This window comes from Melanostigma gelatinosum (genome assembly GCF_949748355.1).
Source record: "Melanostigma gelatinosum genome assembly, chromosome: 19".
NCBI classification, from domain to species: Eukaryota; Metazoa; Chordata; class Actinopteri; order Perciformes; family Zoarcidae; genus Melanostigma; species Melanostigma gelatinosum.
In genome coordinates this window covers 19,810,605-19,882,693 of record NC_136652.1, presented here as the reverse complement: position 1 = coordinate 19,882,693, position 72,089 = coordinate 19,810,605, and the positions used below count along the sequence as shown (strand labels likewise).

Below are 72,089 nucleotides of genomic sequence, written 5' to 3'. Positions count from 1 at the left end.
GAACGGGCCTTTCAGATTTCTTTTGCCACCAATTGTTGTACTTGTGGTCCGAGCACTGAATTAGAAGTTGCTTTAAAATAAAAATGCTGTGATTAATCAGAGAAGTAATCAAATGAATTTAGTGGCGACTGGGGTGTTATCTTTGAATGTTACATGAAAGCAGATGTTCCACTAAAGACTCACTCCGTGTGCCGGGCTGCTGCTCATGTAATCCCATCACAACCTTACTCTTTAGTACAGAGTTGCCATTTGCCTTTTAACTTAACGGAGAACTATAATGTGTGCAATCGTTTGTGTGTCAAGTCTGTTTTTTTTTTGTTTTTTTTGTAGAATGTGTGTTTGGAGGACATTTTTCTGAAGTGTTCATGTGGCAGTGTTCATATGTCATAACCGTGGCCATTTGTTGGTGAAATGTGAAGTGCAATTGCTATTGGGTCAGTATTTCGTCATAGGGATTATAAGGGTTTCGTTTGTTTGTTAAGAAGACTATTTCGGCATGACTTGCAAGAACTGTTCCCCTGATTTGCACTACGGGATAGAAGGAAACAGAACGAAGGGGCAGTAGATGCTTTTTCGGTCATGGTTCATTTTCACTTCTTGTTGGTAGTTGCTATTTCAAATAGTGTAAAAAAAAAAAGGTGTGTCTTGCCAAAAAGCTTTTTTAAATTAGTATAATTATAGAAAGTCAAGTAGAATCCAAATCTGCAAATGAAATTCTGATATATTTTCAGAATCTTTTTTCGGAAACTGGTTTTTCTACTTTAGTTGGTTTTTTAGATGCATTGACCTGTGCCCCCCAAACGATTACAGACATCACTGTGATACAGACTTTTTACAAAATTTAAATTAACAAATTGAAAGCATTTATATGGAAATTGTTCATTTTATGATAATTTTCTTGTTTTATGAAAGAGACACGTCTGATAATTTCCCCTGACTTGTTGACAGAGAAATGAAATATATTCAAACAATTCATTTGAAATTGTTAGAAGAGAACAACATGTTGCATCAGGTTAATCTTAGTTGATTATTAACCTGGGTCTAAAATTAAATATGATTTACAAATTAACTGTCTTTGCCATGTTGATGCAATTAAAGACTGATGTGAAACTGAGCAATTTGTATTTTGTTGTGTGTGCATGTGTTTGTATGATACCAGGCCTTTTACACATTCTCCTAGTGCAGACCATTTATGTTGTCACTTTCCTCCCACGGATTCACAGCAAAGAGGCCAAACAGTTCAAAAGATCTGATTCTGAAGGCTGAATAAAAGCATGTAAAAATAGTAATTATATGGCATTAAAACTATTTTAGCGGAGAGCATGGCTAGTTTAAAAAAACAAGGCCCTCAGCATTAGACTGTCTTTCGTTGAGAAAAAAAATCTCAACAAGATATAACTGAATTATCAATAACTGAACAAGGCAAAGTAATTGTAGAATAATGATTTACCTCAATTTGAACCTTTGTTTGAGAAATGATGTCCACATTAAAGGTTGACTTTCAAATTGCCTAATTATTTGACATAATACTAAATATAACTAGCAGTGCTCTGTTAAACAATGAAACTATGAATGAATAATAAACGGGGCACATACAACATGCTGTGTTCAAAACTAAAATATAAATCTGGTGAAAAATAAAATGAACACCATCCTCCCTTCAGCAAAAAGAAGAGAAAATACAGAACCTGCCCCAATTCGGACCCCCTCCTCCCGCTCTAATCATTTCCACACAGTCCCTTAGAAATATTATTAGCATTTAAAATGTAAGTTGTAACAAACTAAACTAATGTCTCGCTTCAACCTAAGTGAACAAATCCATTCAAATCTTGAGCTGTGATTAACTACAAACTAAGAAACTTCTGTTAGCTTGAAGTATATTTCACAAAATTGAAAAATATAAATTGTGATCATTATAAATTGTTCCAAATTTGAGTGGATTAAGAGTGGGGGAGAAAAATCTGTTCACTGCACTGAAGAGGTGTTGCATTTGAGCTGATGTGTCCTTGAAGGCCTGGATTTTGCATAAATCACTTGTTAACTTGCAGGATCAAAGGTCTCCTATGAGTTCTCGCTGGAATTTGCCTGGACGCTCAGGACGCTCAGTCAGTTCAGAGGCACGCGAGACCGTGTGCCACCACTTCAGCGCTCCAACACGTGAAAACCTCCAGGTCCACCAGAAGGAAAACAAAACGACCCCAAAGCCAACAAACATGGACAACGCCTATGACACAGTATATGAGGGGAGCCGCGATGGAGCGGACAGCCCCAACCCAGAGCCCGGGAACCCAGGTGAGGCGAAGCAGCGGCTGTACCGCGAGGTGCAGGTCCACGTCGCTGCGGAGGGAGAGCGCAGCTCGCCGGACTACATGGACACCAGGGACAAGGACAAACGAAGCGGCTCGTCCTCTTCCTCTTCATCCAGCGACGACGAGGAGGCCAAAGCTGAGGAAGAGGTGAAAGCTGAGGAAGTGACAGAGGTGAACGTGGAGCCGGAGCCAGCGGCGGAGGTCGAGGAAGTGAACGGCGAGGCGCGCCACGGATCCAGGCGCTCGTCGGCCTCCTCAGCATCCTCCGAGTCACTCGGAGACCCGTGCGACGACCCGCCGGTCCAGCTGAGGGTCCAGGAAGAAGATGCCGGGGTGCTGATGTCCTTCCCCAGCACCGACTCCACGCCGGAGGAGTCCGTCGACCACAGCCTGAAAACTGAGAACGTCACTCTGGATGAGAGCAGCGCTGCACCGGCTGATCCCGGACAGCCGGACGTCTCTCTGTTCGTTAAGGTATACGCACATGCAGACCCTCTGTGCAGGGTCCACCCAAATCATGCAACCTAGGTTTTTAGCGTCAGCATTATTCTCCCTGCATGGGGCATCCGACAAAACGCAGCTGCTGTAAAGTTGGTTCCCTTTATAAGTGATGAACTCGGCTCTATATCAGATTTTCCAAAACGCTCCGTGAAGGCATCTTGTCCCTCACGTTTGTGTCCTCTTGTCCAGCTCCTGATTGATTCTTTAGTGTTGGTTCCTCACAGAAATGTTTTACTGATGCAGCAATACAGTAATGCAGCTCACACTGTTACAACTATAAGTCCCACATTCAAAATCTTACTGAAGTCACAAAATACAAAAGTTTATACTCAAAGTAGCAAAAGTAAAACTTCTCATTATGCATAATATCCCATCACCGTGTACATCACTATTGTTGCAGCTGCTAAAAAAAGGTGGAGCTCATTTTAATTACTTTATATGCTGCTTGTGAATTTATCAATAGTCTTATCTTGACCTATAAATAATGAATCATAATTGATTTCATATTATTACTGTTACATGTATTGATTTGTTTAATTGTTAATTGGAATACTTATTCAACTTAGTGGAGTAAAACGTACAATATCTCACTCTGAATTTAGTGGAGAGGTGAAGTATAACGTTGCAGAAAACTTAACTAAACTTAAGTGTTTGGGTAAATAAACCTGGTTTCTGTCCACCACTTGAATCATGATGGAAAACAAACAGTATTCAAGTGTCAACCAACTGACATGTTCTGCATTTCTGAAACAGAACTTGTATTACAACTGCGTGTGTCGCATATCAAAGATTAGGTCATATATTGAGTGACGCCGTCCAAAAGCGTAACATTCGTCAGCCAAGTCCGAGCCATAAACATGACTAATCACCACACGATCACAAAATGATGATAGTCATATAAAATAATATGGAACAGTGACTGATATGCTTAAGTCATTTCACAAAGATCCAGATCTTAATAAGTTTGATTCGCCAAGTAAGAAATTTGCAGGTCATATTATAAGAAAACATACAATAATTAAAATGTAAAGCAGGAATATTTAAAACGATGTAAAAAGCTATAAATAGAAATCGCATCAACTTATTTACAGCCAATGTATACACATGGTTTACTTTTGAAGCCTAACCAGACGGTAACCTCTAGTTCTGTAAAGTGAGGCCAATGTGGAAGTGCCTTGAAGCTGCATTCTCTCTAGTGTCCACCAGGGGGCGACTCCTCTGATTGTATAGAAGTCTGTGAGAAAATGACTCTACTTCTCTCTTGATTTATTCCCTCAGTAAACATTGTAAACATGAGTTTATGGTCTCAATCTCTAGTTTCAAGTCTTTAAAAAAAATCATGTCATGCTAATTTACTGAACTATGGTCCCATTTAGAATACAATAGACATTAAAGCAGGGTATGCTTTAGGGCGGAGCTACCTTGTGATTGACAGGTTGCTACCACAGTGTCTGTCCCGGTTTTCGTCTTAAAACTTGAACCTTTTTTTGGTCACCTAAAAATGTCCGATTCCGCGTTTAAAAACAAGATGGCGACAGCCAAAGTGCTCGAAATCAAAGCTTCAAAAGCGTTCTCCACAAACCAATGAGTGAGGTACGGATGATTACGTGCACTTCTCACATACAGTCAGACTCTTAACTAACGTTAAAGGTTATTAAATCAAACTTTTTGAAGCAAGTAATGAGAAACACATGAACTAAAACAATAATTCCAGGATTAAATATAAATGTGACAAAGTATTGTTTCAGTAAGAAATGTGAGAAGCAGTGATCTCTTGTATCAGAAGCTTCATCAGTGACTAATCTGGAGGCAGCCTGATGTAATAATTAACTTGTTTACTGTACGCACATAGAAACCAGGGTGAACTCCATGCCTGAGCAAATCCCACTGTGTGTTTTGCTGCTTCCCCGATAGAGCTGGTCGGTGAGGTGTACTATCAGCACACCCAGGGGTCACTTTGCTGACTGGGCAACAGAGGTTGAGAGTCAGTGGGCTGGGCTCCAGGAGCTCTGTCTGAGCTCACTAAAGGCCTCGCAATAGGGAACGACAGCCGTCTTTTTATGTGCTAAATCTTTAAATCGTCTCTGTATTATTTCAGCTCAGGCTGTGGTCGGGTAGGAATGGGTGTATCCAATCAACGCAGAGGAGTTGCAAACAAACAAAAGTGATTGCTACAATCTGAACTGGATGATGTTTTCTTGAAGCGATCCAAACATTCCTCCCATAATTGTGACAGGGACTGGCTCCAGAAAGAGCATCAGCTTCAGAACAACAATATTGGATGTCCATTGTTGTTTTTATGAAGTCATAAAGAAATCTTATTCTTCCGTCCTCGCAGACGATTTTCACCCGTTTTCTTGGGAAACATCGGTGGGATGTGGGATTAGAGAAACGCTATCTGGATGTCATCATATGACTATTAAACACGGACCATAGTTCACCATGGAGGCGACAGCACACTTCTCCACGTACCACCCCACCCTCTATCCTGTCCAACCCGTGGGACGGATTTCCCAACAGTTTAATCTTCAGCAATCGCCATAAACCAAACCGAGCTGCGCTATAAAACACAAAGTCACAAAGTGGCGAGTTCAATCAATCCCTTCACTTTGGCTCTGGAAAGATACAAAATGTCAGTTACTGTTTGATGTTCAGGTGAATGATTAGCCCAACAAGTCAGTGATTGAGCTTCCTTTTGTCTCAAGAGGACACAAAAAAACCCAAGGACATTTCTTCTAAACCCTTCATGGTTGTATGATCATCAAGGATTTAGACATTTTGGGAAATAGGCTTGAAATGACAACATTTATATCACTGTTGTATCTGTCCGGTGAATGCACAGCTACAGCCAGCAGCCTGTTAGCTTAGCATAAAGACTGGAAACGGGGAAACTGCTACCCTGATGGTACGGTCCAAGTTAACAAAATCCCCCTAAAGCTCAATAATTAACATATATAGAGTCTTTAATATGAGGGTGAGCGATCAAACTAACAGCAAGAAAGCAAAATAAGTCTATTATCAACTATGCCTAACCACTCCTTTGATGGTTACGTGATGTCGTTTCGAGATCATTTTGCATCAAAGTTGGTAAAGGTTTATTTCATCTTATGTGCCAGACTATTTTCTTGGCCTTTGCACAGAGTCAGGTTAGCTGTTTTCCACTGTCATGATGCTAAGCTAAGCGAATTGGCTGCTGGCTGTGGAGCCTTCCAGGGGACCGTTCTCACCATGAAGGGTCTTCTCTGACAGTTTGGTCAGAACTAACATGTGTGATTGTTTTTGACAATTTCTCCAAATGTTGAACTGTTGTTTTGATAAACAGAAAATGAACTAAAGTCATTTAGCTGCATTTGAGATCTGAATCTGAAAAGCCAGTTCATTTCCATGTGTTGTTTTCATTGTGTGGGTGCTGTGAGGCCTATTGAGACCCTAACTTTGATTAAGACCTCCACAGATAACACATTTAGAAAGCACTCAGCACGGTTCCTCAGAACCACTGAGGACTGATAATGAACGCCTCCATAGCGGCTCAGTAATTGGTCTGTGCTGCATGTTGGCATGTCAGCCAGGAGAGGGGGCTGCTCTATAAATAGAATACATTTTTAGAAACCATCTGGAGCCTCTCTCTCTCTCTCTCTCTCTCTCTCTCTCTCTCTCTCTCTCTCTCTCTCATTCCTGGGTAAACCTCTCAGAACACTGCGCCCGTTCGAACAAAGTAAATAGTGAGGGCCCCGTCAATTTCTTCAGTGTGTGCTGATGAAAATGTTGTCAGTCAGACCTGCTTTATTTGTGTTGCCCTACTTAAGCCCTTTGCGTAAACGAACGTCAATTCTGGCCTTGAAACCAAAGCCAAGCATTAATATTTCACAGATGAATCCTCTCCGGGTCTCCTGCCTCAATCAGCCAAACAAGTGAACATGCCACAAATACCATTTATTCTTTATAGATAAAGAAAACCAAGAAGGTGAGGTGACCAGTGTAGAAGAGACGAGACAGACAGGAGAGGAGGCGATGGTAGAGGTGTGTGTGTGTGTTGGAGGGGAGTTCGGTTGCAGCGGTGGGAAGAGAGGGATGGGGCTCCACCCCCCCCCCCCCCCGGGTTATAGACTGACACCTGTTCTCCACTTTGTGTCAGTGAGAGCCAGCTCTGCTCTCCATCTGGGTTCTAAATCAGAGCGCAGGGCTCTACCTGCCACCTGGACAGGACACGAACAAGGAAGACGGCCTTCGCAGGACCAAGAGGTGGTGGAGATCATCGAATCAGACTAGAAAACAAACACGGCTCCTCAACGGATCACAGCCACAGCGGAGATAATCTCACAGAAGATCTCTTTTTTTGTGCATCTGTTTTTGTGGAGAATGTAGACCTTTCAAGGATAAGCAAAGGACTTTAGGTGAAATAAAAAAGAATCAAGGTGACAGCCAAAACCAGGCATCATGTCCACCAACAGTCAGGACAGAGACCCCGATATCGAGCTTTTTGTCAAGGTAAGACAGAGACTCGACTATGCTTACGGTATTTTAGTTTTATTGTAAGATAGAGACAATATATGAGCAGGACTTCAGTGCACGGCTGTGTGTTGTGGAAAGCTTGTGTAACTCAATAGTGGAGGTAGAGTTACAGTGGCGCTGGCACTCTATGTTGACCCAGGATTGTTGTGACAGTGATACTGAAGCTGCTTGCTGATAGTGGGCCGTTACTCCACATTACACTTTAACAGGCAGTGCATGACAGGCTAATGCTCCTCAGCAATTGAATCAGCCACTCTGCTCTTATTCAAGTCTCCCTGACATGTCGCTGATCAATAGACGCTCCCGAAATAGAGCAAACATGTATGCAAGTGCCGGTTTGGAAGTGCCGCCCTTCGGTAAACACAGCAGTGTTGTTTCGTTCTCCACCACAAGATGCACTGGAGGCCCAGTGGGAGATGTTAGAGGCAGATGATCAATACCTGAGGCAGGTGCAGGTGGAGGGAAGCAGGTGGAGGAGCTCATTGCTGGTGTGCTGCCTGGACGCACTGACCGGACTAGCTGGTGCGGAGGCCGCTCTCTGCCAATCCACCTCCCAGGAAGCCGGTCGGCTGGGAAGTCTGCCGACACCTTGGCTTGTGTTCCCATTAACGATGTTGTTTCAGTCCATCAAACTCTTACTTCTAGAAAGGGAAACGCTGTAACTACAGATAATTAGTGTTCCGTCTTACAGATAGAAAGCTCTCACTCTTGGCTGACTCATAGCTTTCATAAAGTGCTTTAGAAAATAAAATGGCAAGATGATTACGCTGAAGCTGATCCACCTGCACCCTAACCCAGCCATAGTAAAGTACATGTGTGTGCATGCACTGGATGGATCATGTGATGACATTGCCTCCAGTGGACCCCTCTCGTCGTCGGCTCCCGCTCCTTGTGCCCACAGGCACAGTTGTGTGTGACAGCTTTTGTCCCCCGGTGTTCTAGATGTCGATTGGCCATTATCAGCGGCTGTGTATTGTGTTACCGCTGAGCCGATCCATAACAATGCACGGACAGGAGCGTCACATGCGCCCAGGCTGCGTGACAGCCCTGGGCATTAACGGCTGGTTGTGCATACAGTTGGCTCAGCTACTTTCAGACTGACAGCTGTGTGTTCTGGTGTTTGCGAGGAGCAGTGTAGGCTGCCGCCGGGCACATGAACTCAACGGCCAAATTATTTCTGTTGTTTGTCTTTTACCACTGGTGCTGCTTCCAAGTCAGTCATTTAATGTCATTTGTGTTATTAGCCACATCAAATATAGAAATGACGGCACTGCACATGAATAGATTCTTGTTTCTTGAATAGTTTGATTTCCGAATCATTGATGTGTTAAACGAAGGAAACTTTCTACGCAGGCAGATCTCTGTTGAGCTCGAGGTCGTTGCACTTATTGCGCAGCGCGTCGTGGACCTCACTGTGACCGCAGACCTCCAGGTCTGACCCTGCAGTCGGTGCCCCGTCGGCCAGTGAACCAGCTGATGGAATCACTATGTATAATTCAGCTGGGCCATGCGGGTCAGGTGTCACTGCCGATGCTCTGCTGTGTATCCATACATGCCGACACACGATCTCGCCACACGCTTCACGAGTAAACGACGGAGAGGCAACCTTTTGAGTGGATGAACTTATTTCAAAACCAATTCGGACAAATATGTTGTAGTCAAGACCCCCTAAACCAAGACCCAGTGGACTTGCAGACTGGAAGAGACGGGGATTGAATCAGCAATCTTTCAATTGGAAGGTGACCAGCTCTACCTCTGACAGAGGATGTATTTGCTGGATGAAGACTTTGAGGAGTTGAGACCAAGTCAGTTTCGTGGTATCCCCACAGTTGTAGTCTTGAAATAAAATCCAGAGTCCTCTTTGTCCCGGCCGATCCCGAGACCTTCATAAAGTGATCTTGAGACCAGTCTCGAGACCAAGGCCGATCTCAAGTACTACAACAGCGCTGCACACCAGTGTACGCACCATATAGTACACATCAAACAATACTGAGTGTACTTCTGGTTTGACTCTTTGTATCAGGGATTTAAGGCTGACGTATTCATGTGCGTTTGCGTGTTTTTCCTGAACGACCTCACTGGGCAAATATAAATCAAAGATAACGATCAGCTAAATTCAATATGTATTTAATTGTTAGTAGCAAGGTTGTGAACCTTGTGACCAACGACCGAAAGCTGGTGTAGCATGTCGGGGGGAACTACATTCATTATCGATTCATTTGATGATTAGTTTCCCGATGAAATCGTCAATGAACGGTGAAGAAATGTCCGTCACGGTTTCCTTGTCATCAGATGTCTTGTTTTGTCCAAACTAACACTCCCAAATCCAAGAAGAATCTATTTACTACAATGTAATGTGACCTTTTAGAGCCTGGCACCATCAAATGATTATTTTTCTGTCCGTCACCTTATCAGTTATTCACCAAATAGATGCAGCTCTGATGTCAGAAATGTGCTGAGTCAACTCTTTGGCTGTGTTTCCACTATGAGTGACTTGTCTGACTTGTTTTCTGTCGTCTTGTTTGCGTGCAGGCCGGCAACGACGGGGAAAGCATCGGCAACTGTCCCTTCTCTCAGCGCCTCTTCATGATCCTCTGGCTCAAAGGAGTCGTGTTCAACGTCACCACCGTGGACCTCAAAAGGTCAGGATGCGTCAGGATACATGGAACGCAAGCCTCCAGGGAAGACGAAGCACCACACACCAGTTCTACCTCTGTGTTTCTCTGTGCAGGAAGCCGGCAGATCTGCACAACCTGGCTCCGGGGACACACCCTCCTTTCCTGACGTTCAACGGAGAAGTGAAGACCGACATCAACAAGATCGAGGAGTTCCTGGAGGAAACGCTCTGTCCTCCAAAGTAATTCAGCTGGAAGCTTTTACAGCTCGTAGTTTACGGTATCGCTGACTGCACACGCGCTGATTTATTTCACTTCAGCGACTGCTGAAAGGACAGGAAACGTTTTAAGCCCAATAACAGCGAATTTGTGCTGTATTTGATGCAGGCCGATGTTGACTGATATCGCTGTGTTGTTGTTTATGGCTGTGGTAAATCTTTTGTGAATGACTTTGTCTCAGGCACACAAACTGTAACTATATGCGCTTTATTGTGCTGCAGCTTTTGTGTTATTTACGAAAAATGAAGCCATGTTTTCTTTTGTTATTTTCATTCCCAAGAAGAAGAGAAAAGAAATGAGCCAGTGTGCGAGCAGTTGCAGAGAACAGCGTCAGATCAACTTCATCTTTCTGTTGCTGCCTGTAAAGTTTCTTGCATTATAAATGGGCCTCAGTGTGAGAGCGCTTGAGGGGCGGCCGGCCAACTCGGTGTGAGAGTGTAACATGCTTATAGTCTGAGCTGAGCTCCAGTCCAGGTGTTAATGCAGTCCAGATGGTTTTGTTCTGCCTGCGTCTCTGACTGCCCCCCCCCCCCCCCACCCGTCTGCTCAGGTATCCCAAACTAGCCGCCAAGCAGAGGGAGTCCAACACAGCTGGGAACGACATCTTCGCCAAGTTCTCAGCCTACATCAAGAACACCAAACCAGAGGCCAACGCCGGTGGGCTGCTCCTTTTGTGCCATTTACACTCACAGACGCACACACAGTCACATGCAACAGAATAAAATGAATATATGACAGCTGTTATTAAATTCCTCCACTAGGTAGTAGCAGAGTCCAGTATGTGAGACTTGCTTTATTTTGCTGTGCTGCCACCTAGTGAGATTATCACACACACACACACACACACACACACACACACACACACACACACACACACACACACACAGGTATTGTACTTATGTGTGTGACTTGTGTGCTTAGTTCTAGAGAAAGGTTTGACCAAGGCCCTGAAGAAGCTGGATGACTACCTGCACAGCACCTTGCCGGATGAGATCGATGCCGACAGCATGGAGGAGGAGAAGGGCTCCAGCCGATGCTTCCTCGACGGCAGCGAGCTCACTCTTGCAGACTGCAACCTGCTGCCTAAACTGCACATAGTCAAGGTAAAGACGGGAGTGTACCTTGGTGATCCCCGATACCTCTTGCGTCACCTGCAGGTCTACAACCAGATACCAGCTCAACTGATGACATCAGCATCAGTCGGCTGCACTTTGCGTTTGGCGCTAATTAGCAAAACGGTTGCATGCTGGGAAACATTGCGCAATTAAAACAAATATATATATTTTTGCCCATAAACTGATGGTACACTTATAAGACTGGATTTGAAATGTCTGACAAAATAAATCAAGTCTGTCTCCAGTTCACGTTGAAGTGACAGCCTTTCCTGCTCTCGCAGGTGGTTGCTAAGAAGTACCGCAACTACGACATCCCCTCTGACATGTCGGGGGTGTGGCGCTACCTGAAGAACGCCTACACGCGCGATGAATTCACCAACACCTGCGCCGCTGACTCCGAGATCGAGACCGCCTACAAGGACGTGGCGAGGAGATTGGCCAAGTAACTCGCCAACCGACCCGAGCTGAAACAAGATAAACTAACACAACACAAAAAATACACACACGTGACTGTCCTTTTTGAGTCTTCTTTCGTGGCATTTGCAGGAACCAGGGACATTTGTTGTCGTGTCGGACGTTGCAGATGTCTGTGTTGTAGGGTGGCTGACAGGCCTGCTGCTTTACAGCTCTACACCGTGTTGCAATGGCAGAAACAGACGCGCCAAAGCCGAAGTGGAGCGGGACCATAAATCAGGCACATCTTAACGCAATTCACAGGTTTTCAGACCACATTCAAAGCTCGCTGCTGTGACACGTCTGACACGACACTCTCACTCAAACGATTGTGTCAGTCTGTTATTTATTTCTCACAACACAAAGCTTCTCTTTCATACGTCCTCCAACGGTCCGCATGGCCAAACATTTTTACAAGCTGCTGATGTCAGGGTCGTTCTCTTTATTTATTCCTAAACCCACAGAAGTCTAGTCTGACTCCACTGTTTATTATCACGCTTTGGCTCCCGGGGGGAGAGACACCTTGATCCATCTATGATTGATGATTGGCGCTAATTGTTTCGCTTAATGTGCCTGTTGCGATCCGCAGATTTCATTTTGATTGTCGCTACTGTAGGTGTGGCTGTATTTGTTTTTCCTTGAGCTTTACGCATCTTGAGCTTCGCTCCTGCTCCTGAAAGATTGATTTGAAAGAAAGATTGATTTTAATTCGGTAAAGTTGAAATGCTTGATGATTTAGCTGATGAGGATATTGATAGTTTAGCTTGTTTCTGATTTGTTTTCATGCATGAATCTGTTTAAAATTGCAATATTTAAGAGCTTATTTTTAACCCTCAACTAATGTGCCTTTATTTGGAATAATCAAAAATCCATGCCAATGTCACTGACGGACTCATTCTGATAAAAAAAAAAGATGTATTGCAGCCAGAGCATTTGCTCTGCCTCTGGCTATTAGTGTCCAGTACAGGTATTGATTTTGTCTGAAGTTACACACGCTTTATGAACGGAGAGAGTATTTATTTTGCGGCCCCAATCAGGCCTGATTAGGTATAGAGCCAGGCATTAGTGCTGCGATGGGAAGCGTCTTCCGGGGCCAGTTCGACGACGGTCAGGAGCCCTGCCCTCCAGCCCCTCATCAAAGAGACATTTCCTCCGCTCTGAGGAGCCTATCAACAGCCACGGGGCTGAAGTTCAAAAAGTCTCATTGTCCACGCAGTGGTGGATGGAAATTTGTATTGGGGCTTATCGTCTTTGGCCCGACGTCAGGCTGCAACTACAGCGAGACTTCCTTGAAGAGCCTTGTGTGGTTTGGACAAAACATACAATATGAAATCGGAGCATGATGACTGAGAGGCCTTGCTCATTGCGAAGCTCCACAAATAAAATAATATTTTCACAGATCTGCTTCTGCCTTTTCTTTTTTTCTCGTTCCCAGCTATAGGTGATCAATCAACACTGATACGTTGCAGGCCATCGTGAAGCGATAGTGAAGGAGCCGGTGCAGACCTGGATCGCGGTCCTGAAAAGGGTTAAGTGTGCCTGACTGAGTTGATCAAATCCAGTGGTGCAGGACTGGTTCCCCATCCATAACAGAGAGAGAAGGAAGGAGAGAGAGAGAGAGAGAGAGTGATGACCGTTGACAGGCTTAAATAGAGGCTTCCATGCCAGCGATCAAACGCCATCCTTCTTCTCCACTCTCTCATTAAGACGGAAAACCCGCGCGCCGCCATCCGATCCGTCTCCATTTTTCCTCAAAGGAGTCTAACTTGAAAGATCTGCGCCTGTCGGATTTACAATGGTGGGCGAGTGGTGTTTACCGAGACGCGGCCTTGCCAGAAACAACAGTCAAAGAAAAATAAATGGAGCCTGCCTAGTGTTTCCACAGGAGTAAGGAAATATGGAGCGAGACTTGTGCCTTGCTGTTTGGTAATTAGTACCTAAACATCCCTGTCCTTGGATCCCATCGCTCACATCCAACATTTCTGCGAGCTGGATAATATACAGTGGAGCATTAACGTCAAACACGTCTGGTCGTGGGGCCTGGCACGCCACATTAATCTGTTATTACACTCCCAGTGGATCCACCAGTCGCTGGGTCTTGGCTTGGCCACCGTAGCGCGGGGAGTCACACACACGGCGCGCTTTTATAGCCAGGTTTACTAAACCTTTTCAGCTCAGGCATAAATTGTCTAAATTGAGCCTCGCTTTTGAGACCTGAGGTGATTCAAACAAACTGCTGTGCGTTTGGCGGTGTGAGGACCCACCAGAAACAGACCTGTGATCCAATTAAGGGCCCATAGTGAAAGAAATACTGCATACGGAGACCTCGGCGCGCCCTTAGCCTCTGCATATTGTACCCAGGAGACGGACACATGTTTCAGCCCGAGGTGAAGTTTGGTTTTACCTCACACTGTACCGCTATTTCCAGTAAAACCCCGTATTATCCTTTAAATGCAAGGGCAGCATGAGGGCTCCATTTGTTTTGTAATCTCATACAAGATCCTGTTCTGCATCTTTTTAGAATGATCGTTCGTAGACGAGAGCTAACACCAGCTTGTGCCTTTCTTGTGTTATCATTACATTCTAACCATCTGTTCCTCTGAATGAATGAATGCCTCTGAAGGCTGTTTAACAACACGTACTGCAAGTACTTCCAGAACCCCTCAAAGAGTTTTTTAATCATCTGGATGAAAAAATTATTATGTGCGTTGTACAAAAAAAAGAGGTTTTTTTTTTACTTGTTCCACTTTTGTCGCAATAGAAACAAAGATGGTGGCCGGAAATGACTTTTGTCCCTGCTCAGTTTATGTGATGTGCACAACAATGTAAGTATTTTTTCATCAGCTATAATTCTCTCTTTTTATTATTTTATATTTTCATTTACAAATTTAATATTTTTCTTGCGTCGTACAAAATGATAAAAGGACCATTCCTGAGATTCAGTTTACTGAAATACGCCGTCCGATCGCTAACTCTCGGTGTTGGGTAACGGCCGACATGTGACTTCAACGTCAACCTTTTGGGAAGGTGACGGCTGACGTCCCCGCAGGCCTGAGAGGGAAGGATCTCATCAGAGCACGGCCGACGACGTCAGGAACCGTGTCATAACAGCAGATCGTGTTTAAAAGAGCAGACGGGGCTGCGGAAGACGAGGCCTCATGTCTTCCACTTGGAGACAGGGAGAATCTAAGAGAGTATCAGATTCTCAGCAGGTCCCCCACAACCCTCCTCCGCTCCCCTGCCCTTGGAGGTTTGAGTGACTTGTGGTGAGGCATGATGGGGATTATTGATCTGCCCGGCGCGCGCCTGCGGTTTGGGCGTAAGACTGACGACCTCACCAGAGAGAGTTCTTGGCACACGCCGGTCCCTGTCTTAAATCAGAGGTAGGGCCGCGTGGAGGCTGGGACCGGCCTGTCCCGACCTGAAGCGTGGCCCGTTTGAGCTCGGAGCCAGGTGATCAAGACATTTTTCTGTGTATTTAAAATAATCAGGCCCCAAATTTAGGCAGAAGATAACAATAAACACATCTGATTGGCTTTTTTGGAGAGGAGTAGTTGAAATGAGTAACCATGTCTGCAGACAGCAGAGCCCCGGAGGTATTTACGCTGTTGGTTAGATTTACTGGTTAGAGGTTTCGGTTCCAGTTGTTGGACCACATGAAATAAGCCATGGTCACTGGAGAAGGATGTGGACACCGTGCTAATTATGTGAGATGATGATGTCAGGTATTGATACCTATAAGTGAGCCAGAACTTTCCCCCCTCCACGCTGTGTTCCAATGTATGTAACCGCACTGTGGCGACCACACTCGCTTGTACGACCACACTCACATCCACATGTCGGACATGTCTGGATCCTCAGCAGCCCTCACACATCCGCACCGTCGGGCGGGCGCTCACTTTATCATTCATAGTTGTAAATCACCGCTTCGCCTGCACGAAACACGCAGCATTTTATTTTCCAGTCATAAACCATAAAACCTGCCTCTAACACGAGTTATGATCCTTGGAGACTGTGGGAGGGGGGGGGGGGGGGGGTTGAACGTCTAAAGCAGAACCAGACACGATGGCGGGCATCCCCCCCCCCGCCCCCCGTTCAGCCTGGCATCCCCCGATGGCTACAGTCGTGTGGCGGATTTTCCAAAAAAAAAGCCCCCAACGTGATCTAAACGCCACCAGGGTTGTGTGACATTCGGCGGTGAACTGGATCTCGCTGCTCTGAATTACCAGTCCATTAGTTCTCAATTAACACTCGCATGATACAATTTGAACAGCCCTTCATCTGACAGGAAGAACACATAGGGCTCCTTCATGCTTGAGTTTCAGGCAAAGATGGGGCCCCTGCCCGAAATTTTAGAAATTTTATTGCCTGGCTGAAACCTATGGAAAAAGGCCTGTTTTGCCTGAATATTTTGGCACCGAGCGGAGGTTTATCCTGTCTTATGTTCTGTACACTCAGTCGTGCTGCAACAGTTTGCCATTTTTTTGACAGTCGAGAGATGGTGTATAATTTGAAACACTGACATGAAGCGGAGGCCTTGGACAAAGAGGCCTTTTGTTTACTGTGTTTGGTCGCTGTCCATGGTCCTGACACTCGCATTTTCACAGTAATTCCTTTTTCTTTCTTTTTTCTTTCAGGCGGTGTGGCCGCGTATCAGATTGCATAATCTGAACTGGCAGAGCTCATTAGATGTAGGCTTTTTATGTTTCATAAGTGCACTTTTCGCTGAGTTGTGTTTCACTTAGCGGCAAATGGTTTCGTGGAATCAAATGTTTCCAAAGTGGGCTGAAGACACGGGCGTGCTTTAATCTCGTGATGAATGGATCCTGGTGCTGGATGTCGGGCCGCCTTACAACCTAGCATGTCTGTGAGGGTTCTGAGCTGCTGCCTGGACGCAGAGCGCCTGCCAAATGATTAATACATGATTATTACGGGTCAAAAGACAAGTCGTCGTTTACATCCCCCCCCCCCCCCCCCCCCCCTCTCCGTGAGGGTGAGGCTCTTTTCATGACGTTCAGTTATGGAGTTATGTGCACAAAACGTGGGGTGTGGGACCTTCAGTATAGGAGTACTAACTAGTTTGGCCTCATCCAGGCTGCCTTTGGCAGTGTGGAACACCATACAGTGTGGCTGGCCCCTCCCCCTGGTCCCTAAGGTTAAATATTAAAAAAAGAAAGAAAACCACTAGAGTGCGCCAAAGTACACAGTTATTGTTGAATCAGTTTTAAATTCTCCTGGAGCTGGAGGGGGGTAGCTCAATTACAATCGGATCAAATTAAGATCAATTCTGTGTGTTTGATGGCGGGCATGGTCTGAGGTCAAGGTCGGTCCTACTTTGAGACACTAAGGTGGCCCGTTGCCATTGGTGAAGATCAGATGACATCAGATTAGAAAGGTTCAGGCAGGTCAGCACTTCACGCTGATTCAACAGTCAAGGCCCACACTGGAGAGTCCCTTACCCTGAGTTTATCTCGGGACAAGATGAGAAATCAAGATGCAGGGATTCCTGCAGAAACGTTACACACACACACACACACACACACACACACACACACACACACACACACACACACACACACACACACACACACACACAGCCCTGTTAGTGGAGACGGAAACATAGGCAGAGATATACAGCTCTCTGAGTGCTATGGGACCCTTGAGGATCACTTCCCGCCTGAGCTGCTCCTCTGAAACCTTTGTAAAGGTCAAGTAAACAGTTTGTATATTGGTTATCAGCTGTGTGTGTGTGTGTGTGTGTGCACAGTCGTCAGATTGAAGTGGGTCTGTCTCCTCACAAACTCCTGCTTGTGTTCTTCTCGGTTGATTGCATAACATAAGTAAGAGAGTGCAGTCTCCCTTGTGCAAGCTGGTATTAAAAATCAAGCGCACATCATCGCTGGCATCATTCTGCAATCGCCGAATTGAACGGGGGGACAAAAGCTCCATAGCGAGCCCTCTTAAAGGAGTCTGCCTCGGCTCTGCTGTCTCTCCCGTGCGTGCAGGACATTATGCTAATTCCTCTGGGTGTCTGGGTCCCTTTGCTCGTCCCGAGTTCATTATTATAATTGCTATACATGGCTGAGAATCCTGCGAATGTGAACCTGAAACCAGCGGGAGCTTTTTCCACGTAATCTATATTCAGGGAAATCCCGAGAATGTTCCCAATCTGAACCTTGAAAAAAACACAAGGGATGGTGTAGCTCTCCTTCTCGTCTCTATTTCAGCATGTGTACGTGTGTGTGTGTGTGTGCGCACACTTAGATTGGCTCTATTATGTCTTGGAATAATGTAAAACAGCTTCCCTGGGTCTCCCTGTCTCTGTTCCTGTCTCCATCTCTCTGGTTTCCCAGTGTACCTTTGAAATGAAGCCATGGCAGCGGCAGTGGCAGCAGTAGTCTGGCTGAGCGTGCCGGGGGCCCCAGCCCGCCTTAGTCCCCCGTCCAAAGACAATGTTGGTGCAGACGGAGCGGCAGGCCGTGATGACACCGCTAAATGGTCTTTGTACGCGAAACACGCTCAGACAATCTGCTTGTGACAGAAAAGATTAAAGGGGACATATCATGCTCATTCTCAGGTTCATACTTGTGTTTTGGGTTTATACTAGAACATGTTTACATGCTTTAATGTTCCCAAAAATGCATTCTTTTTCTCATATTGTCTGTCTGAGTATACCTGTTTTCACCCTCTGTCTGAAACGCTCCATTTTAGCGCCTGTCTCTTTAAGCCCTGCTCCCGAAAAAAAGCTCAGTCTGCTGATTGTCTTGCATGAAACATTTGGTGCACCTTTGCAAAGGTAGTGCTCAAAACGTGGGAGGAGACACTCAGGTGGGCGGGCCTTATATTCTAATGAACCATGTGACAGAGGAAGAGGAGCCAAATCTAATTGGCTTGTTGAAACACATGTTTTCTGATCCAGGCAGCCCACAAAAAAACAGACTGAGTTGTTTTATTTTGTAGTTTGTGGGTTGGTAGGAACTCCAGATACCCAAATGCATGTGCACACTGAAAAGTGAGTTTTTCATGATGTGTCCCCTTTAAACAAGTGATGCGACGTTCTTGGAGAACTACGAGTGTGCTCAGTGGTGGACCTTTATATCTAAATGGGAATCGGCAGCAGAAATCGAATCCAGATATCCCCAAAATATGGTTCTCCAAAAAAAGTTCAATTACACACTTTTCCCTCTTTCAAAAAATTAAAATCTGTTAATATGGAAATATTGTAAATTAAAAAACCTGGAGAAAAAGGTGTCTCCTACTTCTCAGTGCACTGGAGGCTTCAAGCTTCCACATCATACTTAAGTGAGTCAGAAAAAAACCCTGATTCGACAGTTGTGTCACCAAATCCTGCTCGTATACACGTCTTAAATAGTTTTTAAGCAAAGACACATCAAAACGTTCAACCTTCAAGCAGATGAACGAGAAAACCGGCTGTTAAACTCCGCTTGAACGTCATTCATTCAAGAAACAAAAAGCAAAACACACTTTTGAACTAAGGAAAGAAAGTTAACAATTGTGAGACAAAAACGCACGTATGTGCACGTCATGGGCTTCACAGGGGGCTTCAGTAACACACGTTTGAATGGGGTCCTTCAACTAAATAAAGATGTCCATGGAATTGCCCAATTTAAAATCAGGTTATGGTGTCACACCGGAGGACAGTTTTCAGCAGATGAAAAAAAAAACATTTCCATTCATTAAAATAACGTGAAAGTGAAAATAACATGTCACGTCAACAACACACGTCATTATATAAGAGAAAGGAAAACACCATTGTTTTTAGTGGAGGAGGGGGCTTTACATGAGAATAGATAGAGAAGAAGAATTAAGTTACAAAATTCCTATTTTATTCTTAAAATAAACAAAATGTACAATCACAATGCCAATTTCACTCACTGTTGTCAGGTCTGTTTGTCCCTTTTAAAAAACAACAACAAAAAACTCACTTGATGATCTTTTTGAAACGTACCAGCTACTAATGGAGTCTTCATTAATTTCATTTTCCTGACAGTTCATGAGAGAAGAAGCACAACAAAAGACATAAGAAGTAAACTTTACATAAGAGCAGGGTACGGTATGGTTCCTGGACATCATACATGTTGATCATTAAATAATACAAGGTTTGTACGCAACATTTAACCAAAGGAAAGGAAAAAGAAAAAGGGATGAACCTTGTTTACTGAAGAAGAAGAAACAAAACACAAACAAAAGCAGATGAGGACAACGTGGGATGTCAGTGCTGCGTTGATGTGTAAACAGTTTTCAAAAGACCATTTCCTGTTCAAAGTTTGGAAAGAAAAAAAGCAGATTAAGTAAATTCCAACAGATGTGCATCGTTACTATGGAGACACTGAATACATTTGTAACGGGGAAGAAAAGCTATAAAATCACGACAATCTAAAAGCTTTTTATTCACTCTCTTATGTTACACTGTAACAGCAAAAGAAAAAAGAAAAAAAAGACTTTGGGCTGGAGCAGTTGGGGAAATGTAGTGTGGCATGTTCAATTCCATTAAGTGAGTTCACAGCATCCTCTGCAGAGAATAGAAGAGAGGCACTGCGTGCAAACCTTCAATGCAAAGCTTGAAGTCTTGGACAGCGCCGTGCTTTTCTCAGCTTTTCAAATTGGGTTATTATATTACCTTCATGCGCTGAACATCATACCGTATGAAAGCAAGGCAAATGCTTTCTTTTCAAACAAATACCAACTGCCTTGTGCGATCAGATTCAACTCCAATGTAAAATGGCTTGTTTGGCCAAGTGTTATCCATTCTGTGTGTGTGTGTGTGTGTGTGACTCCAGTTGCGTTAAATCGGCACTGAGGACCAAAACCACGAGCCCTGCTGGCAGCCCGCCGCAGGTGCTGCTAGAAATAAAACAAGAAATAAGCGCTTTATGAAACAAACATACACAAGTCTCCCATATTTTTTGGTTACCAGTTTGCTGCCAGCAGCTGCATCCAATCACCTGGTTTTTTTTTGCACTTTTTCCTTTAACTTCAACTCCTAAATAAAAAAAATAGGGAAAATATCAGACCTTTCATACTGGTGCTTTTTAGATCGTGACACTGGTGAGTGTGGATGATACAAATCTATCAGGAAAACCATGTCGGCAAAAGCAAAAGAATAAAATAAAAGAAGGGGAAATAAATAATTGTGAGAAGGAATGTCTCTTTTGTATCTTTCGCTGTGATATTTCCTTTCCAGTCTCAGAGACTGAAAGAGAACAAAAAAGCAAAAGGAACCAACAAAGAAAGTACCCGCGTGTGTGTCACACACTAAGACAAACTTTTTCAAAGCCATCTCTTGCACATGATATTGGCATGTTTTCCCCATAATCTTGACAGAGGATTCAGCCGGACTGGATATGGAAAATAAAAAAAAGACGTGCAGATTTCCCAAAATCTGTGGAATTTGAGATCATCCAGGGATTATTCCAGTCCTGAGGAGTTGATGTGTCGTAAAATAAGTGAACCTTAAAGTCTGACCGGCTGCTTTGGAGCGCACTCGGAGCACCGATAGGCGTGTTGACAGATTCATCTTTGGGCTACATGTGTAAACGTACCATTTCTTATTTGGACAATAAAATACACAAATGTCTGTGTGCATGTCAGACTAGACAAACCAAAGAAATCAAGCTGAATTTCCCCGACGGATAATCTTTTTTTTTTTCTCTCTTTCAAGCTATGCTGCCAAGAGGCACAACACCAGTTATTGCTCAATAAATGCCAAATGTGTGTGAACGCCGAGTGAGGAACTCGGGCTCTTGACGTGTGGAGCAGTTGAAGTGAAAGTTACACCAGAAGAAACATGTCGCAATACTCTTTGGATATTACATTTCATATTCGAAACGATTTAAATCTTTGGGTACTACAAAAAAAAAACGAATTAAACCTCTCACTCTCTTAAATTACCAATCAAAAAAAAAAATCATTTTAACTTAAGTCATATAGATGCATCAAAATATTCAGATTACACTTCTTTGACTCAAGTTTCAAATACAATACATAATTTATGGCTTTATAAGTTAAAACTAAGCAAACGCCTCAATCTACATCAACGTTTCATCCACAATATACAAGTTAAATTAATTGGTTTTAAGCAAATTTACTGTCCATACCACTGAAGGTAACATATGTGTTACTCTCATCACTTGCTACTCAGTGCCTAACTTGCATCTTGATATTGTCGTAGTACAAAAACATGCTCTGCAAAAAGCCTTATTGAAATACAAACACCATACAAAAGAGGCAGTCTTTTACAAATATTGTTTGAAGCATCCCTTAGCTTGTGGATTATAATAAAACTGAAATAATGTCTCATCCACGTGGGCCTAGTAAACCAGAAATGTCTCTCTCATTATTGCCGTGAGAATGACTCCCTTTGTAGTGTCTTGGTCAAAACACATTCCAGGAAGACAAGTCTGTACGAGTCTGTTTTTCTTCTTTTTATCTCTACTTTAATTTCCAAGTAAAAAGCAGAGACAGCTGATGAGAGCTCAAAAATCCCCTTTTCAATAAAAAAAAGAAAAAAAAAAGGTTTTGTGCTTTCAAACCACAACATCAGTTGACTTCCGTTCTCCGCCCCGTTGGTTTTCTTCAATATGGCCTCCAGACAGCCTCATCCATACGGCCTCCGGGGTTGAGAACGGTCGGGGAGTTACTGTGGCTCCCGTCGCCGTCCACCCCTCCCTCCGTCTGGCTGGGCAGGTTGGGGTTCACCAGGGAGGTGCCCGTGGAGGCGCTAGTGCAAGGCGGGATCATCCGGGAGGGCGAGCGATCCCCGCCGGGAACCATGGAGAACTGGTACGAGCCGGACGAGGCGCCGTAGTAGAGATAGGGCGTGCTGCTGGTCTGGAAGGGTCCGCTCTGGCTCTGGGCGGAGCCCGGGTAAGGAGGGGGAAGGTAGGTGTGGTAGTGGGCGCTGCCCAGCGACATGGCGGAGGTGACGGGCGGGGTGTAGGTGAAGGTGCCCGGGTAGTGCATCCGAGGGCTGGAGAAGCGGGTCTCCGTGAGGGGGGGCAGGCCCGCGAACTGACGCTCGAACTGACCGGGGAACGGGCTCAGGTCGGAGGAACCTGTTGACACATGAAAACATTCATTTCTTCAGGATCCTCAGGACAGCAGACATCATCACGCAAGCAGGAATAGTTCTTCTTACCAGTTTGTCAGTTTGAAATGTGGCTTTGGACTCTTAAACTATTTCGTAGTTTGTCTTGTAGAGTAATTGAAGTGAACAAATAAGTCCCTTGAGGAACGAAACAGCAGTAAACCGGATTATACGTGATCAAATATTTCAGCCAGATATGTGTATTGACTCATTTAGGCTGATGGATTTCGTGGGGACAGTTATGGAAAAGCGTTCGTCTACAAATATTGTGATGTTCATCAACTCGCTTTTTTTTCTGTCAACTCACAAGTTTTGATAAAGTTAACAAACACATCAGTGTGTGTGTTGGCGCATGTGTATCTGCATAACTGTTTATGCATGCAAATGTGTGGGTGGGTGGGTGGTAGGGTGTGTGTATGTATGTGTGTGTGTGTGTGTGTGTGTGTGAGTGTGAATACTGTATGCACATAAAAAAGCAGTTGGGATGAATCAGGAGCTGCACATGTGGAAACACTTTGAGCAGAAACAGTTTCCATGAGATCCATAATGAGGCAGGGCTGAGCTCTGATGTGGCTCCTCTCCTCGCCTCCCATCGGCTCCAGCGTGTGTGTGTACGTCTGTGTGTCCGTGTGCACGAGAGAGAGAGAGAGAGAGAGAGAGAGAGAGAGGAGGAGCTGCTCCATCTCACCCTTCGTTCCTCTCTTCGCTTCATCCCTTAAAAAATAGCCAGAAACCACTAACTGGCTGCGGCTAGCTTCGCGCCGGGCACAGAGTTTAAGGAGAATAGGAGGTCCTCCCCCTCTCGCGCTCCCTCCCGTCTCCTCTCAGTGGTTTAGTCCAGCCATGGCGCTCTTATCATAAATCACCAGGCGTCTTCTGTGTCACCATGTCTGCTGCGAGAGGACAGGGGGTGGCGGGGAAGAGGAGGGGAGGGGGGGGGCAGTGTTTATGTGCAGGGAGGAATTGCGAAGCCGGGTTTTGTCGCTCGCGTCAGATAGCATGTGCTGCCAATTAGGGCCTTTAAACTTCCTCTTTCCACGAGATGTGTTTTAATCTGACAGGAATAGTAGGCGATTGTCTCCGCTGTGGAGGAGCAGCGTGATCTCAGACATGACTGCCGCTGTTCAATAAAACTCCTGCTTTTAACATTTGGACCTATTTTAGTGCTCAAACTGTGATGACGAGCCAGATGGAATGAGTTAAAATGAAACCACAGTGGAACAATGTCTCAATATATGGAAGGATTGTTCTTCTACAAACTCTAGAGCATCACTTCCGAATGAGGTGTTTTACTTGACTGGTGAACTTTTGCAATCGCTTCTTAGCAACTGTAGCTTCTCCACTACACGAGCCGGGTTGCGTGAAGGTGTACGCGTAGAGGTGTGTGTGTGTGTGTGTGGGGGGGGGGGGGGCATTGCAGCGGAGCGTCCATATCAGCTTCAGCTCGTACTTGTCGGTATGTTCTGTGGCTGGATACTGTTACAGAGCAGCCTGGCGAGGTGTCAACATGATCTCCAGGGATCTGAGAGCCTCAGTCACATCACTTGGGGGGCATTAAGCGCTTGAGGTGTGCAAGCGGGTAAAGGGCGAGTTTTTGTTTTTTTTCCGGGGGCCTGCGTTCACGTGCACGCGTGTCTCTTTGAGAACAAAGCCTGACGCTTGTGAGATGAAAGCTGAAAGGAAAGACCGAACTAATCAAAGCTGACAAGGCAGCTGGCTGGATATTAAACCCTCTCTAATGCAGAGTCACACGGCTGCGTCGCGCAATCACACACACACACACACACACACACACACACACACACACACACACACACACACACACACACACACACACACAGGAGGGTGTAGTATTTCAGAAGAAGAAAACAGAGGGAAAAAAGGTAAGGTAGAAAAAAACAACTCACATGGCAGTGAGTCAAACAGGTGTACGGGGGAGAAACTTGTCTGGCGGCATGCAGGGAGTTTAAAGGAACAGAGACAAATTGGAACACAGATGCTGCCGTTATGGCAAACAGACTGAGGCTGAGGCAATTACCCAGAATGCCTTGTGAGAGTAGCGTAATGCCATAAAGACACTTTATTCGTCAGTCACGAGCCTGTTATTATCCCCGGGCCTGTTATTACCCATACTCCTCTGAGATCAAAGGCTTTGAGCGAGGGGGAAAAAAACCGGAAATAATCGCTTTTTTCCCCTCCACTGTCATCCACGCCATCCAAAAGTGCTCTCTGGAGAAACAGTCGGACTCTGACTAACATTCGTGAACGAGCCAATGGCAGCTCAGTGCGCTGTATTGGTCTCTGGTTCGTCGTAGCGTGTCGAGTTTCTTTTCGTCGTCTCTGTTTATGTTCCTGCTTTTGACTGTGAGTTTTGCGTGCATGTCTGTCACCCTCACTCCCCCTTCCCCCTCCGTCTATCGCGAAAGAAAAATGTATTATCTGGATTTTTTTTTGCGGCAGATCAGGCCGCCCCGATGGGACAATGAGACCGGGTGCGTTCACACAATGGCAGAGTAGTGGTTCTACCTGGCAATCGTCTAGGCACGTCGCTGATGGCGGGCAGACCCGTGCCTCGGCTGGAGGAGAGGGGGGTGGTGGAGTGGACTGAGGGGGACGCCATGGGACTCAGGTAGGACGGGTACGTCTGTTCGTACGACCAGGGAGGAGAGGACTGGGACTGACGAGGGTCTGATGGGGAGAAGGAAAGCGACGGAAGGAGAAAAAAAAGCCATACAAAGAGAAAGAAACAGACAGGAAATGAAAGAAAGAATAATTAGCAGTTGCCCATCAGCTGGTTAAAAATGCTCTGTTTTTTTGTTTGGGTACCAAATGGACAGTAACATTCACATAACGGCAGGCAGTATTAGTGTCTCTGTTTCTCTGGGCTCAGGGTTGAGAGGTTAAGTATCAGTTCAGCAACAGCCGCCGTCATTACACATCTAATGTTTACCCTCCAAGAGAAGATCTTCCTGTTTGCCTTATATAACATTGTGCTTGCAGCTGAGGCACAGAAAGCCTTGCTGGCACACAACCAGGGCGTAAACACACCAGCAGACAACCAGCACACGCTTTATTGTGTGTGCGTCTGCATTGCAACACAATCGCGGAGCATGAAAGTCGGCCGACGTTGCATTGTGTGCAAACGGGACCAAAGATCGACCTCAATAACAGTTCAACTGTATAAAAACATGAATATCCACATCATGTAATGAATTGTGTTCGATAACATCCATTTTAAAATCAGTTGAAGAGGTACATGTGAGAGGGCTGTAGGGCTACTGCTCTAATCACAGCTGCACGTAAAGTTCAAGCTTCACCTCAAAGTATTTACACTCGGATTAATGTCCAATCCGGTGGATAATAGTCTCCGCTCGCCACCACAGCGCTACGCTGTGTAACCATCCCTCAAATGATCCACTAAGTAACCCTGCAAAGCCGTGCCAGACGGTAACTAAGAGCTAAATGACGACCCGGGACGAGCCTCCACAGGTGTGGGCGATCAGGTAGCAGCCATCCCCAGCCGTGAGAGATGCTGTTGCCTTCTGGGAGATTGATAAGAGTGACGGCGCAGAGAGAGACAGAAGATCTCGGAGGCTCTGTGGTCCGGTCACGATGTGCACATGGCTCCAGTTGGGGGTTTGATATCTCACTTGACAATCTCTTAAGCTTCTGACAACCAGAGGCCTAAGTAAGTGTTGTTTAACTTGTGACTCGGCCTGCTTAGGACACCGTACAGGACATCTGTGGTGCATATTGTGGATGATTCTACCTCTTCAATGAATGCTATATTTGGATTTACTTGGCAATTTGGGTGTCAAAATACAATTTTATATTTTGTAGTGCTGCAGGGACGATGTATTTCTGGTGGCCTACCCGGAAGTTAGCATGGCACTGGTTCCCTCGTCAAAAAGACGACAGGACTTTTATTGACGGATTTCATATCGTAGAAGAAAACGTTGCAATCTCTGAAGCGTCTGTCAACCAGAGGCCTTATTTCAGGCATCTCACCAAAACCCATTAAAAACAAACATTGACTTTGAGACGAGGGAACCGGAAGTGGAAAGAATTGCGGTTCGGCATTTGTTACACAGAACCATCTGAGAAGCTGTTACTTTCAAAATACATGCGGCGATCGGATGACCATCGGTCAATCGCACTCCGACCAAAGCCAGATGGGAGAAGAGCAAACTCCACCGATCTCTCCTCTTCTTTCAATGAACAAATACTCTCCAGTTCCGCAGCATCTACGCTAACCTCTTTATTGTTGTTTAGAACAAACAGTCCCCTCTCTGTGACGCCACACACACACACACACACACACACCTAAACCACGAGACATCGTGAGAATCCAGCCGGCAGGCGAGGTTAACCTTCCTACAGCGCTCAGTCAAATCTCAATATCGCTAACGGATAATTAAATATGAATTCATCAAATTGATGTTCAAAGCAATGAAGTGTGTTCCACTGTTGTGTGTTACTTCAAACTCTTCACATATGTTTATACAACTTTTGATCGTATCATAATACTATAATGACGAATAATAATAATTACTATTCTGTTGAATGATCGCCTAGCTTTAATTAAATGGAACCAGGCTGAAAGAAACAGGTTGACCCAACAGGTGAAACCTGTAATTATATTAATTGTAGGTATAGAAGGTTTCATTGTTCAGTACCTAGTAAAAGTAAATCATTTGATGGTATGACACCTCTGACAGATGACATACACTTTGAAATACATTTCTGGGGTCAGAGGTCAAGATCAGTTACAGAACAGTAAGATCTGTGACACTTCACGAGGGGCGGCGGCTTGCTGTTATGGTGCTGAAAAACACCTGAACCGGCTGCTCACCTGTTATCTGCGTCTGTCCCTGGTTGAAGGAGTTGGGCCCTGTGTTGAGAGGTGGCCGGGGCCCTTGAGTGGGAATGGCCACCCTCACCCTCATCCTCTCAAGCTCACTAAGGCGGTCTGAAAAAAGACCAGCTTTGGGAGGGTCCTCAAGTTTCTGACGATGTCCTGTGGACACACAAAAACAGAGTTTTATTGGGAGGTGTGGTGGAAAAAATGATTGTGTTTCATCAAAGTGTTTCTAACTGTGGCATGCGCATGATCTTGTTTGTTCATCTTGGCGTGCAGTTTGTCAGTTATTCTCCGTAACGTAGGTTAATGACTCGGCTCTTCTGCCGTGCCTTGCTTGGTAAACACCGTTTGTGCTCCGACACAAAGAGGAAGCAAATAGGGCAGGCTTTTTGAAATCAGATGCTACGTCCCGCTAATTAACAAAGACTTGGGCAATTATCTCGCGTCGCCTCGCATGAGAGAAAAATAACAGCGAAACGAGCGACGGGGAGAGTGAGAAGTTGCCTGTACGTTCAGTTTCAACCTGAGGCTTCTTCCTCAGGTAAACACAAGCTCTCACGCCATCAGCTCCATTATCCCCGCAGGGGTCACGACTGGTGCCAAATATATTCCAGCATTTCCTGTATTCTTCTGCCAATGCGTTTACACTGTTTGTATCCCTAACGCTAGATCTCTCCAATATGCAAATTCAGCAGCACACGCACATTGCTATCACATAGATCACGCACACAAACAAAGACAATGTGTCACTCGCTCCGCCTGATTCAGCCCTTCTCTATTTCAGCAGCCCTACCAGCCCTGTAGTGGGAACCACAACAAAACATGGCCCGGGGCCCAGGTGTCAACTATAGTTTAGCAAAGGTGGGGTAGAAAGAGAGGCCTGTGCACACACACACACACACACACACACACACACACACAGTCCTTTCGTTTTCTTTTTCTAAATCCCTGACAGGTGTGTGTCAGTGTGTCTGTCCGGTCTCGCACTAGCTCTCCTGTAAAGGCGGTAAAGTAAATATCAAACAGAGGAGAGTAGAAACTCCCGCTGTGCTTGGCAGAGCTCCAGCTGGCTGGGGCAGAAACAACGAGCTCCTTCAGAATCCAGCCCAACCTGCCTGCTGAATGGGCGGGAACAAAGGCCCGGCACAACACCTACAGGACTGGGTGGCTGTGGTGGAGGGAGAGGAGATCTTCAGAAACATCGAGTCCACCGGGGGTCCTTGTGGACTAATGGTCCAACGTGTGTACTAAACCCCCCCCCCCCCCCCCCCCCCCGCTGTGGAGCTTTGTCGCATGTCACTTCGGGCTGTGCGATACGGCTAAAATCTTCTCTCCAGATATAGGTCACTTATATGTCACGATATAGCAATGTTTTCCGGTAATTCAATAATGAAAGAGTCGACATGAAATGACCACATGGTTTCATGTCATTTTATGTGAATTAAACACTTGACGAATGAAAAGAACTTCCTCATTTAATTTAGGACTTTTGAGCAACATAATCCGATTTTTTGAGAAATCTGTTAGCACGTGTTTGTTATTATCAACTTAGACGACGTAATTGTGTTTTGCAATATCTCAATATGATGATTTATCGAACGATGACAAATTATTATATTTAATTTTTGCCCGGCCCTAATGTCAGCCCAACCGCTTTCTCTCTCTCTGCAGACTTTTTATGTCACTTTCACCATCAAATAAAAGCCAAATGAAAACGGCCTCATCCTATGTGCATCATGTTTCCCCTGCAACAAGTTCAAAACATAAATATTTTAGCCACAGAAATGCTTTCATAAAACCAAGTGACTCCTCAAAATAAATACATTTATTTTGGAATTCTGCTCTGCAACGACTCGAGAGTGGCGGGAGTGGAAATGCAGCCGGTGACAGTCAGACGGACCATGACTATTATTACAATGACGTTACCGGACTGGCATCGTCCAGTTCAAAATAAACAATCTCATCATCCGCTTCTATACATAGTTGCTTCGGGAAGGCAAATAATATCGGCTACTTGAAAACCTCAGCTCATTGAAGTTTTTTGCTTCATAACATAATTCATGGCCACATTTCATTAATAACATTTCCCCCATCGTTGCTGTGGATCATTTGTGCCTCTCGCTGGCATTCCTCGTCTCTCTGTGCAAGCCGTGCCCAGTCAATCATAGCGTTTCCATTTTCGACAGACCAAATTTCTATTCTAAAAAAGCCTCGGGACACAGTGCGGGCTTTGTGCACAGCCCGTCTCCTAGTGATGGGAATAAATAGCAATGGGAGACCGAGGGAGATGAGGGGAGACAGAGGGGGACAGGCACGAGGGGGAGGAGGCACATGGAGAGGAAGAGACCCTGATGACCAGTAAATTAACAGCACTGGATGGACCCGAAACCAGTCAGGGCACAGTGCTGCGCACAGAGCACAGCGAGTGGTGAAATAGTTAGAGGTGGTTTAGCATTTCGACATCTGTGAGGAAGATCAGAAAATACATGTATATTACATGTATATTTAAGGAGATAAAGATAGTTCTGATCTGTATGACGAGCCAGCTCTCTGTCACCGGGCTCTTAAACTTGTTGTCGCAATTTCAGTAGCTCTCAGTTTCCACCCTGGGCAGCCATATTGTCAGGAAACCTATGGATGCAACCCAGTTTAAAGGAAACCAGCTTATTTTTTATCCTATAGGAATGCAGCATGTCAACCACCACATTAAGGTCCAATTTACACTCCAAACAGAACGACCTCAAGTCCATTAGTTTAGCCTGCCTTGACAGTAAATACAGTTTTTCATGAGTTAATTACACCTTTTAGACTACAACTGTTGCCAAACACAAGACGTCTCAGCTGTTTTATCGGAACCCAAGCAGGGCGGAGGAATGAGCCGGGGGTATTTAAAGGAGCGGGAAAGGCGGATGATTTCACTGCCGTAGGGAAAGTCCCTGAGATTCCCATCATCCCTGTGAAAACAGCGGAGATTTTCGATAGCGCCTGCCACTTCCCTGCCCAGCCAGCGGCCGGAAACATGGACAGATTCAGACCAGATGTGAGCAACTTGCACACACACACACACACACACACACACAGACACACACATAGAAACACACACACATGCAAGTATGGACGGATGCAAACACACGTCTGTGCATGCAATCATGCACATTTGCACACATTCATCATGCATACACTCTTGCACATGCACATACAGTACAGGCTCACACATGCACACTTAAAAAAAGATGAATAACGATGAGATAACACCTCTATAGATAGTATCTTCAATCACACAGTTGCACAGTGATCCTAGAATAGTATTATTCCAGCCGTCCGGATTCAACTCGCCCCTGCTGATCTGATAACAGTTAGTAAGAGCAAGTCGGCAAACAGACCTCTGTAATTAATGTAGTCCTCTGTAATTAATGGACGCATGAGATTGGATCTGAGACTGAGCACAGAGATCTTTGACAAATAGTTAGCTGCTCCCTCATATGTCCTGGCTGAATTAGTTCCAAGGCCTAAAAAGTGTCAGTGTGGTAAATATGAAGCTACGGGCAGCAGCCGGATTGGATATTAAGCGTCATATGTGAGCTTTAGGGGTGCTGGTTGGTTGAGCTTGCTACATTTCTTTGTTACATGATCGAGAAAATCTTTCTAAAATGTCAGTTTATCCTTTAAAGATCCCCCCCCCCCCCCCCCCCACCAATGAAGCTTCAGCTATCACTACAGACACATCACTAGGACATTCTCTTGCCTGCTGCCTGTATAAGTAACACGTGAGGAAAATGCACCAGAAAATTCTGGATAAATGGGATAATTTATAAATTTGGTGTCGCGTCATGCCCTGTAAGCCCTTCAGGCTGGTTTATGATCACTGGGTGAGCTTGGATGAATGTATCTTTGGGGCTGATTCAGAAAAACCCCCATGCTCATGGAGCCTGGGTTGAATCAGCCAGTCTGTGTTTGTGTGTGTGTGTGTGTGTGTGTGTGTGTGTGTCAGTCATCTCGCAGTGGAACAGCCAGTGAAGCCGATGAATGAATACACTGCCTCCATAATTCACTTTTTATTTTTTATATATATGGAGCCCTCACAGTGGCCATGTTGTTTTTGTGAGCGGTCAGAAACAATGAATTATTTCAGGTGGCAATCTGAAACTGGCAGAGCGTGGCTCGAAAGGAAAAGTGCTGAGTGGGTGAGCCAGACGCCCGTCTACAGGGGCGGACTGGCCATCGGGGATCCCGGGGGAATCCCCGGTAGGCCGACGGGGTTTGGGCCGGTCTCTGACATCGCCGGCCCCAACTATATTATATGCTTCACAGAACACGTTCAATTGACTCTAATACCGAAAGTCAATAATCAGTGAAAACTGCATCAACAGTATAAACTGACATTATACTACTCGTGATCCGAAGACGCCATAGCACGGCTGGACACTACGGTGCTTTTAAAAACTTTTCTCCATAAGCGCGGTCTGCGCCGTGCGCTCGTGCCGGGCGAAGGTCGGGGCGGGGCCGGCGGAGGTGCGAATGGCCGCTGTAGACCGGCGAAATACAGGGGCGGCTCGACTGTCACGGCGTCCATGAATCGAGAAGGACTTCTTACTGGAACTGAAACGATGTACTGGGATTCAATTCTTTGTCAACAAAGAATTTGGTAAGTGACAAACTGCGTTTGTTTTTTTACATCTGCAGTAACGTTTTTATGAATAATATTTGATGGCTCGTGCTCTTGTGTGGTGGAATGCGTGGATCCGCTGCAGGTCTGCTGGATTGATGTGCTTTGTTGTCATATGAATATTATATACTGGTAATATACTGGTTCTTATGACTTTGTGGCTGTCATTGTGTTAATTACGTTGATTTGACTATGCGTTGTCCGTTATTGACGTAGCGTCCCGTCACGGATTCATGTATCTGCAGCTTGCGTCACTCGCTCGGAGACAAGCCGTTTTGAGTGCGAGCTAGCAGCATGGCACCGGTACCAAAACGTAAATCCTTTAAAGGTGGAGCTGAAAAGCTCAGGGAGAAAAAGAAGAGATATCTGGAGGAAGGTGCATCAAAATATTTAAAAATCTCTGACTTATTTGGGAAACCACCGACTGGTGACAGTGTTATGATGGTAAGTTGTGGCATTGACTTGGCCAATGTTAGCTTGCTTTTCACAGATGAGGTAATGTTCGGCTACAAGCTAGCCTAGCTAACGTTAGCTAGATAAATGATAAATGTCCAAAATTGAGACCGTTATGATCTGGTCAAATAAGCAAGCTGGCGCTGTTCACATCATCGAGATTATCTAATTTAACATGTTAGCCGTAGTTACTTGCTTACAATCGATGAGCAAGCTCTCCATGGTGGTAGTTGTAAAGAGTGCAATCTTATCATTTCTAATAATTCATGTCAAATAATGTTTAAGTTAACCAGCTAGCTTGTTATGCTAAAATCACAGTGTTACACACAACACTAACATTATAAACAATTTTAATATGTTATCTAGATTGATGATTCTGCTGCTGGAAGCAGCAGCCAGGGGCCCCAGAGCCAAGATAAGCCAGGAAGCCAGGATGACAGAGAAAGTCAAGGCCAAGATTGAGGTCCACAATCGAATCATAGACACAGTCGCAGGAAGCATGCACCAGCGTTTCCTCAAGAATGGCACTTTGTATGCTGATCTGGCACTTCTGGACCCGAAAAACTTCAGCCAGGTAACATCTTACGGCGATAGTTTCCCACAGGCAGCACTCCAAGAGTTGAGCAAGTGTTTGCTGCCATTTGATGACAGAGCAACAGTGGCCGAGTTACAAAGCGAGCTCAAAAGTCTGGCACGACAGTGGGATAGGCTGAAGGCATCAGTATTTGAGGAGTACACAACCAAGACAACAGAACCCGAGCCGGAGGATGCTGAAGATGAGGCAGAGATGGTTTACAAAAAGTGCTCATCTTGCACGGACTGTCCAATTTGTTGCTACCGAGTTCTGAAGCAGTACAACCTCCTGACAGATGCATACCACATCATAGGCCTTGCATACAGGTTCCTGATTACCCTCTCTGTCACACAGGTAGCATGCGAGCGAAGCTTTTCAACCCTGAAATATATCAAAAACAGGCTCAGGAGCTTGCTCTCTCAACAGCACCTGGAGGCTTTTATGTTGATGGCTACTCAGACAGATGTTTTGCAGATGCTGGACAGTGAGAAAATCATAGATGGTGTTGCAGAAAAGAGTGAGCTGCTGCAAAAACTACTCGTGTAGTGAGGTAATAATAACACATGAGTATACTGATATTGTTTTTTATTACCATGTGACTATAATGCACCTGGGCTGGCAGAGTTAGTTTAGGTTCTGTTACTTAACTTATTGTTTTGTTATGCACCTTCAACACCCCTACACACACACACACACACACAATCACACACCCAGCATGCAACACTACTGATACCACTGTTGTTCACACCCCATCGTATGTTCTGTTCATTTCAATACAGTTCAAACTCGTTCTACCCTCTGATTCCAGTTTCTTTATTGTGTGGTCTTTCTCTGCTGACATTCATTCCTTAAGGCTCTGTAGTTGTACGTATAACCATCTGATACCAGCCCAAAGTTCAGCATATTCATCGAGCAAACTACTACCTTGGAGTGTTACAATAGCGAGTATTATTTTATTCAATGTGTCCATCCAGGCAAATTGGTGGATCCAAATGTTATAAAAAAAAACATATATGATGTAATTTCTTTGTAATCATCGAAAATAATGTTAAGTGTATGGGTATTTTTTCAAGTAGGCCACTGACATCGATACGTGCGATGCATTGAGTGGGCCGGTCTGATAGTAAACTCCCGGGCCACTTTTTTCCCCCAGTCCGCCCCTGCCCGTCTACCATGGGGGTCTGGTGTAAAGGGAGGGAGGGAAAGAGATGAGGGGAGACAACACAAATAGAAATGGAAAAAAAGAGAAAAGAGGAAGAAGTGAAAAAGAGAGGAGGTACAGGAGATGAGGCAGCGAGCGAAGGAGAGAAGGAGACGGAGAGAAGGGGGGAGCCAGGCTGCCGTGGAGCGCTGCCAGCCGTCTGTGTGGTCCATGCGTTCCAGCCCGGAGGAAGCAAGCCAGGCAAGGGAAGGCACACACACACACACACACACACACACACACACACACACACACACTCACGTACACACACAGCCATACACAACTATTCCCAAAGGCGAAACATTTATTGAACACAAAAATACATTATATACACACTTGTACGATATTGTACAAAGTATAAAGAGCACACACACACACACACACACACACACACAGTTTGGCTTGCGTGTGCTCCCTCTGCACCTCTCTGCTCACATTAAAGTGCTTTGATTCAAATCCCTCCGAGATTTCTTTTTTTTTTTAACTGCAGCTCGGGGCCAACCAACTCCAGACCCTCTTTCATAATCGTTATCTCTTTTCATTATTCACTTTCTGCCTCCCTTTCTCTCTCTTTATCCCGCTGTCTTCCCCTCTGTCTCTCCCTCTCACTGAATGATTTTGTGTTTCGCGTTGTAAAGGCCTTGGCACCTCTTCAAGGAACTTCGCAAGACATTCAACTGAAAAAGCCTGCAGTCTTTTTTTCTTCTCTTCCCTCTTTTTTCCCCTCCCTCCCTCCCTCTTTTCATTCCTTTTCCTCCTGATGTTTTGGGTGACTTTTATTTGTCCGGCTCCCATTGTTAAAAGCTGTTTTGAGTAAGGCAGCAGCACACAGTTGTGGGTGTGTAACTGTCTGCGAGGGAGAAAAGAGTATTGAGTCTTGTAAAATCCCCTTTAAGTACCTGGATGCTGTAAAAACGATTCCATTTTTTGGACATGCTGCTTGAGGCAGGCACTGACAAGGCATGATAATCCAGAAACATACAAGGCCCACGTATTCCTGTACATAATTCAAAAGGCCGACATAATCTGAATAGTGTGGTACCATGTAATTAGCATATGAGAGGATCTTAGCATTTAGCACTGAGCATAAACGGCTGTTGTCAGAAACAGAGCCGATGCCTTACAGCAGGTAATAATACCCGACAAGCACATGTCACGGCATGTGTGTGTGACGACACAGTTTGTATGCCTCGTGGTGTCGTCATGACAGACATGTCAATGCAATCCACTCACATACTCATGCTGTTTTCAGCCTAGCAGCACTCAAGGTGGCAGTTTTCTTTAAAGAGTTTTAACGGGGCGTCGGCTGCAAAAGACGCCTACAAGGTTGTGTAGGTGAGTGGGTGTTTGTCTGAGTGAATTTGAGTGAGCATGAGTGTTAGTGCTTAGTGCTGCATTTAATACAGTGAACCATGCATCCTCCTCCACTGCCCATCTCACTTGTGGTGTGCCACAAGGCTCAGTTTTAGGTCCACTTTTGTTTTCCGTTTGCATGCTTCCTTTAAGGGACATTATTCACAAATATAATATTAAGTTGCCTTGTTATGCAGACGACATCCAGTCGTCTGCATCAATAACACATGACCATACGAGCAATAATCTAGTCACACATTAACTACCCTGGCAAGCTGGATGTCGAACAATATCCGAAACAGCAGTAAATGTAAGTTCAACTTCATATTGCTCATCCGTAATAATCTTAGGATTCTGTCTAAGATATGGGAGTCCTGTTTTGATGCTCAGGTCAAGAGGGTTTTACAGTTCTGCTCTCTTCACTCAAAAATCATGTCAAGAATGAGATCGTTTTTGTATCTTCCGCCAACCTCGAGGAAAGTTATCCGCTGCTTCTACTTGATCACATTTAGAGATTATTGTAACTCTTTTTATTCATGTTTAATAAGAGTTCCACTGCAGTTGGTCTAAAGTGGGGCAGCAAGGACCTTAACAACATTAAGTCTAGCTCCAAAATGCATCTGTCAACCCCTGGCCCCCTGTGAGCTGGACCACAGCCTGAGGTCCTCTGGCAAGGGCCTCCTGGCTGTTCCTAGGTTCCCAGGTTAGCAACTAGAAGTGGCCGAGCTTTCGCTGGGAGGGCTCCCAGGCTTTGGAAGTCTTTGCCGGTGTAACTTAGGCTTGCTACTTCCACGTCAACTTCATTTAAGTCCCTTTGTATGCATTTTTATGCTCATAATTTCCAACCTGCTATTATCCATGGTCATCTATTGTGATTTATATTTTACTTTAATTGTTCTCTTTTCTCTATATATTGTTATTATCTTATCTTTGTTATATTTAAGCATTATCTTATCTCCATTGCTGTATGAAGCGCTTCATATCTTGTTTTAAAAGGCCATACAAATAAAGGTGCCATTATTATTAAAGTTCCTCTTGTGAATGTACACAGAAGCATATCTGCAAATATTGTGTAGCATACAGTGTGAGTGTGAGCGTGTGTGTGTGTGTGTGTGTCGCAGGAAGAGTTTGTCTTGGCGGACAGGTTTCCTGAACCACTAATATTGTCTGCAGGCCTTTAAGTAACCATCGCCTCTTCCCCAGACTTGTTAACACCCTGACCAAAATCGAACCAAAACACGACCCTGTCCCCAAGCCCAAAACCCCCCAGACCCAGCTGCTTCAAACACCAGAGAGCAGACGGGCCTGACCGCCAACCTCCACCGCTGACACACAAGTGACAACACACACACACACACACACATTACTTGCTCTCAGTTATGCACAGTAACCGCTGCAATATGCCATAGCGAGACGCAGTACGTGTGACACCCAATGTTTTTTGTCACCTCCTGTGTTTGTCTGTCATCAATTAACTATAATGAGAACAGTGGGTTTGGACAGAAAGCCGAGTATATTGTGTTATTACGGCTTGGCTATTATCACGAAGGAAGTTTGTCTCAGCTGACCGCAGCCACCATCAGGAGAAAGTAGACAGAACCACCTATAAAAGCGTATTGGTTTAAACAGCCACTCCCTGTCCATTAGCTCAAAATGACATTTAATGAGGCCTATTAGCTCTGCCCCGAATCAGCACTGTGGCTACACGGGACTAATGACACGCATTACACATACTCTCTCTGCAAAACTTGGCATTTGGGTCCACACATAAAGGACAGATATGCATGCATATCTACATGGCCAAAGAGAGACGCCTATACATGCCTGTACAGTACGTTTGAACACACACACACACACACACGGACACATACATGTGCACACACTCGCTGAGTTGTTGGTGCGGTGGCAAACCACAGGGTAACCAGGAGCTGTCAAGCGATTAAGCACAATGCGAGCCACAGAAACCGAGTTAGCCTCCCGCTAATAACACACAGTGGCCAGAAGGACTTACCGTACCCACACATGTACCCACACATACACCGTAGCCTCTGAGGAAAATCATACCACAGATCTTTAAACTGGGCCTCGCTGATATTCGTCACCCTGACCACGCAATTAATTAGCTAAAGCTCAGCGCCAGAGTTCAGAGATATGAGCCACCGTCCATTCGCGGGTGGTCCAACTTTATCCACCCACTGATATTAGATGAGGAACTGCTGGGGAAAGGACATCCCTCAGGAAGGCTCATATGGCTGCCATAAGGCTCATCAAACACGCCGACACAAAATGTCCTTCCTGAATCAGACACCCACAACCAGGCAAGCCATTAACAGGGAGAAAAAAAGACTGCCGAGTCCGACAACATCAGGAAAAGTGTAAGAGCGTTGATAAAAGCATAGAGTAGAGGCACTATTTTTAGCTTTTCAGACTAGTTACCAGGCCGTGTTAAAATCGAGTGTTATTGTCAGCTTATTTCCCAGAAACAAAACTGTGTTTTTACAGAGGACCAGTGTGTGTCCGGCTTAAGACAAGCCCACTGTTCTTTCTCCGAGTGTCTCCATGTGGACCCCTCCCTGTAAGGGGCCCGGTGGAGCACAGGCCTCCTAATTACCCAATAATTTAACACAAAATAGAGCTGTAATGGCCGACAAAGGCCCCCATGTGTCAATGAAGCGTTCACAGATAGAAATCTCAGTTGTGCAGACAGCCGGTGCTCTCAGCTGCGAGTCTCTCTCTCCGTGCTGGAAACCTGGAGGAGGGGAGGTGCGGTTGAGGGGGCACATGTGTGTTTTGCCACCCTCCGACCTCGACTTAATGACCCCCGAGAGGGAGACGTGTTCTGGCTGTAGTTTCTGGGTAAATTACACCGCCACTGCAACTCTGACCACTTAACAGCAAAGTAAAGAAGTTCAGGGGTTACGTATGATGACATACTCTTTATTGCTTAAATTACTGTCCTGAGACTGAAGCTGGAACACGCAGAATTTAGCTTCTCTCCGACCGCAAATAGAAGGGAAGAACAATGGCCGAAAGTGTGAAGTCTCTTTCAACTGCCAGACTCCTCTCACCGGATCATCAGGTAATACTGCCTTTGTCTGATGACACAGTTTCTCTTCCCAAATGACCAGGAAGGCTTTCGTGGCACAAATCTGAAGACCGCGACTTTGTTGAGAACAAACTGAAGGTTTTCCTAAACAAATTCTGCTCCGACTCCCATCTGCTCGCCACCGAATAATGGGACTTGTTTGAAAGTCATCTGACGGGGGACGACAGATGCACAGGAAATGCTTTTGATCAAAGAAGATGGCTCGAGAGCGCGGAGGGATGGAGGGGAAGAAAGCGGGTGTGATTGTGAGTACATGTGTGCTCGACGATAAGCATGTGCCTTTGTTTCAGGGTGCGTGTACGGCAGAACGCCGAGCGTTTGAGGCACTTTTTTGGCACCACGGGCAGGTTTCCTACAACGGAGACCGATGGTGGTACTGATCCTACTGTCTGCCGGCTCCTCTGTGCGCCCTGGTGCCATATGTGGCGGGGCAGTCGGGCGGGCGGGTTGTTTGTGATGTGATATTGTTCATTGAGACGCCATGAGATGAGAATATGTTTTGTTTTTTTCATGAATAGGGAGGAGGGTTGGGGAAACAGCTGCATGCCAGACCAGTTGGCACTGATGGCTATAGTCAAGTTTTTTTCCCCTCCTCAGTTGTTTTTATATGGCCCATTAAAATGAGCTGACGCTAGCGTTCTGCTACCCAGTGTACGCTCACAGGATTATTCTGCCTCACTTTTTTTTTTTTCGTTCTCTCAAACCGTCACATTTGAGGCTGCTGTCTGAGAAGTCGACTTAATTAAATGTCTGCTGATTGCTAATTAAACCCCATCACAAGCTTTTCCAGTCAACCTTTAGTTTGTTTTTTCATTAACTGGTTTTATACCCTGTCACCGTTTTAGCTGGGAATTTTCTGCCATTGGCTAAGTGCAGCCACACCCACAGCTTCGTTAAAGGGGCACGCCACCGATTTTCATGTTTAGCGCTCCAGAGGGAGCTTTGTAATGTAGCAGAGTCTGATTGAAGGATGCTATTGAGTTGCATATTGGGAAATGTAGGATCCATTGCTTCCTAATACTAAATCGCTGTACCAGTTAATAGGCAAATTAAAGGAACAAGTATGTTGTTGGCAGTGTGTGTGTGTGTGTGTAAACATATTCCCAGACTGTGCTGTATGTGCGTGCCTTTGTACTCACTCCTGGGCTCACGCGGTCCATCCACGGTGACCTTTATGGCTCGGTGGTAAGTGGCCACTTGTGGCGGGTTGGTGAATACTGTGATTGTCAGCATGAAGCTCTTGCCTGTGGTGACATCAAACAACATCAAATTAAATGCCATCCGCAGAGACAATGACCTGCATTCATCGCTAAATCATCCCTCAGTCACAAGTGTGGTTGTGATCACATAACAGCAAATGCTAAATCGCCTTTAAGAGCTTTGACGACAGACAACATTTGGCTGCTCGAGAGGGTCTATTTCTTCTTTTTCTCGCGGAGCCTGAATGGGAGCTCGACTGGAGGAGCCAGCATCTTGTTATCCAGACTCTCTCCCTGTCTAACGCAGGGTGAGTGGGCGAGAGGCATTTTAATAGTCACTTCCTCTCCCGATAATCCCCAGCAGTTGCTGCCTCGGGGTCGAGTGCGTGTGCGTACGCTCCCACGTGCACGCTTGAGGAACGGTTGTGAATCAGAGTGCAACAGCCAAGTCAGCAGCAGCGCTAACGTCTGAGGTATGCAGACGCGTCACATAGCCATGGCTATGCGCAGGAAACAGGAAGTGTGGGGGGGGGGGCAGGTTGCTGCGGCGACTCATTAGAGCAGCTGTCCGCTCCTACCCGCACTGCGTGTCCTCCCCTCTACACTGCAGAGTACAGCAGCTCACTTGTAAACGAGCCTCTTCAAAGCGGTGGTGAGACGATGTCGGGGAGATGGCAGAGCACATGCAACAGGTGTCCCACATACCTGGACGTGCATGAGGTGAATGACGGTAGAGCGGCACCGCTCTGCTTCCCGGGCCATAATCGCTGCTGTCATCTGTTTACCTGTGATCTAATTTGGGCTTACTGTCAAGACACTCCTGCACCCCGCTATACTATTAACTCTAATGATGTTATCACAGGTATCTGATTACTCTCTAAATGAACTGCCCCAGCTATCGCTGCTGTCATCGCACTGCGGCACCATTTCAGCCCAGCGAGTATCAATCCTTGCTCATCTCTGTCGGCTGTCCCCGCCTCTGTGTGCCCGACTTTCAGCTATCTGACATCCTATCGGTTCGCTCTGCTTGCACTCATCGCGGGTATTCATTTCAGACACCTCGTAGTCCGATCTCCCCCAGCTCCTATGTCACTTCCTGTGACTAGATTCTGTGTCACATCTGAGGGTCTCCGTGGCAACAGGTACCCGCCACCCTGCCTGCTCCGCTTTCTGTACTTTGTCACCTCCTCATCTCTCCCGACCGCCTCCTCCTCCTCCCCTGTTTGACAGCTACAGCGGAGAAGGAAACTGAGAAGGAGAGTCACTGGTGGAGCCGCTGACAGCTCTTATCACCATCGACTTGTCCTTTCTGTGAGACTTTGTAGAAAAGACTCTCAGAAAACGTTTCCAGTGAGTTTGGAGAGAGCACATCCTCGGTGCCAGATCTCAAACTGTTAATCAGACGATTTAGCAAGACGGTAAATGCTGCTAACAGTCGCCTTGGCGATGGCCAATATTCAGGGAATGCTACTGGAGCCAATAGGAGTGTGCCTCTGCCTCGCTGCCTGAGGATATGTACAGAGAGATCAGCTGTCGGGCTGCAGCACCACCCAACATGCTTATGAGCCTGAACTGAGCCGGGTCTTGTCAGGTGTACAAGGAAAGGATAAAAAAAGAAATAAAGGACTTGTTTGTTATGAGATCAACGCTGTCTTATGCAGCTGGACTGATCACATGTAATATCTTTGTCCAAAGCTTTGTTTCTTAAACTAAAAGGACAAAGATCACAAGCGGGAAACAGTCGGCTTTATGAAGCTTTTCCGTCTCACCTGGGTTCAAAAACAAATAGATGAAGGGCCCTCGTTTTAAAGCAACGCGATTCACCGCTCAGACGTTAAGAGATGGGCGGTGGGATGTGAGCCCGGAGTTAGAGATCATTATGTGGTTGCCACGAGGGGAATGTGACCACTAATCCACACCACTGAGCCTAATAGCTGCCGCTGAGTTGCAGCAGTGTTCCGTGGATGGTTATGTTTTCGGGGGGCTCACCTCTGCCACTGCGGCCCACGAAGCGGAGGTCGTTGAAGCGCGCCACCTGGTTCTTCATCACGCCCGAGGCATTCCGCAGCTCGGCCGAGTAGTTCTCGTCGTTGCCCGCCATGACCGTGACAACGGTCCCGTCAGTTATGTCTCCCAGGGCAACCACCTGTCGGGGTCGGGGGGGGGGGGCACAAAGCTCAAAGATCAGAAAATTCTGGAACGACTCAGGTATACTACAACATATTCTCTTCTTCTGCTCGCGGTTAAAGAACATCAAACAACTGATTCCAGGAAAAGAGAAGAAAAATTGCTTCCGTTTAAAAGCCAAGAATAAGAGTGAAATCAAACCTCATTCAAATAATTCATCGAGCTAATGTGACAGGCTTGTTTTACACCAAACCATCTTCCTTCGCATCGTGTTGATAAACGGATTTAATTTCACCTCATTTCAGTTCTCTGGTGCCGTCTTCAAAACAAAAGCGGCGAAGGCCTCGTGTTATCATTTAGATTGCTGGATACAGATTAAAGAGTGCGAGGAGGCCCACAGAGCAGCAATAATTACAGAGCCGCAGTCATAAAAAAATGAAATGTGTCACATTTGATTTGGAGCCAGGGCAACAGCTACAAATTTCCACTGTGATGTTTGATCCATCCTGTAAATAATATCAGTCAAGTAATTAATAGGGCCTTTCCTGTGAAATATCATGGGAGCGAAAAATTGTCAGAGCTTCAAAAAACGACCGAGGAGACCTGAAATGTATAAACAATTAGTCTTTGCTGTGTGGGGAAATACACTGTTTTTCTGACATGGCTTTAACATCAACATGTGGAGACCAATGAAAGTAATTTAGTATAATCATAAAAACAGTGGTTATAATAGGCCTTGATGTAGTTTTAACATATAAATAACATGTTGTAATATAGATTTTTTTCAATCATTTTTAACACACAAAAGAATAATTGCCTTATATCGAAAGATGTTATAAATAACCATGGAAACAAAGCTTTGATTGTGGAATTATTCACTGCGAGGCTATTTTAATGAGCTGTAATTAATATACTTTCCTACATTAACTGATTATTGTCAACAACTAAAAAGTAGTTTTTGTTTGTTTACAAAATAAAAAGAGAACACGTGACTCCTTTCCTTCTGTTACCAAACCTTTGACGTTCATATTTTTTTCTGGCCCTTTAAACACGATGTTTCCTTAATTTTCTGAAAATATTTAGTTTGAGAAAAGACACTTAAAAAGACACACCGATCACATTGCAGCATTCACGATGTAAACAGACTACATTTGTTTGTGATGTATAATAACAATTCACGACATATGTTTTCAAAATCTGGGAGAAAGTAGAAGGGGATGAAAAAACAAATAATTGACAACAGAATTAAATGAATGTAAGTTGTATACAGTTGTTGATGGAAAGACAATGCATTCACGCTTTTCTCAAATGTGTTTGTCCTGGTGTTGTGCTCGTTTGTACAGCGAGCACATTGCGGTTTATCCGCTGTTTTAAATTCAGCAGCACACCGCTGAGACGGGGCCTCACCTTGAAGGCGACAGGCAGCGTCTTGTTGCACCGCCAGTGGGAGGGCAGCACCGAGCAGAGGAAGTTGGGGCTGTCGGTCCGGACCAGCTCGGCCGGGTGGTCGGCGATGATCTCGGCCATGCTGCGGTTTTCGTGGGGACGCAGTCTTGGCACCGCGGCCGCTGCGTCCGGCTGCCCGGCTGGAGAGCTCACGTCGTTCGTCTTTCCTGGGACCGGCTGGAGGCTGTTGGACGGCGGACTGAACCTCCGACTGGCGCTGGGATCTAGGGGAATTCGCATCACAACAGCGTTGATTGTCAAAAAAAAAGAAAAAAAGAAGGCACCGCAGGCTCTCCACCTCCTCACTTCTTTCTTTCTTTCTTTCTTTCTTTCTCACACGCTCGGGGAGAAACTCGAGAGTGTGCGCCGCTTTTCCTAATGCCAATGGAAAATGGGACTTCGTGAGCGCACACCGCGTGTCAAAAACCCTCTCCACTTCAAACTTTAGTGGGCGCCTTCAAAACGACAACATATACTTGTCCGGCAAGAGAGAAACAACCCCTGAAAACGTGATGATGTTTTAAATGACGAGCCCTTTTTCAAACTTCTCCGGTGAAGCGTCCATGCGCCATAACGCAGGCGTAGTTGCTCGTGTGAGGATATAAATAACATCAAATAAATGTCCGAGTGCCTAATGGGCTAGGCTACGATTACAAAAAAAAAAAAAAAAAAAATCAGGTCTAAAATGGAACGGTCGACCCAGATGTTCAAAGAAGTTTTTGTCTGTCTTCCTTTAGTGAAAAGTCAAAGCGCTGCTCCAGGTGCGTCATTGAAGTCTTTGTGTCAAACTGAAAGGCTCTCTGAGCGCCCGCAGGCGATGTACACACACACGCACACACACACACTCACACACACACGCACACACACACACCAAAAAGTGTTCAAAGTCAAAGGAAAACGCTTTAACAATACTTTAACAGAGATATGAATAACCCCGCGACGCCTGCAAATTGTGCATATTTTCCGTAAAGTCGCTCGACAGGTTTTGTAAATAAGCTTAAAAAAGGTTGATGAAGTCGAAAAAAAAAGTCATCGCCGGTGAGATGAAGGAGGCGGAAAATAGAATCCCGTTTCTTTAGCCGTAAATGTGGTTAGCGTTTGGAGGACGGGGTTTCCCGTGCTCAGGCTTTTTGTGGTTTATATAGCTCGAGCGCCCAGCAATTATTGCGCTGATGCGACTCCAACACGTGGTGTCTGGAGTCAGATCCATTCCCTCTGCCATGATCTATCACGCCTATAGACGACCGGACAGTCTATACCTTCATGAAACACACACGGGGCTTCACGCCTCTCTCTCTCTGTCGTTATTCACAGATAACAGTTTCACACACCGACCGCTGTACGTACCGACATGTTACCGCTCCCCCCGGACCGTCCGCGCGCTCCTGACTCCGGGGATGATCATTTCTCAGTCGGCAACACACGTCGGTGCATCAGTGTTACCGTGTGGCGTTGCCGCTAAAGTCCCGACAAGTTTCGGCTCGCGGAAAGGTGCGTTCAGAGAGCCGAGCCCGCGCGACAACTGAGTTACACTCCTCCATAAGGTAGAGGAGCGAGTGAGTCACCGGAGAGCGGTGAGTCAGGTCGAGGCGCAGGAGTAGAGTTTCAGCCGGTCGCAGGGGAGAGCTGTTGTGCAGGTGTACAGGTATTCTACTACACACGCGCTGTCATTTATGTTCTCTTGTAAGCGAAGGTTCTTTTGAGAAAGTCCGCTGTATAACATGTTAATTCATCTGCTGTCCGCCTCATACAACTTGTACAATTATTAGATATTTACAATTACATGTAAACTCTACAGCGCTAAAAGGTGAGCCAATGCGTAATTACACAGTAAATTTGTCGGAGTAAATTTTACTCAAATTGAATAAAATTTTACTCAATAAAATACAACATTTGGTCCCAGTCTATATAGAGTAAAATCTACTCTTGCCTCAGAGTTAATGATTCAGAGTATTTTTTACTCTATTCAGTGTTTGTATTTAACTCTAGATGATGATAATTTACTCTATGTAGCATAAAATGAAAACAACTCTACTGCCATTTTACTCAACTTAGAACTATTCCACTCCACATAGAACTACATTCCACTCCACATAGAACTACATTCCACTCCATATAGAACTACATTCCACTCCACATAGAACTACATTCCACTCCATATAGAACTACATTCCACTCCATATAGAACTATATTCCACTCCATATAGAACTACATTCCACTCCATATAGAACTATATTCCACTCCATATAGAACTATATTCCACTCCATATAGAACTAAATTACACTCCATAGAGAACTAAATTATGATTAAAACCTGAGAGAACTTACTCTGGAAGGTTATCATTAAACCCAACAAGTTAAATAAATCAGATATCAGTATTTACCAAAGCACAATTTATTATTTTGTATTACAAATGTGCAATGTATCCATACATATTTTACAGAATACATTTTGGACCTTTGGAACACTTTGGCCTTTTCACTATGACATCATAGGAAACAGTATGGCACAATAAACAAACTTGCATCATCACACCTGTATGACATTTGTACATCAAATGCTTTATAACAGAAAATCTCTTTCACATCAACTACATGAGGTCCGTCTTTTGTGCACACAACTTTATATGCATTAAAATGCTCATCAAGACACACTGTTTGCAGGGCAAATGTAACAAACAATAACCTCTCATCTTTCAGAACTACATGGTGGATTTTGTGAAAAACTGGCATCTCACAATGAACCTTCAGACAAACGACTAAACCCGTCCGATACATATTTCCATGGTGTTTGGCCCATCTAATATTTAAAACCTTGGTGTCAATTGGTACCTGAATAGTCTCAGCTATCTCATAGCCCCAGTCTAGCACATTTAAAGCTACCATATTACCTGGACCAATTATCACTTCATTGGGATCAAATGTCTGCCACCTGTATGCTATTTGATTTTGGTGTTTCTTGGCCAAAGTTTTAGTGATATTTTTGAAGCTTTTTAATTGTTTCTTAAAGAAATGATGCTTTGCTTCATAGCGCATGCACCAACTATGCAAAAGTGGTCCAATTTTAAGAATACACATAGGGTAATGCACCATAAAATGATGTTTTGGTAGCAGCCTTTTGTTTGGAAACAAATGCTTGAACAACCTGTGGTGTTCCACGATTAAGTGTTTCAAAAAAATAGTAATACCCTTTGATAACTTTGGTGAAAATACAATGTTTACAATTTGAAGCAAAAGCAGTAGCAAATACCAGTGTTGATCATTTGGACAAACCAAGTCTCCAAAGATAAGTGGTAGATTGCGAAGTAAACACCAGGATTGGATTGCATTCAACCCCAAGTCATTTGAGTCCTCCCTTAACTTAACTGTAGGAGGTTTGTTGTTTTGCTCCATATAGCCATAGTTAAAACTCCTAATTCTACAGTCTATTTCTTTTAATGTTGTGTACTTATCTTTCAAGTGCAGTAATAGAAGTTTCATTTCATATTGTGCCACTCCCTCCAAGATATCGTGCATAATATCGACAGAGAAGTTTTCACATGTATTGAAATATTGCAAGGAATTTAGAATGCAAGAACGTTTAACGCCCATCACATAGGGAAGAGTGGGATTTGTCTCCATCATTTGGCAATGTTCCGCATGAAGTGCGCGAGTTCGCAAAACTATCTTGGGTGAATCTTCATTAAACTCAGTCTGAAAGTCTTCTTTCTCAGCAAGACAGAAGCGGCAACAATATCTGGCACTGAATGATTCAACAAAACCAAACAAACTGTGAAGACCAAGGTTGTCACCTGTAACTTGGACAATAGTTCCATACACTGGCTGATCATACAAGGGGACCCGAATTCCATCCTTCTCAAGTATTTTAATATCCTGCATAAGTGGATCAAGTATTTTAGAAAAGCCATATGTTTTAACATCTTGGGCATGAAATAAAGCGACCAAATGAATATTAAGCAGATTTGAGTTGTACTTGGGAGAAAAATTCCGCAAGGTGAAATAGAGTGCACCTAATTTATGTATTCCCCGTTTTGAGCCTAAAGGATTTGCAGTTTCAAAATCATCATAAAAAAGCTGAATCAGAATGGCATGCTTCTGTTTTGAAAATAGATCATGACTCTTGAAAAGATCTCCATCGCACAAGTCATGAAGATTTTCTCCTGAACTTGAAGTCTGCATCATCTCTTTTATGTTAGGATGTTGATAAATAAATTGTAAAGTTTTCAAAATAGGGATGTAAACTAATTTATCAGTGACAACAACCTGATCATAAGTTCCAGTGGTGCGATTGCGTAGGGTATCAAATCTTGTACCAAGAACATATTCAACTAAGTCTACCCTTCCCCACTTCTCTGTAAAATACTGCCTTCTTTTACTCTCAGAATTTAATACACCATAGGGATTTTCCATTTTTTCGAAACACTGATCAATTTTGCTCTCAATGTCGCTTTTGATAGGCTCCTGTAAAGATAGACACTTCTTCACAGATTCTTTTGCTTGATTATGGATATCGTCAACAATCTCTTCCATCGAAATTACCAAAGAGTTAACAGTTGTTTCACTTACGCCTGCCACTTTAAGTTCGGCTACTGTTGCAGCGCAGCTGTCTACAAGACTCCTTTTGAGAAGGACTGAGTCAGAAGGTGAACTTCTTGCTGGCAAGTCATCAAAATTACTTGCTGCTAAATCTTCAGATGTAGATGGGCCTTCACCAGGATCAGAACAAGGTTCATGTGCTTTATTTAGATGCTTTCGAAACCCAGAAAAAGTGCCATAAACTAGTGAACAACCAGCCTGACCACATTTAAGACGAAGGGTCTTTCCTGAACAAAGTCCGTGGATCAACTTCAAGTGTTTTGTCAGGGAATTGGTGTTTGCCTGGGGGATTTTGCAAATAAAACAAAACATCTTCGTATCAACTCAATGCAGCATCCGAGCCCTCAACTCTGCAACCCTTGGATTCACCTTAGTGGTATCAACATCGATTTCAAAGATCGTGGTTTGCAAGAAGTTGTACACATTTACCAGATCCTGGTTGTACGAAGTACCAAAGACAAAATGAGCTTTGAAAAGCTCATCAAAACAGGCAAGTGTGTCTGGTGACTTACAAGGTATTGCATGCTTGTCAATCACAATGAAGTATTTGTGAATCAGACTCTTCTGGGTCCCCACAGCTAGCAGGTATGGTTGAAGGCTTTCCACGATGCCGTCCAGATGCCCCTGGATGCTCATCCCAGTCTGTGACAGAAAAAATAATGAATTAGTCAGCTATAAAATTAGTCAGTTTAAGGAAATGTCTTAATTGACCATAATCTTAAAAAGAGGATTGAAAGGTTTAGAAAAGGGGACAGAACAGTGACGATTTTCCAGTTTAATTGAACTGTAACCTCACCTTAATGAATTTCACAAGACGGTCACTGGCTTGTCTGGCTGAGAGTTTTCCTGGTCTCTTGCGGCCATGTGGTGATGGTGGTAGAAGGTGGACAAGAACCAAAATGGATGACATGTCACTGTCCCATCCTGGAAGTAAAAATTCATAAACAAGCATTTACTACAAGCGAACAGTCAATCCATTTTTCATTCAAAAACTATTCTCTCTTCCATAACTATGATCCTTAACTTTTAGCATACCATTTTCCACGTCTGTTGTGCATTCAGCATTTTGAACCAGGTCTTGAAGATCGGCTGTCTGTGTGAGGCCACGGCTTTGTTCGAGGACTTTCTGTTTGTAGATAGTAGGCCATCTCTCCAGGAACTTTGTAGTAGCAGCATCCCCAAACATCAGACCAAAGTCTTGGTCAATCTGCAGACAAGATAGAATTGGTCAAAACAGAACAGTAAACATTATGGTGTAGCACCATGGTCATGACAGATCTTACAACCCTACCCAGGCTATTGTAGAACAGAAATAATATTGTCATGACAGTGGCAGTAGAACGTTCACATACCAGTCCTGCCATGTCCAGGAATCTTGGAAACGCTGTGAATAGTTCAGAGGACTTCACTGGGTCATGAACCATGTCTTGGCGATAGGTAAAGGTCTGCTTCATCTTCTCCTTCACAGTTGCTTCATCAGCTGTATGCTTCATAAGCGCAATGGCCTCGCAGCACAGGCTTTCTGTGGTTAGCCCGTTTTCCACTCTGAATGAGTCTCTTTCTGCTTTTGGACCACCTGTAATAGTGGTGGCACTTTTATCAATTACTGGGTTAGTATATGATATTATGTCCTAAGATATAAGAAATAAGGCTTGGAAAACTCTGCAAGGATGGCCATGCAGGCACTTACGTCTCCAGAAGAAAAATAGGATATATATATATATATATATATATATATATATATATATATATATATATATATATATATATATATACATTATATGATTATTCCCTCATCATGCATTATGAATTAGACTTCACACATACCAGTTAGTGTTTGTGACTGACTGCAGGTCTTCTTTTTTCCCTCCGATGCTTCCTTCTGAACAAATTTCAGTCTCCATGCCAGATACCCACTCCCATCTTCTGCATTGTAATAATGCTCCTAAAGTAAAAAGGGTTATTCAGTTTGATTGAACAAGTTGAAATAGTTTAATCTTTCCCCAAAAACTATCATATTTCCTAGTATTGTGATGAGGCCTTTCTTTCTAATGACAGTTATTTTGAAAAACAGAGGTTATTGTATTACACGGTTAGTGTTGTGTCTTGTTAATGGGCTAACCCTTGCGGTGCGAAAGTAAACTGAGCTTTAACACCGCCAGAGTTCAACTTACGGGGAAGGCAGAGATGGTGGCCATTAGGGCTGTCACCTTTTCCAAAAATAACACTCGAACAAATATGAAATGACACGCAATACGTTAGAGCGCCCTCTGTTGGGTGACAAAGTAAACTACGTTAAACAGTCAGCTGTGGATATAGACTGTACATTTTTTATTCAAATGAGTCATTAGAGTTTGAATGTTAATTACATTCAAACAAATGTTCAAAAAGTGACAGCCCTTGTTGCCATGCAGTAATGTTTACAGATCTTTATTTGAAATAAAAACACTACCCATCTGTAAAACAGCAGTTGAAATATTTACATTCCAAGCAAGTGAAAAGTAAATAAGTTAGACGTTTTAATGTACTTACATAGCCTAACTTGCTCCTAGGATCGGCCAGGTATGGGTACAAGGTAGTGATGCCCCTTGCGTAGTCCTCTTTAACGCGCCTTGAAGGACTTGTCCTACACACAAACACACAGACTTTACTATATGTGCTCCAATCAAAAGTATTGATGTGTAAATTCCACCTGCTAAAAGAGGGGTGTTGTACTGTGTCAATTCAAGACACACATGTGTATTAGGAGTGCAGGTATGTAATAATAACAACATGACAACATACCCATGTTCACTTGTCATATGTGCGACCAATATCTTGACCATATCACGTCTTCTGGCATCCGTTAGGCTTTTTGTTCGGGCATACTCATTCATGATCCTCTCTCCTCCAGGTTTGTTCTTCAGGATGTCTTCAATCATCTAAGTGGGAAGAACAAAAATGAACACAATGAAACGTTTAAAACAATAATGACATCAAGTATTATCAAACAGAATGGCCACAATTTTACAACTTCAGTTATTCAGCCATTTACCATTCAACCTTGGCATTTTTTTTAAACCTTCAGAAAGGATGCAAGGGAAACTGCAGAGCTTACCTGAGCTAGATGACTTCCCTCATCTCTTTGTCTTGTAGCAGGACTATGCTGCAATATAGTGGTGTCGTCCGAGTCCCTCTCATTGTCTCCACTGAAGCTTGCAAAGGAGGAGCATGAAGGGGAGCTCAAAGAATCTAGAAATCATATTAACATTGAACTAATGTGATTAACAATGTGACTATAAGACAATATAAGTGCACACATCCATTATTAGAGGAATGCAAATATTTCACATTGTATCATGCCCACAACAGTTCCAGAAATTGTGGAAAGGGTGAGCAGAGATGATTTCAAAATATCTAAATAAGATTTTAAAAAACCCCAACTCAGATATATTAAATTGTCTTGCATATTCAAAACATGTTAGATTGACCAAGCCGTACAGATAAATATGAAGTTATAAGCTAATAAGTAACTAACCCTCAAGATTTGGGTCTTGGGGTAGACAAATCTCCAGCACACCAATGTCTTGTTTCTTTAGTAGAAACTCAAACACCTCCTCATCAACTTCGGTCTTTGATTCATCATAGACTTTTAAGTCCAAGGTTGGAAGGTCAAATTTCTTGGCAACTGTGAAGACAAAATACCAAGGGACAAGCTTAGTGATGAATCGGTTGTGTATTTGCAGAAAAACATAACAGACAGCAATCAGAAGGCCATCTTCACTTGAACATTGTAATCCCAAAACTGACAGTGTTCCATGCAGACCTTTGCTATTCCAGGGAAAAGACTTTCAGGTATGCAAAACATAGAGTGACATCCCAAGTGTATTGTTCCACAGGTTAGTGTGTGCAATATTTTTCACTCACCACAATCCAAAAATGATTTGAAGGTTAGTTGCCCCTCATAACAAATGTACTTCTGACGATCTCTGTACTTCACTCTTACAGCTTGCATCCTTCATGACAAAAACAATTAAATTAGTTTCATTATCAGAAACAGCTGACTGCCAACATTAGTAATACCACAGTAAGCCAACATTAGAAAGACATGATGCATGGACTAATAGTAGGTCTCCACAAGGGTAAACTATTTCATTATAAAAACGAGGGACATTTTAAGCACGTCTTTATTACGCTGTACTAAAGGGACCTGTTCATTCGCTTGAATCGCCAATTCGCGTCACTCCAGTCTCATAGTGGCTGTGCATAGACTTTGTATGTAATCTACTGCGTTTGGCGTGAACACATCATCAGAAATGTAACCAGTTGTCTCATCTTGAACAATGTCTACTTCACCTGGTTGTCTCCGACTTGGCCGTCTCTAGCATGCCACAGTGCAACAGATCAATCAGCTTATGCTGCGGAATTCTACCCGCACTTCGCGAGTGGCCCGTGCCAATGTCAAGCCCAGCTAGTTTTAGCAGTCAACAGAGTGAAGTGCATTTTTTCAAAGTATAACACACATGTTGCATCGACCAGGGTGCTGATGAACTGCAGCGAAACACAGTCCATCAACACAGCTCTTTTCAGAGTCAAATACACGTGTTGGCGGCAACAAACGCAGCTAGAAACAGTCCAACAGTCATTAACAGCTCTTTTCAGAGTCAAATACACGTGTTAGCGCAAACAAACGCAGCCGGAAACAGTTGCTTAAAACAGTCGTTAACAGCTCTTTTCAGAGTCAAATACACGTGTTAGCGCAAACAAACGCAGCCGGAAACAGTTGCTTAAAACAGTCGTTAACAGCTCTTTTCAGAGTAAAATACACGTGTTAGCGCCCACAAACGCAGCTAGAAACAGTCCGTTTAAAACGGTTTTTAACAGCTCTTTTCAGAGTAAAATACACAGGTTAGCGCCAACAAATGCAGCTTAAAACGGTCGTTAACAGCTCCTTTCTGAGTAAAATACACGTGTTGACGCCAACAAACTGCAAATTCTACATAGCCATTTTCACAGTAAAATGTACCTGTTGCACCAACTAACTGCAGCAAAAGACAGCCCCTCTACACAGAATAAAACACACATGCACCTGCTCAGTGAAGTCCGCTGGCTACTGATGATAGCTAATACTACTTTATTGAGACTTTAATCCAGGTGTGTCGACGTTAATATGTCCATAAACCACCAAATATTTTGCGAATTGATGTTAATGCGTTAGAAGCTAACGTTTGACTGTGACTAAGTTATGTGAAAACGTTAGAAGCTACCGTTAGCATCTGCTAACGCGAACAATCAGAAGCTACGGCTCATATCTGACAATGCAAATAGTGAAGTAACGTTAGGTTAGCTGCAATGTTGCTACACAATGTACCTTACACACATGAAGTTAACCAAAACGAATGACCTTACCTGACATGTTATTTCAAATGCCGTCTTCTGTTCCTCACTTCAGCCCTTCCGTTCCATAAAACGTCAGCTCATTCCAGTGTAGCGAGAGGTGTCATGGCGGCAGAAACGAAACTTAAGGAACCGTTGTGGGCGTGGTCACGCTGTTTTACTCCAATAGATTTTATTCTGAATATTTACTCACACTCTACTGGCTACTGGAAGTAATTACACTCCAAAATGATTAAATATGACTCCTTCAGTGGAAAATAATTGTAACTCCGGAAAAATTACTCTCCCGTTTTTCCTGTGTACGCACAGCTCCCTGACTATTCCAAGGCATAATTCAACGTGACAGTGGTGGAAAGTAATTAAGTGCATTCACTCAAGTAGGTACTACACTTCATTTGAGGTAGTTGTACTTTACTTGAGTATTTCCAGTGCAACTTCCACTACAATTCACTACAACTATGGTACCTTTTTTATTTTTTATTTTTTTAAACACCATACTACATTTATTTCACAGTTTTAGTTATTGGTAATAAAGATTTTACATTCGTATGCGTATATCAAAAATTATGCAACTTCTCAGCATTATAAAATGAGCGGCTCCTCGACAAACATAAACCATAAAAAGATTCTTACACATCAATGCATAAGACTCCAATAACAACACATATAATAACCCTCACAGAAGCATTTGTACTGCTTTATGAGTACTTGAGTATTTTTTTATCATGTTATATTTTCAACACAATACTTTCCCAGCGTGTTATGATGTACTTAAAAAAGGATTTTAATCTATCACTGCAAATTGAATAATGTAAAAATATTCAGCTCGCAAACTGTGCATTTTCCAAACCAAGGCCAAAAACAAATCCCATATTTTGATTCAATCTAAAAAAAACAAAACATTAAAGGCATCTCTTTAACAGTGCATGATTAAAACTTCCCACCGTAAGGAAAACAACAAACAAATAAAACAAATAAAAATAATTTCCTGCTTTGATTTCATGGCTGAAATGTGTCATATTTCAGTGTGATGCTGCTCTGAAGGCAGCGACTCAGAAGGCCTGCCCTTCCTGTGTCTACTGTAGAGGGCATCATCTACCCTCTGTGAGCCGGCTCTCATCCCCCCCCCCCCCCCCACCCCACCCTCGGCCCTGATTACCAATCAGTCTCCCAGCGCGTCTTTTTTGAGTGCCACATCACACAGCAGCATGTGTATTTGCCACTCTGTGTTCCTTTTCCGTTGCTCCCACACAGACTTTTATTGCAGAGAGTCTTAAAGACAAAGGCCTTTGATACTCCGGGGCCTGTTTCAAAATAAAAGGGACTAAAGGAGGCACAGCTGTCAGGTTATTTGGGTCCTGTCAGGGCTTTTGCAGCTTGTTTTTATGCTGTAAAGTTGGACACAGTCTTATACATTTTATAATAAGGTTTCTGTGTTGAGAGAATAAAAAGCCTAAAGCCTGAGGACTGTAAGTAACTTGAAATAACTTGACTTCTTGTGTTTCATAAGTATGTATGTACGTGCGTGCACATGCATACATGTCTGTTAGCGTGTGTGTGTGTGTGAGGATGTGGGAGGGATATATATATAAAGTCTGAAAGCATTGACATGCATCTGGCACCTCGTCATGTGGACGGGGAAGGGGAGAGAAAAAAAGAAAGAGTGATTGAGTTACACTTCCCCTCCGTGTGCCCCAAACACCAGAAATATGGTTCACATTGTCCAACATTCTGAACGATCAACTAACTATTCATGGATGGATAAATGTGAATAGTGGTAATTAAATCTGTTATAGTGATAAACATGGCCTTGCAGAAACCGTGGAGCCGGTTTGTTCCAACAGAGTTAAGTTTCAGCTCCGATAATATCTTTTTTTCACCGCTGAATACATTTGGCGTAATGTGGAAAACATCCTTAATGTTGTAGTGGAATTTAATTTAGGAAATGTCGGGGATGAAATAAAAACAACCTCTGAGTCAATTTCATGCCATCAATTTAATCAGCCTAATTATTTATAACGCATATGTGTTTTATGTTATTTTGACTGAAATTTGAACTGGAATTCAATCTTTTTCTGTACTTTCTCTTTTCCCGAACAGACTCCATAGATGTCGCAAGACAATTTTTCACTCGTTTTCAGGCCAACTAATCAGTCTTAAATTTGGATTTTCTGCACCCTGTTATTGTCCCTTCAGAGACAGCAGCAGGAAGAGCCTCTTGATTTTCCCAGGTCCCCAAACGCCCCCCCCCCCCCCCCTCCTCCCAGTGTAGTCGTGACTAAAACACTGACAAGCTCGGCTCATCAAAGAGTGTTTGTCCCATCTGACTCCGCTTTGCCTCTCCGCTGCACGTCCAGCATCTGTCTTCCAGCTCCTACAGGATACGGCCCGCATTCACACAGCAAGGCCTGCTGTCTGTCTCCGTGTCATTCAGAGGTAGGGAGACCTCTGAGTTTCCAAATCGGTCGTTTGAAGTCCCGGAGATGTGAGGGAGACACCAGAGAAGGCGTTAATGTGCCAGAATACGCTGTTCAATCAAGAAAAGAGCACTTCCTCGCTTCACTGTCCTGGATTTAACCCAGCCGCAAATCAACTTTCTGATTAGACGCCAATGCTGTAACGTTTACGCAAGTATTGTACTGGTGTGTTTGAGCTATCCCGCTCAGCATTAACAAACTTAATATCATGTAGTAATGAATCAAGCATAAAGCCGTTCACTCGATGCGGCTGCTTGCTCGCCTGGTGCACAGCTGGATCGTCTCTCTCGGCTCTGGTATTATTCATCTACTGTGTTACACTGGCTCAGAGTCATTGCACAGTAGGAGAAGTCACTTACAGTGACGAACCACAGTGTACCACATTGAGCAGGATGTGCGTTTTATGATTCATGGTAATATTGTATTTCTGCCGCTCAGTTTCAATTATTTGTTTTCAATAAAAATCAAACACGGCTGACGCTCGCTGGCTGATTTTTTCCTGTCGAGATATCAAGCGTGTAAGGAAAGTTTCTGTTCTCGTGCCCACTTGGAATGCCGGAGAGACTGAACCGCTAATATGTAGGCACACATGCAACATCTCCACATCTCTGACATACGCAGAGACACGAACAAACACACTAAGAGGCCCATCGGAGCTCACGAGTGACACCTCATTTGGAGAGGAGGACAAACAAGAGCTAAAACAGTGCATCAATAGTCTGGTGCAACAGTTTAAGCGGGACACACCCGACTCGATGGGTTCATGCGCGCACTTTTAAATTTGACGATAATAATATATTTGACTATATAATAAAAACACAAGAGAGCAACACTCTTCCTGCGTCCTTCTTCTTACTCTCATCATTCAGGAGGAAAAGTACAGCCACTTAAGACTCAGGATAAAGGCTCCATTTCACAGTGCTGCATTTTTCAAGACACTTAATTATAGCTTTCTAGAGGAGGGCAGTGACGAGGCCCCGGCTTTTTCAGCTCTAACGGGATGTTTCCATGTTTGGCGGGCCACCAGAGCAACCTGCCTGCCAGCTAACCAATCAGCGAGCCCACCAGGCTCGGCAGCAGAGCAGCCAAAGAGCCAGTCAACCAAACCAACCAAGAGAGCAGGAACGGGGCCACACAACTTAGTCGCTCACTTAGCTGGACCTGGGCTGGTAGTCGGCCAACCTGGGCACTCGATTTGTGAACCAGCTAGCCATCAGAGGAGGATGACGATGGGCAGAAACTTTACTCCTCGTGACCTCATCTACCCGACCTCACCGACTCACATTCACGCGCTGATCCCGGATCACAGCTAAGCCCTTGATGACTGTTTGTCACCGAGGCCGTGACATCACCGTGAACCGTTCGGACGAGGATGGCACGTTCTGTGGTGTGTGTGTGTGTGTGTGTGTTCCAGAGTGACGGTTTTCACGGAGCGTACCACCACAGGCTTTGTGTTCGACCTTGAGGTCGCTGGCGTGGCTAACCAGGTTTAATGTGTTCGTCTCTCGGTGAGAATACAGAAAGAGTTTGTCTGATATTTCGCTCCGTTCCTGAAAATGGCAGAGAGCAGCCTGGAAAGTGATGGAGACACAGAGGGGGCGGCTGCTCACTGCTTGTGGCAGGAGGGTAGAGGAGGAGGGAGGGAGGGAGGGAGGGAGGAGGGGTATAAAGACAATTTCCTCTCTGCTCTTATTGCTCTGACTGTCTGCCGCCTACCGCCTTCATGGAGGTCCCTAATTGAGATCACTTGTACTTAAAAATAGGAACAAAAAATGAACGTCTGTGGGCTGGGAGATGGAGAGGAGAAAATAAAGCAGTAATATGTGACGAAGGCTGCCATTAAAGAGTCCCAATGAGAGATCTGAGCGACTGGGGGCGCGAAGGGCGGCAGAGAACTCTTTCCCCGTCCGCCGGGGAACCCTCAGATGTTGACGTGTCACACGCCACCTGCTGTCACAGCGCCACAACTGTGTGAGTGCGTGGGGCCTTCTGTGGGTGCGTGTTGGCTCTTTGAAGGGGGCAGAGTGACAGCGCCCGGGGCCGAGGCCAGACATATGCCACAAAAAAAAAGGGGAGTTCAGTTTTTCCACTTTTGCATGCAAGTGTGGGTGCGTTACAGTTTGTCTTTACATAGCTGCAACAAAATATCTGTTACGTGATCAGGCACATTTGGCTCTGTGCCGCCGTTGTGTCATTAGCTCTGCTATTATTAGCCCTTCACTTTAATGCAGCCGCTCCACCAATCTGCCTTTCCCAGACTCAGTCCCGGAGTGTCCCCGAGGCACACTGGTTCCCCCCCTCAAAGCATCTATCACTCAATCAGGTCTGATCGTGCTATTAATCAAACAATGAGCCCCCTCCCCCTCCCCCTCGGAGGCCCGTTTTGAAGGATTGGCTTGGAGGAAACGCAGCGTATCCATGAGTGGTACCGGACCACGGCTGGGAACAGGAACCCTGTAAAGAGCGTTTTTCTTGGACCGAGACCCTCTGTAGGTGCTAAAGACAATACAGACACTCGGGCTAGGCCAACATTCCACTTTACACTTTTCCCCTTCCTCTGTGTATTTCACTGGTCTACTTCCCCTCTGCAAACTAGCCGGCTAGTATCAAAATATTTATAGTACATCTGCAAGACATGCTGTTCTCATGTATCCAGGACCGTTTAGCCCTGTGTTCATTATGCGAGGTAAAACTAATACCAGATTTATAGGGGCAGATTTCTCTCTGTTTCCCCCTGTCCAGGTAGTGCGACTGAGGATGATTTATGTGAGGCGAGGAAGCCCAGGCGAGATAGACAGAGTGGCCGCACGGCGAGAGAGGCCAACACGCAGCGGCCCAGACTCGCAGTCGCAGAGGCGGCTATCGGCTGTCGCTCGCCGGTTTCCACTGCTCCTGTTTCGAGCCTGGTGGGCAGGCAAGACGGGACGGACGGTCACTGGAGGCGACGGAGAGAGAGGAAAGGAGACAGGAGGTGAGGATGTGTGCATATGAACGGAGGCGGGAGGAATGTCCAAGGTGCACTGGGTCCAAATCGATAGAAGGAGCTGTAGAGGAGGGCCAGATGGAGGGGGGGGGGAAGTCTGCCATTGATGCTCAATTGCACACAGACATAAACATAGACGGGTGAACCCACGCCTTGAAATGTACCATGTGCATTTCTTGTCTCAAAGCGTTTAAATGTGTTAAATATACGATATGTTTTGCTTGGCCGTCCCTACAGACCGGGTATCATGAATATTACTGACGGTATGTGAGCGTATATCGAAAAAGCTGAAGTCCTGGCATTGCTTCTTCCTTTTTGGGTCGGGGGGGAAATCGATGTCAAGACTGTCAGTCAGCATGTCAAGCACTGAAACGACAGCCAATCAGATAAACAGGAAATGAAAACAGTAGTGAGCCGGCGCCGCGAGCAGCCACAGCACCGAGCGAGCATCGAGCAACAGCGCTCAACTTCCGAGGGTTTGGATATCGCTCTCCCTTTTGTTTTTTTGTCGCCAATCTCTTCCCGATCACGATCCAGCTGGGGAGCCGCTCCAAAAAAACGCTGAGCATGAACTCTGCAACCTGGAGCCGTACATACTGGATCGGATTCCAAACCGATAAGACGTGGAAACCCTCGAGCTTGTGAACATTTCGACAGGCCTCACAGTGTGGCGTCTGGTTCTCTGCGTGCCGAATGAGTTAACAGATCAAGTGGAGAGTGTCACCGCTGATGCAGCACACTCGGAGATGCCTAAAAACCTTAGCCTGTAATTACACTGAGCCCTATTAAGCTACTGGTCAGAAGTGACTCACAACAAGGCGGGTGTAGAGGGGGAGAAAGGGAAGGGTGGATGGAGTTCACTTTCATAGCTTTCAGCCTGAGACGTCCTCAGACAAAATCAGTTCCAGTCGTCTTTGGAAAAGCGGATTCACAAATGGCTATTGTGTGATTCTGTGACCTATGACCCTGTGTTTTCCGCACGCACTCAGAAGTTATTCCAGGACGGGGCCTTTTCATCTCTTTCTGCTCTGCCTCGAGCTGAGGCTCGGATGACGGCAGCTTCATAGCGCCCGAGCAGGGAGACTCATCGACTGCCGGGTCCCACGGGGAACATCAATTACGTTGTGAAATGCCGTCCTTCAAACACAATCTACTCGGTGGTGTTGCATTATGGCAAAGCTGAGAATTTGAACGTCACACGCATAAAAATCCCTCTTTGGCAACGGGGCTGTTGGGATGTGGTCTCCGGCTGACAATTAAATCGTCCGCTCGGAATACGCCGGCGCTCTGGAGGCGTGAGATTTACGGCGGATAATTTCACGAGAACTGATCATCTTTAAAATGTTTTAACTGGATTTTTACGGCGTCATAGATCACTCTGATGTGTTGGTGTGTCCTCCAGAGACTGACAACTGTCCCCAGTAGTTGCAGAACTCATTTACAGACGATTAAAGAAGCTCTCAACAACCCCACCTCCTCACACTGAACTGTTGAATAAAACCAAACTGGTGCTCTATTAGCAGCTTTTCTGGGAAAAGGAGAAGAATATTTGACGCTTTACAAACCACACACATCAGCACACAGCTCGCTGAACATCTTTGAGTCCAAGCAAAGCAAAGCAGCTTCTCCCAATAAAGAAAACCTTAAAATGACAACAACGGTATACAAGGTTAAAAGCTGTAAACATTAAACCCGCGTTCACATTGCAAGGGATTCTTTTGCATGAGTAATTGCCTCACACTGCGAGCCTGATGATTGGGTAATATTTATGATAGGCCCTCAGGGCCTGCTTCCCTCGCACTCTCTCTTATGTCTGTAAAATCTTTTACTCTCGGCTCAACTGTAGCGCAGACAAGGTCCCATTAGAACCTGATTGTACATGTGCTTTTAAAGAGTGCCTCTACGGTGCCTTTAATGTGCACAGGTCCTCCGTGTATGTGCGCATGTGTGTGTGTGTGTGTGTGTACGCGCAGCATGAGTGCAGTAAAGGGGGCCGGCTCTGAGACTTTGGTTAACCGGGCTATAATTTGGAGGCCCAGTGAAGACTCCCAGCAGCCTCTCGCTGTTTGTTTACCAGAGAGACCAACTCCACTGTTTCTGCTGCATCTGCAGGGTCCTGCAGGAAAAGGGCGTGTGTGTGTGTGTTTCATGTCTGGCTGCGTGTGCACGAGTGTGTGGAGGTGTAATTGCGTGTGTAATGTCGTATTCATGTCAAAGTGACATTTTGTACGATATGTAAAGATGCTTTTGTCCGTGGCCATCGTAAAGAGCTTTTGGACGAACAAGAAACCAGTGCTTCCAATTAAGAACTCTGACATCCCTCACTCTTCTTTCTCCTCCGACACCTTTAAGCGACAGCAAATCAAGGCTACAACACACACACACGTACACGCACACGCACACACACACACACACACATACACACACACCCCTTTCTTTCCTGCAATGGAAGCTTTTGTCATAAATAAGAAAACAAAAAGAACTCAAAACGAGAAAGGAAGAAAGACAGAGGAGGAGAGGAGGAACTTTCAGAATATCCCTCTCATAAAATATTCCCGCTCCTCTGGGACCCTCCTTTGCTCATTCAGCACCAGGAGACGTGAAGTGGAAAACGCCTGGTATTGGTCTCCGTCCAAAAAAGGAGACAGAGAGAGAAGAGAGAGAGACCTATTTCCTTTGGGGAAAGACAGAAAATAGAATGAGCGGCGCAACAGTTGACGGAAAAACTTTTAACTGCGACAACAAAATGAGCTACAGACGACTGTAAGAGGGCGGCTGTCTGGGTGAGTGACAGGATTCAACTCCAGACGGAAAGCCTGCTCCAGTGAGGATCAGACGACTTTGATCACACAGAGCTGCGTGTCGGAGCGGTGCGATCGGATTGAATGTGTGTAAACTGGAACAGCTCTGGGATCAGCATGAAACACACCAGCAGCTACAAGTTCTCACAAGGATGCCAGCCTCAGTCACAGGAGAGCTTTGAAACAACCTCAAGTGGAACGTGGGGGATTTTTTGCAGTTTTGTAACATTGCTGTACAAGCAATAATTGATAGAAACTTTTTTTTCACAGTAAAAAGTCATGCAGGAAAGTAGTAAGTCAGGAAAACCTAACACACTTTATTTAAGCCCCTGTTTAGCCTTCATCACCAGCGTTACAACTTAATGAACCATTAATAACACGTCATAATGTCGTTTTAAACAGATATACGGAAGTTTTTAAGTGTCTTGTAATTGTAGTGTGTCTCGGCCCGCTGATGAAGGCCATGCGATGCGGGTGAAAGCCCCGGGACAAACCTGGCAAGTGAACGTTTAGCCGGTGGATGTTCAATAAGAGGGATTATAAATGTCCACAAATACATTAAGAACCACTTAAAATGTCCCAAAAACTGCTTACAACTACACTAAGCTACGTTTAAGCATTTGAGGTTAGAAGTTAAATTAAAGTGTCGCCACATAAAAACCCAATTATCTGCATGTTTGTGTCCCCCCTTTTGCATCTCTCTCTCTCTCTCTCTCTCTCTCTCTCTCTCTCTCTCTCTCTCTCTCTCTCTCTGGAGGCCACTTTACAAATGAGAGCTAGCATGTCTAGCTTCCCACTTCTCCCTGGAGACTTGTCAACATCAGCTACACACACCATTCAAAGTTCAAAGACCAGCATCCCACTACGCACACCTACACACACTCTCCTGGTCCCCTTTTGTGTCTCTGGGGCATATTTAATTTCAGTGCATGTGTGTGTGTGTGTGTGTGTGCCACAGGTGGTACGGTGCCGGTTACTCTGCTCTGATTATTGCGGTGACCAAAGCATCGCCGCCCCGTCACATTTTGTCATCGCTTTATTTCTTCCCCGAAAGCGTGGGTGGGAGGGGAAGGATGGAGGGTGGACATAAGGGGAAGGAGAAGGAGGAAGGAAAGGAAAAGAAGAGGAGGGTGGATGCTGGAAATGGCCACCCCCGCGGTGCCATATGGGAGGTGGTTTTGAAAGAGTCAGTCTTGAGTTGCTGGAGTGCAAACCGATCCTTCCCTTTGTGTCATGTCTCTGTCTCGCTTACTCTTCTTCTTCCTTTTAAAGCTTCTTTCTCGCTCGAGTTTCCTCACTTTAAATTTTTTCATCCCTCACTCTCACATGAAAGAATAAACACGGCACCCATCTCTTCCACACACTCGCAGTTGTCGGACCATAAAAGGGCTCGTGTGGGCGTCGCCCGAGTGGGTGGGCATTCTGATTTTCAGGTGTATTTTGAGCTGTTGTGTTCACACCTCTGCGCTGGCAGGGGCCCCGCTGTGTGGGCAGGTAATTTGAGCAAATTAGGAGATGGGGCCCGTGTGTTATTAGTGACACCCCACACCCTCCGCTGCACGTCCACCTATTGTTCCCCCCCTCTCTGTACACACCTTTCTTTTTCTTCCGCTCAGGGTCCCCCCGCTCCCATCTGTGCCTCCTGTTCAACACACAACAGTGCAGTGTGTGGAATGCACACGCACACACACACACACACACACACACACACGATGCACATGGGACGGGGGCGGCACAGGAGGAGGGGATTGGTTCCAGGTGCCAGTTTGAGTGAGAGCATTAATCAAGCAGACAGATCTTCCTGTCAGACACCTTCAAGTACATGTACACACACACACACACACACACACACACACACACACACACACACACACACACAATACTGTACATTTATACACTGCTTACAGTACTATGTTTGCACAGCAGTAAATACAAACCCCAGTCATTATTCCGCGACGTTGCTACATACCAAACTCCAATTTAAAAATACAAAATTTCTCCACGAGTGCTTTTAAAACGCGCGCTGAGCGACAAGCGATTATGACTTGTGATGAAGCGAGCGGGAGCGCTGATACCGGCGTCTGAAGGCACGTTGTAACAAGGTGTACTTATCCCCCCTCAGACAGCCCCACTGATCTGCTGCCAGGCCATTGATCACAGTCAGAGCTCGCTGCAACTCTTTGATGCTCCTTGACTCATCTTGTTTCACCTTCGCCTCGAAAGCCGAGCAGAGTCTCCTCCCTTCTGCGTAGACACTCCGGCAATGCAGCCTGTGTGTTACCTGACGTAAATAATCAGAAGTTCATCTCGAAAAAACACAACACGTCCAACCTGTGCTGCTCTCTTGGTGACCTGCTGGTAAGTAGGTTTATATATTTGGGAGTTTGGCCCGAGTCGGAGGGGACACCGCATTCCTTCAAGATTAAACTAACAAGGGGGAAAAGCTGGCCTTTTCTCCGGCGTGGGGCGGAACAGGTACGGCCTTGTGTAGGTGCTGCGGCCGCACTCTCACTCACGTCGTTACAGGCCGAAGCCAAACATCCAGGAGGCTCGACACTCCATATTTCCCCCTTATAGAAACACAGAGCGTGGAAGCGACCGGCCGTTTCGCGAGAGAGCGAGTTGGGGGAGTTCAGGGCAGCGAAACAATGCTGTTCAGGCTTCCTGTGGTTTGCTGCATCAGCTCTGCTGAAAGTCGTCTTCTGACTTTAATAACTCAAATAAAACGTGGATGAAGAGAAGAGAGGGGACTTTGAAACAGAGAGAGCGGAGTGAAAAAAGGTATATGATTCTGGTGTGCTGTTTTCATTAGGGTGAACCGGTTCCAATTTCCAAAGTGTTAGGTAGTGACTTCCTCTCCGAGGGCTTATATAGGATAACGGTAATTCGCCCAGCGTGATGCAACTGAAATGGATGAAGGGCTGCAGGATCTTGTTAAGTGTGAAAATAGCGCAGCGCCGCATTAAAAGCCTCACCGGTCAACGCAATGGCATTAAACCAGCTGGTAATTATGGTGCATTCGAAAAATTATAGCTATCCAAAAAAAAAACACACCAATTTGGCGTGCAGCTAGAATAAACACGGCAGAGATATTAACGCTTTGCTTTGCTTTGATTTATGTTGAAAAAAAGCAGAGATGTCAGCACTCATGGTGGTTAACAAATAGGATTCATGGCTCCATTGGGATAATTGTTTTTGAGTCGATAAGCTCAGTCCATTGGCAGGTTGTCTTATAACAGTGCAATGAGCCCCTCAGCTGCTGAATATGTGAATAAAAGACGGAACAATACACAGCGCCTTGTGAGTATTTACACCCAACTCTCCGTTTGTTGCTGCCGTCTCCATAATACAGGAGCGACTGTCATCTCCCTCTGCAGTGAGACTCCCTTCCTCCCATGTTCCAATAACTCAGCAGAGATTCGACATGTCTCTGCAGTTCAGGGTCGCTCTGGACCAGACAACAAAGGCCGGCAGTTGACACTGCTGGAAAGAAGAGACAGAAAAGTGCCTCACAGTCAGGGTTTCTCTTGTTTTATGGGAAACGACGATACGCTCCTTTTCATTGATTGAATATTTATCTTGTTTTAGTTCCATTTCACGGTTAAGAATGTCCTCTGTGACCACACGAACAGCTTTACAAATTACAGGAAAGACGCACAACTTTCTCCTCAACTTTCAGGCCATTCAAATCACAGGTCACAGGAACACGAGTTCCCATGGCGCTCTCATTCAGACCGTAATAAGTGCCTACAGCCTATTTCAGGCCAAAATCAACCCACTGCTCACTGTTGCTTCATATGAGTGAAAATACAGACCAATCAATCTATCTCTGATTAAACACCGATCACATTAACACGCTGCACCTCCCTGATTACCCTCCGGAGTTAGTTAGACTAATGTGGACGTCCAGCGCTAATAAGTCCTAATAGCTGGCGCGGTGCGTAAAACACACACACACACACACACACAGCAGCGTTTTTACTCCATCAATATGACCCTGCCGGGACTAAATAACATGTTTGCCTCTGAGGTACAATTAGCCAATGCTAAATAGAGTTCCTTTGAGCGTGGAGTTAAGGGAAGAGTCTTCTCCGCACAGTAGCAGCCAGTGAAGCGCTCGGATTTTTCCCCCTGGCTTTTTCAAATTACCTATTGATGAGTGGGCTTCTAGTCTCTCCACGGCCGGGGGGGGGGGGGGGGGGAGGATGTCTGGATCACTTTAAAGATGTCTCCAAGAAGCGGGCCTGTGGTTAGATCTAAGGCAACACTTATGCAACAGAAGCTGCCTTTCTCAGATACATATACGGTTTCCCTGCAAATTATCTGAGATCTGAGATTTTTCTTTTGGGGAAAGTTTTTCCGCCCGGAGTCTTCAGATATTTACCCGCTTTCCTTTTGATCGTGTTGATTTGGGTCCGTCTGTGTAAGCACTTTTTTTTTTTTTTCTTCTCTACTGTGACTGCACAACTTTACCGAACGATAATTGCTCCCATGACTTAATTGTCTACATGTAATTAAGTTTGTAATAGAGAAAATGGGCCCCTAAATGTTCCCCAGAGAGGCACGGTGGTTGAGTGGGTTGCCACACATGTTGAAGATTATTCTGCCCTCCTCATCTGATCTGCCAGTCTGAGGAGTTAAAAAAAAAAATGTATTTGAGGCAATTAAATGGAAAAAAAGAGCTTGATGTAAACGGCAAAGGCAGATTTTAATGAGCCCCCTTTTCTCAATTTGGAATATCGGCTTGCTCCCTCAAGTCGGCTCAATTTATCACTGGGAATGTACTCACTGTCCAAAATTAAAAATGTCCTCGAACACAAACCTACGGACGGGATGGAGCAATGTGGCGTACTAACTAATAAAACATATTTTGTAACTTTTGCTCTCATAAAACTCACTGACGCCGGACAGAACGACCCGGGAGAAACATGGGAGCAACACTTCAAGAGAATCAAACGAAAGCAGAGCTTGAGTTATTTCCACCAAATGGATTCAAGTTGTGAGGAATAAACTATTAACCCTCATGCTTAAGATGAACAGAAATAAATATATATAATATAAATTCTATGTCGGACATTTTCGGTCAAATTTCCCCATATTTCAGTTTTAATGAATACTCAAAATCAACTTCCCTCAAACTCCGTTTTTTTTTGTCTAAACCAAAACCAAAATGTTTACGGCGCCAATCCTAATTTTTACCAGCTCTGATACACTACCGTACACGACATTTATTTATTTAAAATCATAAATACAACAGAAAGCACTGGTGGTCTTGCAAAATCACACTACTCCGTCAAGGGGGCTTTTTGTGGTTCCACTGACAGATTTACTGCCCAGAATGTTCATAAACAGGGGCAACATCAACGAGCTGCAGCACAACATCAGTCAGCAATGCTTTATCCCAGAGAATTGATCCTCCGAGTCCCTCCACCTGAACATCTGCACACATCTGCTCCTCATCTGCTCCTCTCTCCCTCTCCGCGTGCAGCATGCTTTCAATTTCCTGCAGCGCCGCTCCTCTCTCTCCTCTCCGGCCCCAGAGACACACCGAGGGGTCAGGGGTTAACATGGTAATAGGTGGTGGTGATTGGTAGAAGACGCTCACTCTCTCCCGGCTTTCAGAGCGCATTAGGAGCCACCCTGCTTCTGTGCGGAGCCGGAGCCCAGAACAGCTGTGACCTGACCACGGAGCGACTTCTTAAAAACATCTTTTAAACATTTGATTTGGACAGAGGAGCGGAGGCTATGGACCGAAGCGGAGAAGAAGAAGGGGGGGGCGGGGTATATTAAACTGTCTATTCCTTGTGTCGCACGGGAATGGAAATGTTTGTTTAAATTTAGAAAATTCATCTGGTAAACCTAAAACATCATTTATTTTGCTGATTAAATTAGATTGTGTAGAGAATCTGTCACAATAGAAGACAGCAAACCCTAAACAGAGGTCACAAACTGCACAATGCGAGTTGGCCTTCACAGGTAATTGAAAATCATAAAGTCGACGCTGCTACTGTTCACGGGTCTTGAATGTTTGTGGTCTTACTTCCGATGGATCCACTTTGGGATCCACGCAGGATCTGGTGTTTATGAATGGACAAAAACAAAACACGGTTGAAAATGAGGAACAATTGTTGTATTTCTGGTGCGAGTCTCTGAAGAGAAGAAGGTACGAATCGAGAGTTTATCAACCCCAAAAAAATACATTCCATCTTTTTCGTAATTTGTGGAGACGCAACAATTCAGAGTTAATTGATTGTTTTAAGTTAGAACGAATTATTGCAGCACTTAAATTACAAATTCATATCACGGATGTCGACATGGAGCAACCTTTTGTCCACAGCGGATTTACGTCTGTCGATTAAGTGCTCCCTGGAGGCTGCAGGAATCTACACTGATCAATTAATGACAGCAGCACCACTGAACAAGTTCAGGAAGCGATTACGGACCTTTCTTGGCAAAATGAATCAATACTTCTTCCCCACGCACAGCAGAGACACCCGACACACACGACCCAGTAATCCCCACATCTTGTTTCAATGCTCAACTGTAAACTGTCTTGTGCGGCGTCTGTTTACGTTTGTCAAAAATATCACCCGTGCTTTTGTTTTTTGGTTCCGCAATGGCATCGCTTTGTAAATCTAAGGGTACGTTGCACAAACATGTCATCTTCCTCCTCCAGAAATATTTATAAATATCACGTAGAGTAAATACTGGAATCTGTGAACGCAGAGAGATTTTATTTTTTATTTTTTTGTATTTGTGCACCACAAAAAGCCTTCATCATAGTCGGGTCATTCTTCCACCACAAAAGCCTGGACCTTGATAGCAGGGTCCTCGATGACCCCAGCTGATCCCCCTCCGCTCATCTGGACCCAACTCCCTCAATCAGATCCAAGATCGTTCACCCCTTTACCCAAACCCCTTAATTCCTCGATCCAGACCTCAACACCTGACCCCAAGTCCTCCCCGTGACCCGATCCCCTCTAACCCAACTCCACACTCAGCAGCGACAAGCGAAGCGGTACTCACCCCAGAAGAAGTTTTGTTGACATGGTGTCACTGTGCTGAAGAGGCTGTTCGATGCCATAGCTGCCTCCGGTTGCAGAAATCCCCACTTTCGTTCCTCTGCGGTTGCCGTGACCCTTGACACGTCCTAAACCAAGAGCACGCAGCGTGTCATGAAGAAAAAAAAAATGGAAAAGCTATCCAAAAGACATGCTTTTACGAATCAACTATTTGGATGACCACAAGTAACAACCAGGTCTGGTTTTATAGAGCAAAAAAAAAGAAAAAGAAAAATTGCAGAGGCAAATATCGCCTCTGCGGATAGATCAGATGGTGTCGGACTTGCTTGCTTGGCGAGTGTGGTTGGAAACGTACTTACTCGCTTAGCGCCGTCCTTGTGACTGGTGCTGGCCCGCGACGATTAACCATTTACACTCCGGGTCGCCCTCAAACACCAAGCCCGAGCCGCACGTCTGTGGTTCTGTGGTTGTTTGGGAGGCGAGCAGAGCCCTCACACAACCCAAGAGGCACCAGCTTTAAAACTCGTCTCTTTCCTGCCCTCCATGTGCCGTCACTGGAGAGCCTGGGTCACATGCCCCCTGACGTCATCACGGCAGAGCAGTTGAGTGGGACAGCCTACCGTTGTGGCTTTCTTCCCTCTCCTCTCTCCCCCCTCCCAGGACTTTTTTCTCTCCTCTCTGGCTCCCCTCCTTCTCACTTAAGCGTGGTTCGGCGGCGTTTTGCAGGCTCTCTGGGGGATCGGGGTCTGACGCTCCCATGAGTCAGGAGGCTTCGGTGGGGGCGGGGGGCAGCTTGTTCAACCGCCCGTGCCTCCTCAGCATATGGGGAACAGGGCTGCTTTGCTGTCCCGTCACTCTTTCATCCCCCTCCCTCTCTCTCTCTCTCTCTCTCTCTCTCTCTCTCTCTCTCTCTCTCTCTCTCTCTCTCTCTCTCTCTCTCTCTCTCTCTCTCTCTCTCTCTCTCTCTCTCTCTGCTCTCTCTCTTCTCTCTCTCTCTCTCTCTCTCTCTCTCTCTGACTCTGCTGCTCCGTCCCTCAGCTCCTTTAACGGGCTGCCGTTGCTGCTCCCGTCTGCCTCTGAGCGGGTAGAGCTGAGCTTGGTAAGATTTGAGGGTGTGAGTGAGGAGCGAATGGCTGGCTGGCTGGCTGGCGGTGTGTGAGACTGGGTGTGTGTGTTTGTCTGTGTGTGCATGTGCAGCAGAGAGAATGGGGAAAGAGAGAGAGACAGAAAGGCTGGGCGAGTGTGTGTGTGTGTGTGTGTGTGTGTGTGTGTGTGTGTGTGTGTGTGTGTGTGTGTGTGTGTGTGTGTGTGAGGAGAAAGCGGAGGCGGTGTGTAACTTGCTTATTTACAGAGTGTGTGAGAGCTGCTTCAGTGTCACTTTCGCAGCCTAACTTTTAAAGCTTTTCTCTCCCGTTTCACACTCTTCATGTTGCCGTGTCACAGACAGTATCACGTTATTGTGTCATGAGTGTGACAACTCTGTGTGTGCATGCATGCAAGTCTGCACCGACCTTTAATTGGCTCTCAGAAGCGACAGACAAGGGCAATTCCAGTAAGAGGCCGTAAATCGTGACCACCTGTCTCCTCTGTGAAAGAGATGCCTTCTCACCGTCTCACGAACACTTGGAAACACACACACACACACACACACACACACACACACACACACACACTGTAACACAGACACCCTGCAAGAATGGCCTGCAAACAAGCAGTGCAGCTCGGGCAGCTCGTGAACAATCAACGGTGAATCATCCCACTCCACACACACGCACACAGATTCCCACACACAACCTCACACGTCGCAGCTCGTCTTTGATCGGCGTTCGTAGGTGTTTGTTTCAAAGATCAAAACCACAGACGGGGTGGGGGGGTGGGGGGGCGGTACGAAAAGCAGAGGAACGCGTGGAATGAAGCTGTGAGTTCAGTCAGGTGCGAAAGCACGTCAGTCGTCGTGTCACTGGCCAGTGGGCAAGTTGATAAGCAGAGAAGAGACGGACAGTGCCTCGGCCTCTTTTCTTGTGATTTGTTAGCTGCCAGTGGAAACTAACTTTCAATCATTATTAAATCCCTCACTGCTGTTTAACTACAGCCTGTGATTTTAGAGGAATTCATTTAAAAAAATGGCATGCTTTATGTGCCAATGCGTTTCAAGACAACCCTCCCTGATATTTGAACGCAAGTGAACAGAATGAAAGTTATTGAAAACATCTCTCGAGAATCAGTGTCCCCATTACTACTCACAGTACACAGTCCTCACTGTGAACTGTTTTCATTGGAACTACTTTCTGCTGAAGAAATAGTCCCCCCAATTAAAAAAATAAAGAACATCAATGATGTACATATTATTGCATTTCATCCAAGTGAGGTCAATAAACAAATTAGTAACTCTAACCAGTGTTTGCACACTCAGCACGAATACATTTAAGCTACAAATATCAATGAAAAAACATCTGTCCGAGCAATAAATGATCTGTTGAAGTGCTTCAGCTAAACATCTTTCATTATTTAGAAATGGGGCCTTTATTTATTTCAGATCTTAATGACCTTAATATAGAGTTTAAAAATAAAAAAAGCAGTGAATAAAAAAAAACATGAAAAACAAACAATCCCCACAAATCCAACAGCACTTCTCTGCGGCCGACCTTATTTTTGTGCAGTGAGACATTTTCCTTGGCTCGGTGCTTTGTAAATATTTGCTGTCTAAAACAAGAACACGCCTCTGGAGTTGCAGCGCATGTTACAGAATCCTTAGGGAAAGGCCTGCTCAGATGCTGCACACACACACACACACACACACACACACACACACACACACACACACACACACACACACACACACTGAATATCCCAGATTGCTACTCACAGATTGAATCGATCCTGTCAACCATGCAGTTTACATTGATGCTAAATATGCTGATCAACAACAGTCTTCCTGAATAATTGTAAGATTATA

The 72,089-nt window shown here is 45.0% G+C and overlaps 3 protein-coding genes across 5 annotated transcripts in view; 1 reads left to right on the top strand and 2 right to left on the bottom strand.

Annotated features, from left to right (window-relative positions):
• LOC306792906 (uncharacterized protein) overlaps positions 1-11,777 on the top strand; it is a gene marked incomplete at its 3' end in the record, with an annotated part of 16,986 nt that extends 5,209 nt beyond the window's left edge. Inside the window, exons 5-10 of the mRNA XM_079290275.1 lie at positions 2,049-2,783; positions 9,855-9,964; positions 10,054-10,179; positions 10,767-10,873; positions 11,138-11,319; positions 11,613-11,777. Coding sequence (XP_079146401.1) covers positions 2,049-2,783; positions 9,855-9,964; positions 10,054-10,179; positions 10,767-10,873; positions 11,138-11,319; positions 11,613-11,777 — 1,425 coding nt within the window. The remainder of the gene's footprint in view (positions 1-2,048; positions 2,784-9,854; positions 9,965-10,053; positions 10,180-10,766; positions 10,874-11,137; positions 11,320-11,612) is intronic.
• Positions 11,778-19,609: 7,832 nt separating this feature from the next.
• runx2b (RUNX family transcription factor 2b) lies at positions 19,610-45,336 on the bottom strand (the record flags this gene model as incomplete). 3 transcript variants are annotated; one of them, XM_079291246.1, is made up of 7 exons in its annotated part: positions 19,610-22,859; positions 25,418-25,579; positions 27,744-27,908; positions 40,245-40,349; positions 42,294-42,450; positions 43,839-44,101; positions 45,225-45,336. In XM_079291246.1, 6 exons carry the CDS (start codon positions 43,956-43,958, stop codon positions 22,381-22,383), a joined length of 1,188 nt encoding a protein of 395 aa, XP_079147372.1. In that variant the 3' UTR covers positions 19,610-22,380. The 3 variants fall into 3 exon arrangements, with proteins under 3 accessions (XP_079147372.1, XP_079147371.1, XP_079147373.1); XM_079291245.1 differs by lacking the exon at positions 45,225-45,336 and having other exon boundaries at positions 43,839-44,117; XM_079291247.1 differs by lacking the exons at positions 25,418-25,579; positions 45,225-45,336 and having other exon boundaries at positions 43,839-44,117.
• Positions 45,337-45,779: 443 nt separating this feature from the next.
• LOC306792961 (uncharacterized protein) lies at positions 45,780-54,133 on the bottom strand. Its single transcript, XM_079290354.1, has 11 exons — positions 53,863-54,133; positions 52,381-52,469; positions 51,992-52,141; positions 51,572-51,705; positions 51,259-51,395; positions 51,007-51,100; positions 50,302-50,419; positions 49,827-50,050; positions 49,510-49,681; positions 49,271-49,398; positions 45,780-49,116 (listed from the first exon to the last, which is right to left on the bottom strand). Exons 2-11 carry the CDS (start codon positions 52,466-52,468, stop codon positions 48,799-48,801), a joined length of 1,563 nt encoding a protein of 520 aa, XP_079146480.1. The 5' UTR covers position 52,469; positions 53,863-54,133; the 3' UTR covers positions 45,780-48,798.
• Between the last annotated feature and the right edge of the window lie 17,956 nt (positions 54,134-72,089).

What these genes read in the sequence shown, in the direction of transcription:
- LOC306792961 (XM_079290354.1), bottom strand. Translation starts at nt 52,468, where the DNA reads ATGCAAGCTGTAAGAGTGAAGTACAGAGATCGTCAGAAGTACATTTGT. An exon ending in CAAATCATTTTTGGATTGTG is followed by an intron (nt 52,142 to 52,380) that starts GTGAGTGAAAAA and finishes TTGTCTTCACAG; the next exon opens with TTGCCAAGAAATTTGACCTT. An exon ending in AGGGAAGTCATCTAGCTCAG is followed by an intron (nt 51,396 to 51,571) that starts GTAAGCTCTGCA and finishes CTTCCCACTTAG; the next exon opens with ATGATTGAAGACATCCTGAA.